The sequence below is a fragment of the Quercus lobata genome, chromosome 6 (assembly GCF_001633185.2).
Source record: "Quercus lobata isolate SW786 chromosome 6, ValleyOak3.0 Primary Assembly, whole genome shotgun sequence".
Classification (NCBI taxonomy): domain Eukaryota; kingdom Viridiplantae; phylum Streptophyta; class Magnoliopsida; order Fagales; family Fagaceae; genus Quercus; species Quercus lobata.
The window spans coordinates 3,611,655-3,672,602 of NC_044909.1; the positions used below are offsets into that span (position 1 = coordinate 3,611,655).

The 60,948-nt window shown below is 33.2% G+C and overlaps 6 protein-coding genes and 1 pseudogene across 9 annotated transcripts; 3 read left to right on the forward strand and 4 right to left on the reverse strand.

Annotated features, from left to right (window-relative positions):
* Positions 1 to 72: 72 nt before the first annotated feature.
* Positions 73 to 1,615, forward strand: LOC115995377 (protein FANTASTIC FOUR 3). The gene has a single exon (XM_031119928.1). It carries the CDS (start codon positions 427 to 429, stop codon positions 1,546 to 1,548), a length of 1,122 nt encoding a protein of 373 aa, XP_030975788.1. The 5' UTR covers positions 73 to 426; the 3' UTR covers positions 1,549 to 1,615.
* A 16,629-nt stretch (positions 1,616 to 18,244) lies between these two features.
* LOC115994711 lies at positions 18,245 to 22,778 on the forward strand (annotated as a pseudogene).
* Positions 22,779 to 25,387: 2,609 nt separating this feature from the next.
* Positions 25,388 to 31,423, reverse strand: LOC115950578 (mitogen-activated protein kinase kinase kinase NPK1). Of its 2 annotated transcripts, XM_031067777.1 has the most exons (17): positions 30,932 to 31,423; positions 30,789 to 30,830; positions 30,564 to 30,629; positions 30,343 to 30,453; positions 30,181 to 30,261; positions 30,011 to 30,088; positions 29,834 to 29,916; positions 29,069 to 29,150; positions 28,850 to 28,950; positions 28,609 to 28,648; positions 28,344 to 28,400; positions 28,211 to 28,257; positions 27,883 to 28,114; positions 27,557 to 27,793; positions 27,094 to 27,425; positions 26,939 to 27,006; positions 25,388 to 25,869 (listed from the first exon to the last, which is right to left on the reverse strand). In XM_031067777.1, exons 1-17 carry the CDS (start codon positions 31,235 to 31,237, stop codon positions 25,766 to 25,768), a joined length of 2,067 nt encoding a protein of 688 aa, XP_030923637.1. In that variant the 5' UTR covers positions 31,238 to 31,423; the 3' UTR covers positions 25,388 to 25,765. The 2 variants fall into 2 exon arrangements, with proteins under 2 accessions (XP_030923637.1, XP_030923638.1); XM_031067778.1 differs by lacking the exons at positions 28,850 to 28,950; positions 29,069 to 29,150.
* Positions 31,424 to 33,216: 1,793 nt separating this feature from the next.
* Positions 33,217 to 38,071, forward strand: LOC115950801 (peroxisomal adenine nucleotide carrier 1-like). The gene is made up of 5 exons (XM_031068046.1): positions 33,217 to 33,632; positions 35,125 to 35,356; positions 36,626 to 36,772; positions 37,194 to 37,354; positions 37,527 to 38,071. The coding sequence occupies exons 1-5, from the start codon at positions 33,490 to 33,492 to the stop codon at positions 37,804 to 37,806; spliced, it is 963 nt and encodes a 320-aa protein (XP_030923906.1). The 5' UTR covers positions 33,217 to 33,489; the 3' UTR covers positions 37,807 to 38,071.
* A 1,146-nt stretch (positions 38,072 to 39,217) lies between these two features.
* Positions 39,218 to 45,344, reverse strand: LOC115993643 (serine--tRNA ligase-like). Its single transcript, XM_031117590.1, has 10 exons — positions 45,275 to 45,344; positions 43,590 to 43,745; positions 43,379 to 43,449; positions 42,576 to 42,737; positions 42,388 to 42,493; positions 41,740 to 41,933; positions 40,404 to 40,507; positions 40,110 to 40,293; positions 39,614 to 39,793; positions 39,218 to 39,457 (listed from the first exon to the last, which is right to left on the reverse strand). Exons 2-10 carry the CDS (start codon positions 43,726 to 43,728, stop codon positions 39,293 to 39,295), a joined length of 1,305 nt encoding a protein of 434 aa, XP_030973450.1. The 5' UTR covers positions 43,729 to 43,745; positions 45,275 to 45,344; the 3' UTR covers positions 39,218 to 39,292.
* A 6,695-nt stretch (positions 45,345 to 52,039) lies between these two features.
* Positions 52,040 to 55,570, reverse strand: LOC115994675 (bifunctional protein FolD 1, mitochondrial-like). Of its 3 annotated transcripts, none has more exons than XM_031118896.1 (5): positions 55,358 to 55,570; positions 54,906 to 55,222; positions 54,025 to 54,261; positions 53,792 to 53,959; positions 52,040 to 52,310 (listed from the first exon to the last, which is right to left on the reverse strand). In XM_031118896.1, exons 1-5 carry the CDS (start codon positions 55,536 to 55,538, stop codon positions 52,140 to 52,142), a joined length of 1,074 nt encoding a protein of 357 aa, XP_030974756.1. In that variant the 5' UTR covers positions 55,539 to 55,570; the 3' UTR covers positions 52,040 to 52,139. The 3 variants fall into 3 exon arrangements, with proteins under 3 accessions (XP_030974756.1, XP_030974759.1, XP_030974758.1); XM_031118898.1 differs by having other exon boundaries at positions 52,227 to 52,310; positions 53,713 to 53,959; XM_031118899.1 differs by lacking the exon at positions 53,792 to 53,959.
* A 1,241-nt stretch (positions 55,571 to 56,811) lies between these two features.
* Positions 56,812 to 60,721, reverse strand: LOC115994676 (uncharacterized GPI-anchored protein At5g19250-like). Its single transcript, XM_031118900.1, has 2 exons — positions 60,557 to 60,721; positions 56,812 to 57,836 (listed from the first exon to the last, which is right to left on the reverse strand). The coding sequence occupies exons 1-2, from the start codon at positions 60,636 to 60,638 to the stop codon at positions 57,328 to 57,330; spliced, it is 591 nt and encodes a 196-aa protein (XP_030974760.1). The 5' UTR covers positions 60,639 to 60,721; the 3' UTR covers positions 56,812 to 57,327.
* Positions 60,722 to 60,948: the final 227 nt, after the last annotated feature.

A 60,948-nucleotide genomic window follows, 5' to 3' on the forward strand; every position in this document is an offset into this window, starting at 1 on the left:
ATCATCTTTTGCTCCCACTTTTTTTTTTCTTCTTCTTTTTTATATCCTCTTTTGTAGTGTGAGGTAGTATATAGAATTGTATAATTCAAGTGATGTAAAGAGGCCCCTACCCACCTCTCTCTCTACAATACACCTCAAGCACTTTTTTTTTTTGGACATAATACCTCAAACACTTTTTGGGACTACAAATTCACACCCCACCCCTCACTTATGCCTCATGTTCAACTTCACTCTTTTCTTTCTCTATCTCTCCCTGTCCCTTGCAATACAAAGTGCCTTTCATTGTAATCCAAAAACCCAACTCCTCTGTTCTTCCTCTGCCTCTCCCTTTCAAAACAGCAGCCTTTTCCTCTGTTCTTCCTCTGCCTCCATTTTTATAACCCTTCTTGCCTTTCATTTCAAAGATTCAAAGCATAAGCTATTGTCATGGCAACAATTGTGTGCCAAGGCTTGCAGTCATGCCTAGACTCCCATCTTGTTGAGCCAATTAGGACAGTGAGGCTCAAAATGTCTTCAGCAAAACCACACTTCTCTCAACCCCTTGAACTTGACTTAAAATCTTGTTTTTTGGATTCCAACACCAAAGAACTTGGAGACAACAAGCGCCATAATAGTAACATTGAAGAAATCAGCTCCAACAAGCCCTATACTCCCATAGACAACAAAACCTCCTCAAATCCTGACTTGGGTGGTTGGAGTTTCCTCCAATCTCTCGGTACTACCTCATTACAAGGTCCCAAAGTGGAAAAAGAAAACACCACCTATGTCCATCCTCTAGCGAAAAGGTCTTGGTCCACGCTTAGTGAAAAGAGCTTGGAATTATGCACCGAGAATTTAGGCAACGAGACAGGCACAGACATCAATGAAAGCAGCATTTTCTCATTGCCGTCATGGGATTCATCAAACTCAAAGAGCGGGAATTCGCAACAAAAATCACGTCAACTTTTTGGAGCAAAGTCTAGGAAAGCGAATCCTCTTAATTTTCCACCTCCTTTGACAACGATAAGCGGCAAGGAATCTCTGCGATTTAGGCCCCACCGTGAAGATGGGCGGCTGATAATCAAAGCTGTCAAGGCGCCAGCTAAACACACATGTTTTCAAGCCGAACGAAGCCATGGCCGCCTTCGATTATGCTTGTTGAAAACTTGTCCCACTCCAAGTACTACTAATGTTGACGTGTTAGAAAAAATAGCCAATGATTTAGCTAGTGAAGAGGAATATGGAAAAGATGGACTTGAAAATGACGTGACCAATGAAGAAAATACACAACATGTGGAAGAAGAAGAAGAAGAAGAAGAAGACGAAGAAGAAGAAGAAAAAGAAGCAGTAGTAGTTGAAGAAAATGAAGCAAATGATGTTGAAGAAATTAAGGATGTGTACTCGGGTGGTGAAGAGAAAGATGATAATAATGTGAATGATGGTTATTGTGAGGCTGATATGGGAATAGAAAAGTATGAGAGGCAAAGAATGTGCAAAGTAGGTGAGCATCATCAGCATGATAAGAAAAGATTGTTAACTTGGAAGCCATTGTTGGTGGCTACATCCTAAACTTAAAGCTTTATTTTGGACCTCTCTTTATCTACCTAGCTATTAGCAATATTACTATATTCCACAATTTTGTGTTTTGTCCCATTGCCTTTTTTGTCTCTCTTTTGTTTCATGAATTCACATATTTCCTTAATGTATGGTTGTGTTAGGTAGTTATTATCGTTACTCTCTCTCTCTCTCTCAAACACACATACTGAGGGAGACTCAAATTATCTTATTGATATACCATCTGAGAGCAATGACAAGCAAGAATTAACCATCTGACCTTTTAGGTAATTTTCTTTCTATATGTGCAAAACGGTCACAAATAATCCTATTCTTTTTTGACACCACAAATAATCCTATTCCATTGAATATTTGATTTAATAGATTAATAAGGAATATTTAACATATAATTGATTATACGATTAAGATCCCTCAAATATGAATACGATAATCCAAAAATAACAAAGGGAAATGTTAACCGATACCCTAAGGGCGTTTATTTATATCAAAACTTTTCTTAAATTGTTTGTTAATAATTGATTTAAATTAAATGTACCCTTTAACTAGATCCTACAAATATTGATCAAGATAAAAGCACTATGTGATTCATCTAATAGGTGGTGACTTGATAATAGAAAGTTGTCATTACGAAGCTGAGATCATAGATTTTAAACCCTATCATTTTTTTTTTTTTTTTTTTGAGGAAGAAAAAAGCCTATGCTTTGAGCTACTGCCACATGCCTTATGTGGATTTAAAAAAAAAAAAAATTAATCACAAAATTTCTCTACTACCTCAAGATGTCTGCAACTAAAATGGTCGTTCAATTAACCGTTTCAATCTTTTGGATACCAACTTTGTGTTGGTTATTAAATTCAACTCTTTTATTGAATATCATCTCTACATATGATTACCCCTCAAAATTAGAAATTTTGTTTTTCTCTCGCTTGAAGACGAGAGATTATGTGTATTACCGTTTTAACACAAATAACCATTTCATGCATACAATGGCAGTTTAATCACATCCTTCCAAATGGCTTTACAAGTGTATAGGAATGTAAATGAGCTGAGTTGAGCCTAGCATTAAAAGTTCAGATTTTTTCATTTAGTTTTATTTCAAATGCAAGCTAAGCTCAATTTTATTACTAAACAATATTACATGTTTAAACTTGATTCATTTTTTTTGTGAACCAGTTTGACATTATTCATGAACTATTTAATTAACTTATTATTTTCCATTATGTAGTAAAATCATGACTAAATTATTTTACCCATTTACAAATCTATAAATTTTTATTACGAATGAATTATTTATATTATCAATAAACTACAAAAATAATAATTTGATATCGTTTGGACCTATCTACAAACTTACACAATCCATTTTCAAGTGTATAGAAGTATATTTTTAGACAAATGTAATATTATGTATAGTTAAATCGAGTTTTATTTTCATGACATTGCTGACAAACGCATTATTATGTTTAAACTTAATTGGCTTAATAATTATAGATAAACTTAGGCTTGAGCCTGACTTGTTTGCTAAACAAACAAATATAAACAACCTTTTTCTCGAGCTAAACTCATGTAGTTCATAAGCAAGTTGATTCATTTACACCCTTGATTAGTGTGAGCGAAATTTTTTTTTTCTTTCATTTTCTTCTTCTTCTTCTTATTTTTTTTGGTCCAAAGCAAAGAAATTCAAAGTAAGAAAGGTTCACCTTGAACTTTTTATGTGGTCCATCAATAAACATATTGTTGTATTTGAGTTTGGTTGATTTAATATTTGTTGTAATTTTGTAGTTGAATGATTAAATTATCATTTCTTAACTGTTTAAACTTTTAGCACACTGGATAATTTAAAATGATATATTAAAGCAAAAATTCATGAATTGGATCATTATCTCCTCATTCTACCTCTCATTTAACAACAATGAAACATAAATCTAAGTTTGAGCTAGATTTATTTGCCGCATAAATTAAGATTGAGTGAAAAGCGAGATGAAAACTAATTCAGCTTGGCTCATTTACAAAAGCTATTGGACATAGTTTCCATAGGTATCTTGTTTCGTACAAAGATTGGGGACCAACAGATCCAATCACTTTAAAAAGCAAATCAGCAACAATGATTCATGGTAGCCAGAGAGCATCAATCCTCTTATTATGTATGTACTGGAGTGTGCATAGTAGAAAAGATAAACTGATAAAAAGGTACTAGTGCAAGTTGGTGTGTACGAAAAAATACCAAACCACATGTGGGAATATGGGAATAGGGGCGTGGGTCGCACATTAACCCCCATCATTCACAGACTATTTTGCAGTGCAGGCGGATCATCCGTACTTCTCTTTCCTTTCATTTACGTGCTAGTTTTACGACCACTCTTATATTGTTCAACTTTTCCAACAGTCAATCAACAAATTCCAAAAATACAAAATATCAATGAAAACCGTTCTTTTCTCTTCGTTCATTATGAATCATTCTACTGTTCATGAAAACAACCCTTCAGTTGTGTTGGTACCTTTTATAACAATTGCTTGGCCAACATGTGAGGTTTACATGTGGGTCGCATTCATCTCCAATAACCGTCAATTGACGACTGATGTATAAGGATTTCTCGTATCGTTTCACGTGATGGCAAGAGTTGAGTAGGGAAACGGCACTTTAAGCCTTTCACAGATATACTATGCTCACGATGATAGTCTTATCAAAACTTAAATAGTACACATATTCTTTTGATATAAATTCACGAACTGAGCAGAGCAACGGCACTTTAAGCCTTTCACAGATGTACTGTGCCCACGATGATAGTCTTATCAAAGCTTAAATAGTACACATACTCTTTTGATATAAATTCACGAGCTGAGCAAAGCAACAACACTTTAAGCCTTTAACAGAAGTACTGTGCCCACAATGATAGTCTCATCAAAGTTCAAATAGTACACATACTCTTTTGATATACATTCACAAGCTGAGCTGAGCAACGACACTTTAAGCCTTTAACAGAAGTACTGTGCCCACGATAATGGTCTCATCAAAGTTCAAATAGTACACATACTCTTTTGATATACATTCACTAAGTAATTACATAGAGGAGTTCTCTTTGGGGTGGCTTCCAATATGCAATATGCTAGTTAAGAGTTTTGAACTCAAAAATCTTATAAATTTTATTAGTTTTTAAAAATCACTAGACCAACTCTTTGGAGTTTTTATTTTTATTTTTTTTTATTTATTTTTTTTTTTTTTATGATCGACAATATAATCCCACCCCAAGACCGCTCAAACTTGGGTCCATGGATCCCTCAAACCTTTAAAACTTGGAGAAGTACCAACTCGCCTAACGTGGACGGTAACTCCTTAGAGTTAACTAAGACAAATCAACTTTGTTGTCTAACCTTCTCCCAATTATGAAATCTAGATAGGAATGTGTTTGTAATTTTTTTTTTTTTTTAAACTATTTATGAAATGAAAGCATTATATATTTATATTACGTTACAATATTTCTTGAAGCATGACTGATAATTAGTTAACATGCTGCACGAAAGAAAAGGGTATTTCAATCATTCTTTTTAAATAATTCAGCAAAAAAAAAAAAAAAAATCATTCTTTTTAATTAAATAAAAGTACAATATCTCCATTGTACCATTTTTTTAATTACACTTTAATCCATGTTAGATAACCCATTTCAATAGAAAAACGTTGTATATATGTTTTTTTTAATGGAAGTTGTAGATATACTACCTTAAGTGTTGAATAGGGGTGTCAATTCGGGTTAGCGTGTTGGGTTCATTTCGTGTCAAGGTAGAAGTATTCTACTAAATGGCTCAACCCTAACTCGACCTATTTAATAATCGTGTCATGATCCTTTAACCCTAACCCGACTTGTTAATAAGGCGGGTTGACCTGACCCAACTTATTAGACATGCTTAATAAACAAGTCGTGTTGGATTGACATGAATGTAACACAATCCATTTCAACCTGCATAATATTTAATATAACATCCATCTAGAAATAATTTTTTTTACATCCCAAAAGCAGTTCATACACTTCAAGTCTTCAACCTACATTCAAAATAATATAGTTTTAATAAAAATATAACATTCATCTAGAAATAAGTTCTTTACACTTCAAAATAAGTGCATACACTTCAACCCAAATTCAAAATAACATAGTTTAACAAAAATAATATAGTTCAACAAAAATATAATATCCTAGGAACTTGTCAAATACTAAGTATCAATATTGAATTGAAAGAATTGCAGCAAACAGTAGACTAATCTTGACTATGACTATGATTATCATCCACACACAGAGAGAGAGAGAGAGAGAGAGAGCAATAACCAGTTTAAGACTTTGAGTTTGAGAATTGGGCATGAGACTATAAGATAGTAGAGTGAGTAGTACGACTGAAATAAAAAAATAAAATTAGATATTTATAAGAAGGTTTAGAGATTTAGGGTTTGTAAGGTTTAGAGATCTAGGGTTTGTAAAGTTTAAATTTCCAATTATATCATTTGTAAATTTTTGTAATTACTCACTTTTCTTTTTACATTTAAAATATATGTTGGATATAAAAGGTATTTGACAAATATAAAATAAAATTTATATTTATTTGTTATACGAGTTAAATAGGTTGTGTTAAGTGGGTTATTTCGGATTGACACAAATAAATTGGCGTGTCAAATGTGTCTATTGCGGGTTACGCGAGTTGACCTGCTTATGACACGTTTCTTATCATGTCACTTTCGGGTCAACTCGTTTATGACCCAAACCCATTAAGGCACAACCCGAACCTGCAAAAACCCATGTCGAGTTCGTATCGTATTCACGAGTTGGGTCAAACATTGACACCCCTAGTGTTGAACATTAAGTTTCATAATAAAATTCAAATACCTAGTTTCATTGATTAATAAAATACAAACAATGTTATTTTTTTGAATAACATTTAAATTCAATGAAAGTATGTGTTTACATTTAATTAGAGATTTTAATATACTACCCTTAAGATAAATTTCATACTTTTAAAGCCACCTCAAAATATAGAGGAATTATGTAATTTACCCAAATCTTTAATTTGTGATAATTGCTTTGTACAATCAACTAGAGTATAACTAGTTGGTGCGATAGTCATTTCACAAATATAAGTACTTGTGAGGTGTGTGGGGCAAGGGCTGAGATTCAAGTCTCCAGGATAGAGTTTCACACACATATGCAGTTAGATTAGGCTAAAGTAGAAATTCTATCTTGTATAAAAAAAATAAAAAAATAAAAAAATAGTCACTTGACTTTAGGATCCAAAATTTATTATATAGTAAATGATATAATAAAATTTTATATGTTAGATAATCAAATAATTAAAAACCAAAAGCCTTACTCAATCGATACCCCTTTGTATTTTTTATAGTGTTATAAATTAATTGAATCTAAACTTTCGAATTTACATCACCTCTCAAGCCAAAGAGCTCATCACCTGAATAGTGGTTTGTTAAAGCTAATTGATTCCTTAAAAATCACAAAGCAAGTAACACAGGTTTTTATTTCATTTTTATTTTTATTTTTTTATTTATTTATTTTTTTGTAAAAGATAAATTTACTAAATAGATTAGAAACTTTGTTTCACAAACACAGGTACATTGATGCCAATATGAATCTATGGCCTTGATTTGAAAGTCCAGCGATGTCAATGTGAGTCCGTCTCCCCAAACCTTTACTCTATTCCAAACGAGAAGCACGTGTTGACAACAGAAATGCACAACTTTTTTTTGGGGTAATATTAAATGCACCCAACTTTTCTATCCAATAAACTCAGTGAAGTGAAACCAAAAAACAAAAAAAAACCACAAGTTGCAAAAGCATGCTCGTAACTTAATCAGATTTTTTTAAAATAATTTTTTTATCCCGATATAAATCAAAAGCTGCTGATGCAATTCATAAAAAGTGATGCATATGGTTACAGATTATACATTAAGAAAAAGAAAATCATTCTGTAGGCCACATTTTTTCTTTTCTATATGATATGCTTACCTAATCTTAATCATTCATATATAAACATATATATATATATATATATTAAAATTAAGTATACATATGGACAAAAAAGGGTGTAAACCAGAATTCTTCTATAAAAAAAAATTGTATATAAACAAAGATTCTTAAAAAAGAAAAGAAAAAAAGAATTATGCCAAATTAAGCTAGGAGACATAGAATCCCCTATTCAGTGGAAGATAGTGGATTCTTTGTTTATATGTTTTTATATATATGTATGAATCTAATTAATGGATATTTTTAAGGTATTTGTTAATTAATAATTTTAAGAAATATTTTATAATATTTTTACATAAAATATAAAAAATTGTAAAAAAATTTATATAAAATTTTATTTTTTCATAAAAAATATTTTAAAAAATATTTCTTAAATCAATTCACTTGAGTGCTTCTGTTAATTTTTCCACATGTATATTCAATCTTCAAAAGAATCAAAACCATTCAATAAATTAGGTCAGGTCCATAATGCATAGAAAACCAATCATGTTGGCCCATGCGTAAAAATTAGGTAAAGTTTGTAAATGGTGAGACAATGGTGAAAGAGCGGTGCATTCTTATTGGGTTTTGTGGAGTCTTCCAATAAAGGAGATGATCTATTAGAAGGTTTTTTGTCATTACTTCTTGTTGGTTTTTCGTCTGTGGATTTCTTGGTGATTAAGGGACTTGAACAAAAGCTTCGACTCTCATTTGTTCATCCCACTTAATTGACTTCCCACTATCTTCTTTGTACACCAAAAGCTTTGGAAACCCAATTATACTTTGACACATGCTAAGACAACTGCTTATAACTTTTTGTAGATCAATTTTTAGGGTGGGTTGGGATGGTTTTTTTTCCATTACTTAGCTGGTTTCATTATCGGTTTTTCACAATTTAACAATTCAGTCATATCATGGTGCAGCTTTTATGTGAGGAAGATATGCCAATACATAATCAAAATTGAAAATGAAACTTTTTTTAAAAAATAATCCAATAGTTAGAAACAATAGAATTTTAACTTTTGTTGTATTTCTTGAAAATATTAAATAGTGTAAATTGAATTATAACATTCTTAACATTCGTCCCTGCGTTTTATCTAGTTTCGTGTATTAATTGAGAACTTATTTAACAAAAATTAACTAAAGTATAGTTGTCTGTAATTTATAATCAATATATTCTCAAAAAATTATAACCAATACATGTACGTAGGGGGATCCTTGAAATTTTTAAAAGATTTGGATTTAGACTTAATTTAAGGGATTTTTCTTCTTAATAAAATAATAATTTAAGGGATTTTTTTTCTAAACATTTTTGGCGGCCGTGGAGGTGTAATGGGAAAAAAATATCTTTTTCTTGGTGGGTCTAACAAAGCAATTGCGTCACCAACAAAAGAAAACGCCTTTGGCAATTGGCACAGAAAGCTACCCATCATACCAGTCCTTTATAACCCACCACAACATCCCCTGATCAACCTCCACCCAACATTGGATATATATCAATAGAAATAAAACCAGCTCAGAAGGACAATACGGAAAATTTGACTAATCTTCAAGCTCTTCTATAATGGATAATGCAGTCATCAGTGAGTGAGTCTAATTATAGGTTCACCATAATTTATTAAAATCGTATTAAATGGTGTATTTTATTTATTTATTAGAAAAGTCAGTACATCCTTTTTGAATGTTTTAAAGGGAAAAAAAAAAAGAAAAAAAAAAGAAAGAGAGAGAGAGAGAAAGAAGAATATGTCACATATATTGATTGAACTAACAATTATAAAGCCAAAAGTTGCATGGTTCTTTGAGAAAAATTTGAATAATAGAAATTATTGATACATAAAATGTGGATTATCACGAAATTTGTGAATTGTGGCCTCCTTTCTCTTCCTACACATCTGTTCCACGCGTATGGATAAGTATGTTTTTCAAAGGTGACAAATCCTATCTAGCTGGACTTAGCCGACTTCAACTCAATTGACAATTTGAACCTTTTAATCATGATCAAACATTTGAGAATGAAACAAGAAAAAGCTCTTAAATTTCACTCCTTTGATCACAATCAAATTGCCCCAATTGACCTGTTGGCTTGAGGACAGTAATAATGGCCATTAGGATAATACTTTCCAAAAATTCCATGAAAGAAACTTATAATATGTTACACATAAAGACACACTCTTTCACACACATACACACACACATTGCCTACAAAAGTCTACATTCGTTTTCGGCCTCATTGTTCAAATTCTCACAATTCTTGTGGTTGCAAACTCACACTATTAAATCTCATATATGTGTGGTGAGGGAGGGTATTACAGTTGCACTCCACATAAAACACCACTGAATGAATGCCTTTCCTTAACATTAATTCAAGGTTCATAAATTGAATGTGTGTGTGTGTGTGTTACACAATTAATTTGAGTAGTTTTAGTTTAGAAGTCAGTTGTCCATTTAGGGTTTCAAAGGACAAAATGTATGATTGAGTAGAAAATTACCAAAAGAAGTAAAGAACAAAAAAAATTGGCTTTCATTGACAACCACTAGAGTTCCATGTGATTGTCATTTTATAAAAGAAAAATATTCTTTGTGGCTCAATTGCAAGACGTGGCGGTGGTTCACATAAAAGTAGAAATTATCCACTCTGTATATAAGATATGCATGGAGAAACTTTAATTTTATGTTTTCCTTTTTTGAGTTTTCTTCTCTCTTTTAAAAAAAAGTTATATTCAGATTTGATCCCTTGTACAGTGAAAGATCTTAAAAGAGTCCTCACGTATCCAACAACAAATCTCTAAAGATGCACGAATTCACAGAGTGAAACATTTAAAATGGAGAAAAAAAAAGCCTGGTTCGAAGGGATTCGATAGAATATTTATCATGAACCTACTCGGTAGGCACACACTAAAATCACTAAATTTCTTCCTCATTAAGGGGACACGGTTCTTCCTTGTAATTTGATTTACTTACGACCATAGATTTGCTTTCAATATTTTTCGGAATTGATTTTATATTTCCAAATGTACTCTCTTTTCATTTATTTTTTGATTCATTTTTCATTTATTTTAGGTGAACTACAATTTGGTAAAACCGTAAAAGGGATAATTCTTTAGTACATCTGAGAGTAATACTCTCTCCTCTCATGTGTCTTACTAATTGAATACATAATAGAGTTCAACATTCACATGAAATGAAGGAGCATTACTCTCATAGTGATAAGGATAAGAATTAGCATACCAACTTTCTTCATTCAGACTTCAAGTTCCTAAGAATTATCAAACTTTGCAAGTTCCTAATTAATACTAGACCATGGCATGGGGTGGAGACACCGATGATTTAGGTCAAATAAAAGCTAAAATGAACTTAGGCAATTAAATTGATATCTAGATTAATCTTCTTTTTCATTTGGGCAAGTTGTCTAATCACAAGTGTGTCTAAATTGAGATTGCATGATTGTCTAACGGTAATAATATCTTTTATGATGCCTCTTGTCTGTGGTTCAAACTACACATCCCTCCCACACTATCTCGAAAGAAAGTAGGTCTAGATTTTTTTGCCACTCCAATCATTAATATTGTTAATCATAGAAGCAAAAAAATACACACAAAAAAAAAAAAGCAAAAATATATGTATAATATGTAAAGGTAAAGAATTTAATGGAACTACATTTGACTTTTTCCCCCCTAATCATTAAATAGGAGTGGCAATTTGTATTAGCACGTAGTGTTTATATCACATCGAGGAAAGGATATTCAGCTTCATGGCTCAACCTTTACCCAACTCATTTAATAATATGTAAAGGTAAAGAATTTAATGGAACTACATTTGATTTTTTCCCCCCTAATCATTAAATAGGAGTGGCAATTTGTATTAGCATGTAGTGTCTATATCACATCGAGGAAAGCATATTCAGTTTCATGGCTCAACATTTACCCAACTCATTTAATAATATGTAAAAGTAAAGAATTTAATGGAACTACATTTGACTTTTTCCCCCCTAATCATTAAATAGGAGTGGCAATTTGTATTAGCACATAGTGTTTATATCACATCGAGGAAAGGATATTCAGCTTCATGGCTCAACCTTTACCCAACTCATTTAATAATCATGTCAAAACTCCTCAATTCAAACACGACACATTTATTAAGTGGGTGGACACAACATGACCCATGTAACACACAAGTTGTGTTACATTGACACAAGCATGATCCATTTGAACTCATTGAAAAAAAAAAAAAAAACCCAAAATGATTAATATTTTTTCATATTTTGTAAGAACATAAATTATTATCATTATAAAAAATAATCTATACCAATTCTATTTCCTAGAAACATCAATTAAAAAATAACAATATATAGTTTAAAAGCTGTAATTTCAACCCAATGAGGTTACACCGAAATTTAGAATACACAATCTAAAAATAATAATAAAACAAAAAGAGTTAAGAGCCTTTGAACTTCCAATGAAGAATTTATGAATATAACTATTAAAATTATTTTAATTTCTCAAATTTATATTTAAAATTCAAAATCATATAATATAAGATAAAAATGTCATTGATTTATTTATATGAATTGGGTCATTTTGAGTTGATTATAGATAAAGCAAGTTCACATGAACTTGACCCAATTATTTAATTGTGTCAAAATGAGTTGACCTGTTTTCACACAAACTCATTTATATTGCATTTGGAATGAGGGAAAGTGGAAGGAAGAGAAAGGTATAGGTAGAAAAAGATATAAGTTTCCATTGTGTGGTTAGCGTGCATTTGCCTAAGGATTATTAGGCGTTTTGCGTTTTTTGGTTAGGTCTCACGACACTGTTCACGATCCAACCAAACTTCAAAAAATGTGCATAAGCAGATCAGCTGTGGGTCTCACGGCACTATTTATAATTTAAAAATTATTTTGCTACAGTGTTTTTAGTAATAAATTTTCAGTTTTCAGCAAAATAAGTAATATCCAAACAAACCCTTAGTGTGACAAAAATGAAAACAGTGTTTTTAGTAATAAATTTTCAGTTTTCAGCAAAATAAGTAATATCCAAACAAACCCTTAGTGTGACAAAAATGAAAATGTGTAAAGGTGAAGGAAATATTTTCACCTGGCCCACTATTTGCAATCCACCTATCTTGATTTCAACTAGAAAAATAAAATAAAATAAAATAAAATATTCCCCTTTTTACCAACTAAACAAATAAAAATTTACTTATTTCTTTTCTCTTTCCCCCATTTCTATTTCTAAACACATATGAGAAAAACATTTTCTTTTACCTTTTTTTTTTTTTTTTTTTATCCTTTCCTTTTTCTTTTTTTTCTTTTTTCTTTTCCTTTCTCCCCATATCCTGCCTTCGCCCTCGCCCTCGCCACTGCTCCTGCCTCGTGGCCAGTTGCAAGCAAATAACATGTAACGCTAAACACTAACTCACAAAAAATCATATCATGTTCGTATCAAATTTGGTTACCCTTATGTTTAGACATGTTAAAGCACAATAAGTATGCATTTGAAGTTTAGTACTGGCCAAAATAAAAAAAAGTTTAGTAGTGGCCCTACAGTAAAGTGCTCGAACCCAAATGATGATATTTTCTTTTCATGTCTCTCTTTCTCTCATTACGGGTTATGATATTGGTATTCATCTTTTTCATCATGTTGATCTCCCAGAATCCATGTCTTTCACGTCAAGAGGTTCTCCTTTTACTACAAAAGTGAAAAAGACATGCACACACAGCGACATCTTTTCCATACACACTTTATATAGTCTCTTCTTATATCATTCAAAATTCAGCCCATCAATATATATATATATATATGCTTTTTCCATCATTGCTCTTTCTGTTTCCTAAAAAAACCTTTCTTCCATGCAATATTCAAAAAAAAAAGGTGAGAAAGAAAAAAAAAAAAAGATTTATCTAGCTAGCTTTTGCCATTCTTTGACCATACTGACCAACTAGCTAGCTCAAAATGCTGCCACTTGATTGCATGAATTCTGTCTGGGGGAACAAGAAGAATTTTTTGGAGATTTTTTATAATCTATCTTTATAGGAAACCCATGCCAAGGCAGGGGTCCAATTGTCCATTCTGTAAGTTGAGTAGGAGACATGTGCAAATACAAAGGAGGCCCATCAGCAACATTTGGGTGACTTAAATTGCTCCATGTCCCTGGGCTGCCCACATTAATCATTCATTTCACAAATTTAGCCCTGTTTTGACTTTTAATAATGCCCAATTTTAAACATGTTCACTGTTATTAAAAGCTACAAAAAAAAGAGATCCATACAAAACCACAACCACCGAAGAAAAAAAAAAAAAAAAAAAAAAGCACATAATTAAGGCACATGCGACATTTTAATGTTAAAATAAAGGTCCTAAAACGAAAAGAATAGATGCTCTAATAGTTGCACTATTATCAATAGTCATTTTTTTTTTTTAGAAATGAAGATATTTAGATCTTTTAAAATATCTGACTGTTTCTTGTAGGTATGGTCTCATATATTTTACACACATCAAATTATTACTTTTTATAACTGACCTTAAGATGCTAGTTCAAAGTTTTGAATCTAATCTTATGAATATCATCACATTTTAAGAATCACTAACCCTGCCATTTTGGATTATCATATGTTTTTTGCTTGATCTATTGAGTATTGGGCCTATTGGCAAACTTATTAGAGTATTTTTTTTGGGTTATAATTGAACCCTTTTATTATTATTATTATTATTATTATTATTATTATATATTTTTTGATAATTATAATTCAAGCTTTTACTACAAGACAAGAAATGTAAAAGGAAATATCTAAGCCGAATGGGCCCTAAATATCCGAATGTCCCAAATCAGATTCTGCCTAACAAAATAAATTGACATTAACGGTCACAGATTCATAGTACGAGAACAGGATTTATCAACTATGATTTTTTTTTTTTTTTTTTGGGCACTGGGAGGGTGTCCTCATTTCATTTATGAACTATAATTGGACTGTCTGATTTTAATATGGATGATAAACTGATATTCTTTGTTAGTACAATTTTCAAACTTTGTACGATGATGTGAAGCAATTATGTAGGCTAAAAAAAAAAGTCAACAATGGTAGGCTAAAGCTAAACATTCATCTTCTAGTTTGCTCCCTATTCGTTCTTTTATAACCCAATATCTTTTCCACTTTTTCCTGTAAAAATCCTACTTGATACCTTAAAATATGGCTACGAAAGCTTGAGGTAACACTCATTTACAATACTTTAAATGCAGTATATTAAATTTTCTTGTTAAAATTAAATACATGAATGGTTTAATTTAATTGTTATTAAAAAAGACAACATTAATTATGTTTTATTAGTGTGTTATCTCGTGCATATGCGTGAGTACAATTACAAACAATTATAATTATATGATTCAAATTGTACATTTTTTTAGAAGATGTTCGAATTATAAATGGTATTAGTTTACACTTTTTTTAAATTATAGATTTCTAAAATATGTAATGATTATGTGTGTGTGTGTGAGAGAGAGAGAGAGAGTTAGAACTTAATTGGTTTTAGACTTTTCAGTTTTTGCACTCAATAATTCATTTGCCACAAAAATGAAAATTAAAAATTTAGATGGACACTTGGTGTAAAATTAGATTATAATTGAAAACCAATTTTGAATCTAATTGGATTTGGACTCTTCGATTTTTACACTCTATAATTCATTTGGCACAAAATTAAAAATTAAATGGGACACATGGCACAAAATTGATAATCCAATTAAAATCTAATTGAATTTTCTTTGAGTTTTGGCTATATATATAGATTGGTCAATTTAACCAGGTATTTGAATTTAATTAGAGAACTTAATGCACTACACCTAAGGTAAGTTTTACCCAAAAGTGAGTGATACACACAAGTATCATATTTACATTTTTGAGCTAGTTGTTGTAGGCTTGTAGCTACATTTATTATATTATATATCATATAGTCATATACTATATAATAAAAGTAGAGTCTAATAAACCATGATTATGCCAAATGATTATCTTCTCCATACAACAAGTGGCTACACTTTCATTAATTATTAAATTAACTTACCTTTTTAATTGTTAGTATAATTATTTTTATCTAAAACTCCACCAACTAAATTTCAAGAAATTATTGGGTTTCAGTTAGCTCGATTGGTAAAGTTTCTTATGGTCGAATAAAAGATATGAAGTTCAAAGTCTGTCAACACCAAAAATCAATTGATATATATCTTAGTCTGATGATAAGAACAATCATCATAAAGTGGACACTAGAAGTATAAATTCTACTGTATCTATTGAACAAAAAAAAAAAAAAAATCAAGAAATTAAATATTCTACTCTAAATAAAATTCTATTTATCTTGTCAATTGTCAGGATATGTTAATTTAGGTTAAACTCTTTTATCTAATTTGTAAGAAATTTAAAATTCTACTCCAACTAATATTCTGTTACAAAACAATTCATGAATTCTCAAATACATTTAATTTTTTTTTTATCAACAATCATAATTTTGTATATTAATGTTGGGGAAAAAAAATATTTTTCTCCCTCTATATTTGAGGCAGTTCACAATTCCACTATTTATCTTTAAAACTAATGATTTCCCCCCTCTATGTTTGAAAATTGAGCAAATATCTCTACTAGTGAGCAAATACCACCCTCACTAACGTCCCCGGTCTCTAGTAGCCAACCATCACCGCCAATTGCCGCCATTGTTGATCCTTGATCATTATTTTTTTTAATCTGACAATTTCCTTTTTTTATTATATATGCTGTTTGGAGATGAGAAAACGTGTGAAAGTAATAGAAATTATGTTTTTCATAGTATTTTCAAGAACACAAGCAAACACTTGAAAATAATTTATTTTTCAAAAAAAATTACACTAGAAAAATGTTTTACGATTGAAAATATTTCTATCAAACCAAATACACCCTTAAATAACATGCAATCAAAAATATTAAAAAAAATATATGTGCTGAAATTAGTGAAATAAATATTTTACAGCATATTCAAAAAAAGGTTTATATTCTCTTTCTAATTATGTGTGTGGGGCCCAATAGTTTGTGGCCCTGGCCCATTTATTCATTGGGGCCTAAGGCCCGAGCCGAAAAGGGTTATAGCTCAGGATCGATAATACAAGTACAAAATAGCCTAGGGACACAGCCGATGACGATTCAGTCCTCGGCATGTCCGAGATCTCACAGGAATGAAGGGCAAAAATGGTATAGAAACAGTTTGGAAAAAAAATCTAAAATATCTGTGTCAATAGAAAAGGGTACGTTGGAAAGTGTAACGACCAGGGAAAGCTGCCCTTACTGCCATTCAATACTCTGCACCTGACAGAGCCATACTTTCCAACTTTTACAACCACCCCCAACCACTCTAGGTATGGGCTGATGGGACAAGTATCAGTCTTGGAATGTCGATCCTACACGTAGACGAAGGATAAGGAACACAGGCTAGTATAAAAGGAAAAGTAAGCAAACTAGAGGAGAGGCTGGGAAAAATGGCCAAAAACCAGAGCATCCCAGCCCACCTCCAGGAGAAAGACTCCTGGGGCGAACACCATGTAACTATGTACGGACACCACGAAAAACCACTGTCTTGTGACCAAGGCCTAACCTTTTAAATCCACGCTCTATAAGTGATATTGTTTGGACCTTTTTACGTGCGAACCCAACACTGTTATGGGTCGTTACAAATCACATCCTTACAATGTGTAATATAATTTTATTGGTGCAAATATAATAACAAATAATAATACAATAGAAATATAATAAAAATTACAATACATTTTCTTGGAGTTACATATGTTACGTGGATTTTTTTTTTTTCTTGGATGAGCTTAAATAAGTGAAAAATAATGAAATATTTGACAATATATCCAAGCAAAAGGTTTATATTGTTAATTATAATAATGCAACCATTTTCATTTCCTTTCTTTAAAATTTATGTGTAATAGAATTTTTTTGGTGCAAATATAATAAAAAATAATAATACAAGAGAAACATAATAAAAATTTCAATATTTTTTCTTGGAGTTAAATGTGTTCTAAGGATTTTTTCCCCCTTAATGGGCTATGTGTCAAGTAGTAGGATCCAAGAGGGCACGAGCCAAACTTCTTCCTTTCACCTTCCCCTTTGCACTTAACCCAATTCCTCGTACATTACAAATAAATTATTAGGTCCACTCCCAAACAATAAAATAATGTTACTTATGCAAATGCGTGGATCAAATTCCTAATCAATAGATTCTCAAAAAAAAAAAAAAAAAATCCTAATCAATACAAAAATTAAAAATAAAAAACTACTAGGTGACGTCACATTTGCATATAAATAATAATTTCTCCTACATTACACTTAAATTTCCACATTTATAAATTAATAAGGACTCTCTCTCCTTATTAATATGAGATTCCAAATTTAATACCATACTAACTCCTGATTTACTCCATTAAAAACTTTAAATCCCATATCTTTTTCAGTAAACTTGCCAATTTATTATTCATTAAAATATTAAAATATCATTTAATATTAAAATGCTCCAACAGAAGTTGATTCCCCAAATTTTATAACTCATAATTTCAAACTAATCCCTATAATTTTAAACCTAACAAATTAAACCCTATAATTTATAATCCTATTTTATATTATATGAAATGTGGTAGAGTCTTACGATTAAATTTGCAATGCATCCATAGTTAAATGCTTATGAACAATTGTGGGACTGGCTATTCTTCCGTATCAATTACATGTTTGGCTTGTCCAAATGATGGATTATATTGGGTCATTTTTCAAACCTTAGGGTTCTTTAATTTCAAATTCGAATATGGGTCACTGTAATTTTGGTACAAAGTTCAAGTGGTCATATTGCATTTTTCCCAAAATTGGAATTGAATTGTGCCTTGGGCCTAGGCCCGATATCCACTGTATATAAATCAAATCACCCTGGGCTGGGTTCCATTTTCCTGAAAAAACAGTAAAATCAAAATCAATAAAGAAAGAGGCAAATAAATTGAAAAATAGGTTATTTTTATAAGAAATACGCGAATTTTATTAATTCGAAGAAAACAATATAGCATCTTGAATCACAAACAATTCAATGAATGGTGGACAGTCCTCCATCCATGTTACAAAAGAAACAATATCTTTAGCATAGATTGCCAAAATATGTACTGGTTTATTGAACTGTCTCCTCATATGTGAGGTTTCAAAAGCACGAAACTCCTGTAATCTAAAACAAGTTCCTGAGACTATATTATTAGAAATAGAAATCGAGGTAGCAGTGGGGTCTTCAAGAGCATGACAAACAATGCTTGAGTCCGTTTCAAAAATTACATCCCTGACCCCGACATCCCATGCAAATTAAGAGAGTTGCTTCATCCATTGCCTTTGCTTTAGTTTCCAAAGGGCCCAATGGGAGAGAAAGGTGTTTACTCATGACAGCAATCACCGATCCTTGATGATCACGTATGACAACACTAGATTACATTTTAGTGCAAAACAATTAAGTTCAAAATACATTATTGGTCCTAAATTAGAGCTCATGAACAATTTTAACTTTGAAATTTAAAACAATCACTCACTTTTAGCCCTTATAGAGTAATGATGTGTCAATTTTTAATTTGGCCATATCATCTAAAAAACCAAAAACAATAAATCTTTTTGTGTTATTAACAGGGTGGCAATGATTCGGAGGAGGATGATTATGGTGAAGAGATTGTGAATGGGGGGCCTGTTGAGGCTAGCATTGAACCTGATGGACGTGATTACAGAATAGATCCCAATGCGAATGATAGTGATGACTCTGATGGCAAAAAGCGGGTTGTCAGGTCTGCAAGAGATAAGCGCTTGGAGGAAATGTCAACCACGGTTGACCAGATGAAGAATGCAACGAAAATAAACGACTGTGTAAGCTTACAGGAAAGCTTTGACAAGATAAATAAGCAGCTGGAAAAAGTCATGCGCGTCACAGGGTCTGAAAAGGCCCCCAACCTTTACATAAAAGCACTTGTGCTGATGGAGGATTTCCTGAGTGAGGCTTTGGCCAACAAGGATGCGAAGAAGAAGATGAGCAGCAGTAATGCCAAGGCCTTGAACTCAATGAAACAGAAACTGAAGAAAAACAACAAACTGTATGAGGATATGATTAGTAAGTATAGAGAAAATCCTGAGATCGAGGAGGAAAGGGATGAGGGTGACGAGGAGGATGAGGATGAAGAAATTGATTTAGAGATTGAAGAGGATCTGACAAAGATTGAATTCAAAGATTCTGAGGATGATGATAATGACAAGGTTGGGAATAGCGAAGATGATGATGATGATGGTGGAGAGTGGGAGAAGAAGAGGAGCAAGAAAGATAAGCTCATGGATAAGCAATTTAAGAATCCTAGTGAGATCACATGGGATACAGTTAACAAGAAATTCGAGGAGGTTGTGGCTGCTCGGGGTAGGAAAGGAACTGGAAGATTTGAGCAGGTTGAGCAGCTTACCTTTTTGACCAAGGTTGCTAAGACCCCTACCCAAAAACTGGAAATTCTATTCAGTGTTGTCTTGGCACAATTTGATGTCAATCAAGAGCTTGCAATGCTTTGATCCCCACACTCATGAGTATGTTGAGAGACTCAGGGATGAGCCTACGTTCTCAGTTCTTGCTCAAAATGTGCAGGATCATTTAGAACGGGTAGGGGACCTCAAAGCTGCTGCAAAGGTTGCATTAAAGCGAGTTGAACTCATATATTATAAGCCACAAGAGGTTTATGATGCCATGAGAAAACTGGCTGAGCAGACTGGAGATGGAGATAATGGAGAAGCAGGTGAGGAGCCTAAAGTGGTTGAGGAAAGTAGGGGGCCAACTGCATTTGTTGTTACTCCACGGCTTGTGTCGCGGAAACCCATCTTTTTAGAGAATAGCAGGACAATGATGGATTGTTTGGTGTCACTCATCTACAAGTTTGGGGATGAACGGACAAAAGCAAGAAGTATGCTATGTGACATTTACCACCATGCTCTCCTAGATGAGTTTTCAACTTCACGTGACTTGCTGCTAATGAGTCATTTACAGGACAACATTCAGAATATGGACATATCAACACAGATCCTTTTCAATAGAGCTATGGCACAACTTGGTTTATGTGTGTTCCGGGTTGGATTAATTACTGAGGGCCACAGCTGCCTTTCTGAACTATATTCTGGTGGAAGGGTAAGGGAGTTGCTTGCACAAGGTGTTTTGCAAAGCCGATATCACGAGAAGACTCCTGAACAGGTACTGATGTTTGCCTTTTGTTTCATATGTAGATTAATTCTTATTTGGTACGTTTTCTTCTATAAAAACAGAAATGTTAGAAGCTTGTAAGCTACTTGGATTTTGATTTGAGGTTGAGAAAAAATTGAATATAAATATGATGTGAGGTTAGCTGCAATTCTTTTGGTTAGGTTCCAGTCATTGTGTATGCATATGAAAGCCTGTAGGTTGTGTAGAATGTGTTGTATGAGACTTATTTGGTTGGTTGTTATTCCATCCAGAATTAGAAAGTGTGCATCTTTTCTTGTAAATATTGTTGTTGGATAAATAGTTATGAAAACGGAATAGAGCATTGAATCCGTTAATGGAGTGGTATGATGGTTCACCAATTCAATTGTTGGAACATTGCTTCAATCATGTGATTAATAAATATGTTTTAATTCTATGTAAATAAGTTAAAGAATACATCAAAAACAAAAACAAAATATAAAAAATGAGATGTTATTTAATTTAATATAAATATGCAAGTATACCAAATATTAAAATTGATAGAATATCATTGTCTAAAAAAATTCTTCAAATATAAAATTTAAGGTTTTTTTTATATATAAAAAAATTAAAAATATGATACTTGAATTGATCTTTTGAGTACTTCAAGTTTAAAAACAAAAGACTTAGAAAAAAGCCCATAAATAGAAGTGTAAAATTGAAGGAAAATATGGTTATTTTATTAAAATAACTTAACATTTAAAATAAGACAGTTTGAATAAAACCATATGGTTTGGTTTTTTACTAAAAAACTGTTTGATGTGATCGATCTCCTTTCAAATCCGGTATTCTCTTTATTCTGACTTGGATTTTTTTACAATTCACCAGTTTAACAATTCAACTGCCTGTTTGGTACGGATTTGATAACAATATTTGGATTTCTGTACATCTTCTAGGTTATGTAAGTGTGCACATGTATACATGTTATGTCCAAGGACTCACTGTTGTAATTTTCCCCCTAAAAAACAGGAAAGAATTGAAAGGAGACGTCAAATGCCATACCACATGCACATAAATCTTGAGCTCCTGGAGGTTGTCCATCTGATATGTGCTATGATCCTGGAAGTGCCCAACATGCTAGCTAACATACATGATGCAAAACGCAAGGTCATAAGTAAGACTTTCCGGCGGTTGCTTGAGGTGAGTGAGAGGCAAACATTTACAGGTCTCCCAAAAACTGTTAAGAGACCACATAATGGCTGCCACCAAGGCCCTTAGCAAGGGAGATTTTGAGAAGGCATATGATGTTATTAGGTCCCTTGATGCTTGGAATCTCCTCAGGAATCGAGAGAATGTCCTTGAGATGCTCAAGGCTAAGATCAAGGAAGAGGCTTTGAGGACCTACCTTTTTACTTACTCGTCCTACAATTCCCTGAGCTTGGACCAGCTCACCAAACTGTTGGACCTCTCAGATGCCCAGACTCGCAGTATTGTCAGCAAGATGATGATCAATGAGGAGCTCCATGCAGTTTGGGACCAGCCAACTCAGTGCATCGTTTTCTATGATGTTGAGCACAGTAGGTTGCAGGCTCTGGCATTCCAGCCAATAGAGAAACTCTCAGTCCTTGCAAAAAGTAATGAGAGAGCAATAGAAGCAAAGCTAGGTGGTGTTAGTTTGGATTATGCTGCTGGAACAGCTTCTGCTGGAAGTAGCTGGCAAGACAACTTGTCTTTCACTCTGGGAAGGCAAGGTGGTGGCACTGGGCATACAAGATATGGTGGTGGAGGGAGACCTCTGCCACTAAGCCAAGCTGCTGGAGGCAGGTATTCAAGGGACTGGACCGGTCAGTCACGAGGCACCAGGGGTGGCTATCAGGGTACACGGTATCAAGGCTTTGCATGTGGAGGGTCAGGGAGGGCTGCTTATCAGAGTGGTTCAGCTGTGAGGGGCTCCCAATAAATACTTCAACTCACTTGGTCAGTCTCAACAGAGAAGTTCGTGCTTAGAGTAGTAAGACCAGTGGAAGAGAAGGCAATACTGATTAAAAGTTGTTGCATTTTAGATAAAAACTTTATTTTGTTGGTTCTGAAATTTGTCCGAAAGTTGCTTCATTTTCTTGCAGTATTTGAATTTAACCTTCAGAGGTCCATCTTCTGAAGTTACAAACTTTGAAAGGTGGATATTGTATGCTGTGCTTGTCGCTATGAGAGCATTAATCCAACACATTTTGTTTAATAAGTTGCTCTTAATATTAGTTTACTTTTATGAGATGGCGAACTGGTTTTGTTTGGTAGATTTCAAATCTTTTGATTTTACCCAATTAGTTTTCCAGATTAGTTAGAAAGAGCACTCATGCCATGTGCTGACCTGAATCATTTGGGGTAAGTTGTTTGAACTCTTCTGGCTATTATTACTACTAACTATTATAATTGAAAAAAAAATTTACTTTTGAATTGATCAAAGTTTGGAGAATTCCTTCAAACTCCTCAAATATCTTTGTATAAAATGTGAATTTTGAAAATCTAATTGTGGGAACTAGAGGTGAGACTGTTGGGCTTGAACTCATTTGGACTCACAATTTATTTGTAGAGTGGGTTTCAAGATTTCCTACTCTGGATCGTTCTCAGCAGAGAGACTCAAAGCAATATTCATTCTCTCTTTCTCCTTGACTGTTTTCTCTTTTTTTTTTTTTTTTTTTTTTCTGAACCCCCTCCTCTTCCCAAACTTCTGCTATTTATAGCTAAAGTTAGTGGGGAGATTATGATTACAGCCACCGCTAGTGCTATTGAAGGTCCAATATTATCTGCTTTAAGTGGGTGTTTAGGTGAGAGTGGGATGCAACATTTATGGTCTTGGAACTTGGTTCCAGCTTAGTCGATTGTGCTCGGTAATGCAGTTCCCCAAGCATTTCATGATTTTCCCGAACATGGTTCATATGCTTGTTCGGGAAAGCTTATGCCGAGCACTTCTCAGGATTCGAGACCCAAAACTTGTTTTTACATGAAGGCAGTTTCAAGAAGGGCTTAGGGCAATGGGCCCGTTCCATTGGGCCTGGGCCTAGGGCCCATATGGGTCTTGAGATCTCGGTACTGTACACTAATAATTGACTTGCATGTTTTTATTATATCTTTTATGCTTGTAAAATTGTAAAAAGATTAAAGATCAATTATTGTGTCATTAGAGAAATATTAAAATTTCAAGTTTTTGTAATATAAAATTATGTATAAAAAAATAAGTTTATTAATTGAATAATAAATAACATCTATTTGTACAAAATTTAATATGCATTTTATATATAAACATAAAGAACATGAAATTCAATGATAAGACTTTCAAAATTCACATTTAAAAAAAAAAAAAAAAAGGATATCTGAAAAGTTTGAAGTTTCCAACTTTGAGGTGCTCATTTGGTGAAAGACATGGAAGCAATTAATTTGCCTAGAATTTGTGTTTTTTCATAATAGACTATAAAAATAAAAATGAGTTGAGAAGTGTTCCTTTTGATATGGGACATGGTTTTTCTCAAATCAATTTGGAGAAATTTCCTCTAACTCACTATGTAGCGATTATAAGACTATTCACATGTATTATTTAAATTTTAAACAAATTACATAATTCATTAAAAATGTCATATAACTAAGTAGACGTGGATGGTCTTTTTAACCACTACATAGTGGGTTGGAGGAAGTTCAAACCAATTATAGAGATAAAATTTATCATTTTAGATGTGAGAGGGAGAGAGGTACCTTCTAAAAGTTGGATTTTGATGTGAAGCAGGCAAGTATGAGTAAAATAAGGACCTTTGATCTGGGGGGAATGGTAGCTGAAAATGGCCAAGGTAGTTCGTTGAGATTGCATAAATGTTCTTTCACTGAAATTTTATAGATCTAGCAAGTTTCACTTTGCATCATAACTTACCGAAGGAAGCTCTGGAAAATTATATATATATGAAAGGTTCTACAAATTTTAGTATAAAAATGTTTACAAACTAAAATGATAACCTTTTTTTTTTTTTGGCTGAAGACTAAAATGTTAACTTATATGTTTGATACCAAATCAATAACATTATAAATAAATCTCTTAGTTTCTTTTCTGGTTTTGTATTTAAAAATTAAAAGATGACATAATAATCGCTAAGATTCATGTAATAAAATTAATACCCTAGCATCACTCTTACATAAAATTCACTAGACAAGGTTGTTGGCTCTGCAACAAAAAACAGTTCTTGACTCCATCTGACTAAATTGAATTGTATCTTAAAAAGAATGAAATAATAAAAATACAAATACCCCTGCTTTTTAACTTTGTATATGATTGTTGAGATGCTCAGGAAGTTCAATTAATAAAAGCATTCGCATCATTGATTTGCATAGGATGTGCAGAACCAGCCTACTTATTGGAAGCAGCTTTCCTGCTCTGAACCCTTAACCCCATCACAAACACACAAAATCTTAAGATTAAACAAGTAAAACAAAATAAAATTATTGAAAAAAAGAGAGAGATAACATCATTTAGGAGGAATTTTATGTCATTGTCATCACAAACTACGTTGCGTTGCAAGCATGACAATTACAGGAGAGTGATAAACATGATCATTTTCCTAAAACGTAATGTAGAAACTGCAATATTGCCTCTGTTTCCTCATAATAGTAGTAAAAAATACATATTATGAATATAAAGTAAAAACTCAAATTTACTGTGTTTCATATCCCGCAACAACATGCATGAACTTAAAGAAAAGAAGGGTAAAATTAAAAATTAAAAAGAAAAAAGGGGTATAAATATCCTGTCTATTTGACATTTTCTGCTGAATGATAGATACAGCACTGGAAGCTTGCAGCGCCGGCTATTCTTGCAGATTTGGCAATGTTGACCACTATGCATTATTAGACACCATTGCACCAATATTCATATTACATACATGACCACTCCCAATGGAAATCCATAAATTTTTCCATTGAACACTGGCATAAATACAGGTGAGATATATGTATCATTTGCCTGAGAATGCAAAACGTAGCCGTTCTCTTTGGCGAGTAAGAATGCAATTGTTTGGAGATGATGTCTTCCCTCCTGCACCTGCCTGGCGCATCATCTCTGCAATATGCACGTTCCATATTGTCATGGTTCAAGAAAACACAATGCTCAAAATCTTGCAGTTTTATCGAAGTTTAATCAAGATAAAATCATGCCCCTAATGAAAACCACAAGCATCAGGGCTTTTATTTGGTGTAAGAAACCTCTACATAGAATTTCAGTCTCTTTTGCTTACAAGTTATTATTCCCAAACTATATTCAAGATACCTTTAATTCATGTTTATAATTTTGTCTTTCTAATGGAGTACCTTCTATCTTGAATGTCCTATTGATTGTATCATGTGTCAGACAAAAGCGGACCGGCCCAATTTATGAACCAAAACCCCTAACTTTTATATGGCTTTCATGGTAGAAACCATCAGTTCTAAAAGCTTGAGCTGCAATGCACATTAAGCTCACAAACACATTAACACTAACTTTCCACATGAAGGTCTCACCTGAGCCAAGTGTCAACAGACTTTTAGTGTTTCATACCCCATTGCCTAGTCTAGAAGAACAGAATGATATTGGTTTGAACCACATGGAGAGAAATAGGAATAGGAAATCAGATCTATGAAGATGAGTTTGCTCAATGCAACACCCTCCCCTTTCCACTCACAAGAATCCCAAATTTTCTGGAGGGTGGCCCTAAATCCTGAGGAGTGAGGACCATCAATTGGAAAAAAAAGCCTAAGTGCACTTTTGAAACATCAATACAAGGACAACAGTTTCAATTCAAATTGTCCAAATCACATAGGACAACAAATCTCAAAACCATTTAAGCTCAAAAGTATCATTGGGTAAACGGAGTTTTCTTTATTATAATTAAGCTTTCAGTGACCCATAAGAGGGGCTCTCTCATAATTTAAACAGGGCCTGACCAAGGATCAAAGAAAGGGCTAACGCATCTCTTAGTCACTATCTCCATAGACATAAACTTAATGAAATTTGTACACATCAGTACCTAGAATCCAGTGTGGTTAATTTGAAAGTTGACCACAAGAGTGATCCTCAAGATCAGTGGGTCCAACAGAAACATAAAATAGACTACAGTTCAGATTCAAATCATATGCAGAAAAAGTAAACTTGCCTCGGTTCCTCTTAAGCTCTTCATCAAGCTCTTCTTTCCATTTCCTTTGTCTCTCAGAGAAGCTATCACTGCAAGTAAAAAATTTCCAATCCCTGGTCACAAGATGGGATAACCCAATTCTGTAAGGAAGCATAAGGTAAAAGAAGATACAGAACCTTGGATTGAATGACTCCTGCTGAGAATCAAGAAGAAGCCCTTTCCATTCACTCTGCTGAGGTGGCTGAATTTCCTGTAGAGCTCGGTCGTGTAAACCACTAGCATTTGATTCATTTTTGGCATGATTCCCAGGTCTTGCATTATTGGTAGAATGAACTACTGAGAGTCTTCTGGTAGGTGTCCGATTGGGGGACCTGCTTTTAGGAGGTAAATTCAAGATATTCAAAGCATTCTCACTTTGTGCCATTTGAACTGCACCAGGAGGACCAGCTGCATTCATTGTGCTGTAGAACTCATACAGAGGTGTCTGCAGCTTCTTCAAATCTAAAGCCTAATGTAGTTTTATAAAAACAAGTTTGTGTCATATTTCTATAATAAAAATTTCACACTCATGAAATATAAGAGAATAAAACAATGATGTCTCAGTCATTCACAAAAGAAAGAGCTCTGAAAACAAGGTACCTTTTCATCCAGGAAGGCTCTGATTTTTGATTCTGTAACTTCATCATCATCCTCAGCTCCTGTTGGCCCACACGGAAATGTGAAGTCATTCTCCCCCTTACCTGGTACTCCAGGGCTGCCAGCAGCATTCTGGATTGTTTGACAGGGAGACAAGTCTATTCCACTTCTCTCTGACTCTAGACTTCCATCAAACTTGCAGGGCCAGTCATCAGTAGGCTCACACATAGGATTAAAACTCTAGTTCAAACGAAAGAGGTCTGCCCATTGTTATTGAAGTTAATTATAACCATCTAAACTACACAAAGGACATGATAACACTTCTTTACCTTATTTAAATCATCAGACACTATGATGGATTTGAGCTTTACTGATGCACCAACCATCAGGTCATCTTTATCATCTATCTGACACATGTCATCGTCAGGATTGCTCAATCCCCAAGATCTCACATTTAAGTTTAAGGAATTTTGGGGATATACAGTTGAGATCCTCAGGCTATCCATTTCACAGACATCCTTTAAGCCTGTGCAGGTTGACATTCTGATCACATGGTTCAAGCTAAAGCCAGAAGTAAAGTTTCCATAGTCAACATTTGTAACAACCAATAATTGAAATTCATCCAATGTTCCACAACCATCAAATTAACACACTTACGAGTTCTTAAGATTCATCTCAGGTGTTACAATATTGCTTACAGATTCCTGAAGTAAAAAGAATTGAAGTATGGGATAAGTTAATTAAAAGAATACAAATTCTAATAAATATATCTTACTGCAATTTTACTGACCATAACTGAAGTGCTAATTGGATGAGATTCCCAATAATCTCCAGTGACAAATGGATGCTGCAGATGAGCAAAAATGGTTTTATAAGTAAATGCTTGTTTGTCTGTGTTCATGTAAATATATTAACAACAATAATAATCAAACACAAAGGCAAAACCCGCAATAGTTCACACATGCACACTTATTTATTTAGGCATGTATTTATCCATGATGCTTGAGTGAATTCTAATATATTAACTATTCATATGGACATCTCTATAGAATTACCTGAAGCAAGTCTGAGGCAACATGCCTTAAGTCAGGTTCCCTGCCACCAGAATTTGATGTGTAAGAGTTACAAACAAGAAAAGTTACCATAACTCGTAAAGAACCTATAAATCAAAACTACATTCATATTATGTTGCCTTTTTCAATAAGAGAAAAAGAAAAGAGTTTTTTTTTTTTTTGGGGGGGGGTGTGTGGGGCTGGAAACATAATGGTGCTAGAAAAGCAGAAACAATGAATGTACTTCTGTAAACATTTTAAAAGAAAATCCTTCGCCTCAGCAGAGAGATGCTCAGGGATGGGTGGATGAGATTTAGTTGTTCCAATATGGAAGAGAGCAGCAACCTGAGAGAAACATTGATTCTTAGTTTCAAAATTCTTGGAAAACAAATGACTTCAGAATATTACAGTCAAATACACACATGACTGAAGTATTAAGTTTAGTAAGTAGTGTCAAGTGTACCTCCTGATATTGTTGGCTCCATGGAGGCTTTCCTGTAGCCATCTCAATTACAGTACACCCGACACTCCATATATCAGCAGAGCTAAAAAAACGCATTTCGTAAGTAGTGAAGTCCACATATCAGAATTAAGAAGTACAGCCATAAAAGGCCATACTCGTACCCATTGTTTAAGGCTCCCACTTGTACATGGTAAAAGCTCATACGCAGTGCAAAAGACTTCCCCCTCTTCTACAGAGTTTGGGTGGGGATGGGGTCTAAGAGAGTTGATTAGTAGGCAGCCATATAATATCTTTTTTCCACATTTTACAAAAGAATGGCAATACACTGCATTAGAACACTGATACTTTGTCCAAAATAAAGTTTAGACTTCAAAACAAGGTCGTCAGAATATTTTATCATACTTCTTAGATCCTAGCATTCACATTTAATACTACATAAACTTTAAATCTCAAAACACTTCTAAAAAATGAGAATGAAAAAAATAAATAAAAAAAAACAAGGCAGTTTCAAAAATCTCCTAAACTTTCAATGCCACTTAAAAATTAAACATATCATCATGAATGAAATGTGCATGCTTTGTTACAGCTATCAGGTATCCCAATAGAAAAACCTTATTTTTCTATTTCCAGCGGTCAAAAAGTTTTCTCATTTTTCCTTTAAAGTAAGTGCATTGGTTGTAAGAAAAAACATTTTCAATCTATATGTTGTATGACAAAATACAGATAAATGCTTTCTTATTTGAGTAGTTGTATATTTGATCTTACAAGCTATGCCCAGTTTGAAGAATAACTTCGGGAGCCATCCAATATGGAGTACCCTTCATCGACTTGGCACCATTTATAGTAGCCTGTATAGTAATACAACATCTTCAGTAATATTCATAGAAGTAATCAGTCCAAAAAGTCAATGATTAATTTGGGAGGGTGGATACAATGGCATACCAACTCAACAACTTGCTTGGACGCACCAAAGTCCGCAAGTTTAATGCATCCCTTATTATCAACAAGAATGTTTGCACCCTATAAATGGCCATTATGAAAATATCATGTCACAGAGAGAGAGAGAGAGGCTGCAAATCAGTATAAATATTTCAAAGCAAAGAGGGAGATACCTTGATGTCCCTATGCATAATTCCATTCTTGTGAAGGTATTCAAGACCCAGTAACAGTTGTTTTGTATACATTCTTATAACCTGTGTAGCAAACGATTTCCTAACAACATAAGCAAAATAAACACGAGAATCCTCGAATATTACAAGGTAAGAATCACTTACAGACTCGGGGAAGGATCCAAATTTCCCTAAGAGTGATGATATAGATCCACCCGGAACAAATTCCAACAGAATATTCAATGAGTCATGCTCTCTAGCAGTTCCCAAATATCTCTAATAAGGAACAACAAAATAAAACCCAAAAACAATAAGAAAACAAACAAAAGAAACCCATCATCACTTCCATCAAAAAATTAAAAAAAAAATCACAACACCATACTCACAACAATATTTGGATGCGAAAGATTCTTCAGCAACTTTACTTCCTCCTCCAATTCCCTAATGTGAGCCTATTTTTTATATAAGATTTTTACAAATCAGTGAATTGCAAAGCACAAATAAGTATTACTTTTATAACCAAGTTTGCAACTTTATTCACAAAGCTACAATTTTGTAACATAAAACCAGCTTAGCAATTAAATCTATGGATACAACTAAGAGATCCTTACTTGTGTTTTCTCCTTTGAAGCACTATTCGTCGTAATCGAAACCTGTAATTACAGTTTAGAAACTCAAAATTCCAACTTCAATTCCATAAACCTCTCAATTCAATAACAAACACTGAAACACACTCACACACTAGTATATATACCTGTTTGACGGCGAGTAGCTCGCCGGAGTCGAGGTTCATCCCCATATAAACGCGACCGAAAGCGCCGCAACCAATCAACTCGCCTCTGCGCCACCGGATCGGCGGAGCGTCATCGGATTTTGGAACCGGAGGGAGTGCGCGAACCGGCGATTTGGAGAACAGTCCGATTCGAGATTTGCGAATGCTGGAGCCGATCTTCTCTACGAAACCGCCGAAGCTTCCTCCTACTCCTCCGTCGTCACCGCCGCCGCCGCCCGTGGTTCGGAACACCAAGGACTGGCGAACCGATCCCAAAATGCCCTGCATCTGTGGCAAACCGTTTCGGTTCGTCGAGGATCACTGAGACTACGCGAAGTTCTCGCTGTTGTTGCTCGAAGAGAGAGAGATAGAGGAAGAGAGAGAAAGCTAGGGTTCAGTGAAGTTCATTTGGTTCTCTCTGTGTCACTGTGAGAGATTTAGAGAGAGAGAGAGAGAGAGTTTGAAGGAGGGAAAGAGAGAGAGAGGGATGTGATTTCAAAAAATAAATAAATAGAGAAAAATGATGGGTGTGCTTGTTCTGGGATGGAAACGACACCGTTTTCAATGAATTTTTAAATTAAAATAACGCCGTTTTTTGTTCTGTCAATGGTTTTAGGGACCGTTGCTGAAGGGTTGAATTGAAATCGTTTTGAAAAGTATGAGGTTAATTTGGAAACATTCACTTGTTATGGGGTTAAAATGTAATTTAGCTAATTATTAAATAAATAAATGATGATGATGATGATGATGATGTTTGTGTTTCTTTCCTATAGACTATTAGTTTTTGTTTCTTTTATATTTTTCAAATGACGATGATGCTGTGTTTTTAGAATCACTACAATAATGAAGTGTTTTTGTTTGTTTGTTTTTGTTATACATGACTTCATTTTTTTTTCTTGAAATATGAAGATTCAGCAAACCATTAGCTAGAATGGATTTTTGTTGTAGTGTTTATCCAAATATGCATCACACTATAACTTGGGCAACATGTTCTTTTCTTTTTCCTAGGCCCGTTCGGGACGTATGTTTAAACAATAATTTTTAGTTTTTTTGAAAATATGTGTGGGTGAAAAAATGTGTAGAAATATGTGTAATGTTATTTAAAAGTTTTATTCCCATCAAGGAGGTAGCCAAGAAATTTTGCCCGAAAGGGGCTAAGTTATTATATAAAAACAACAGTCAAGGCCTATATGTACTGCATGAGTGCACGCACACACATGTATATATAAATATTTGCTTAATATTTAGAATTGATTTAAAAAAATTAATGAATATACAAAAATTGCATACCATACATTTATTATATATATATATATATATATATAATAAAATAAAATAAAACTTCTTATCCATCAAAAAAAAAAAAAGCTTCTTATCTTTTATCAAAGTTATTATAATATTAAAGTACAATATATAATTCTTTATACAAATACAATCATAACAAATGTATAATGTTTGAATATATAGTTTCACATACAAACACAATTATAATAAATATTTATTAATAATAATCATAATTATTAAATTTTATATTAAAAAATAATATAAAAAATTGATATTGTAATAGAATGAAAAAAAATGGTAATTACAGTCTCTTCTCTTAAGATTAAGCAAATGACATTCCACCCCAAACTTGGGGGAACACTTTCTCCTATTAACAACCAAACTTTGTTAAATTGATAATAAAAATATTGTGCTTTTTGCTTAACAAGTCTTCAAAGTTATTCTCCATTTCATAATTAAAATTCATTGTTTTGAATTTTCAATTAAAGTGTCTTTTTAAAACATTCAAAATGATTTTCATTTTTCATTTTTCATTTTTCATTTTCTTTTTTCAACCGGGTGAGGAAAGATTTATCATAAACTTTGCATTTTAATTATAAATTTATGAGTTATGTTTTTATTGATCAAGATTAAACTTTGTTAAATAAAATATTATAAAAATTTATAATATTCTATTATTAATATAAGCACAAGGGAGAAGCATTTTTTTTTTCAAAACTCAAAAAAAAATATATATATAATTTTTATTTTTTATTTAAATTTGAAGTGAAGGGCCGAGATTCAAGTTTGTAAGAAGGAAGAATGAGTTTCACATCTATACACTTAGATTAAATTAGAATAAAAATTTTATCTTATATAAAAAAAAATAATAATAAAAAAAGGTTTTTTAAAATGGTTTCGGCACATTAGTAAAACTTTTAAAAGTAGTACTACAGACAATGTCAGTAAGTCAAGTGAGGTGAGGGAGCCACCGAGAGGAGGCCCATACGTTAAAGTTTCCGAATCCCAATAACACACCCAACTGTATGAAAGTGAAACAAACCTGTTCCGTATGCCACCGTATCACTTTGTTCACTACCTTCTCTCTCTAGACCATAATTACTGTTCTTCTTCTCAAGTCTTAACAACCATACCGAATTAAGCAATACCCATTTCCAAAATCCATGGATGCTTCAGCAGCATCCTCAATCTCCTAGCCTTTCCTTTTCATCTGTCTGACACCCAATTCGTTTTTCTTTGAAATAAAGCCTTTAAAAATGGGCATTGACCTCGAATCTTTGTCAGAGGCCACTTCAGGAGCCATTGGAGCTCTTGTTAGCACCACCATCTTGTACCCTCTTGATACCTGTAAGACCAAATATCAAGCTGAAGTTCGAACTCAACATCAGCAAAAGTACAGGTTAAACTTTTTTCCCTTCTTGTTAACCTCTGGGCCCCACATATCTATCTTTGTCAAAGTTTAGATTTTTTTACTTAATGAGTTGGATTTGAAACTGGGTTTTCGGATGAAACATCAGGAGGGGTGTTGAGTTTCAAATTCTTATTAGCTGTCAAAGTTTAGAACTTTGTTCATTAATATCTGTTTATATTCATAAGATGGGATATTGCAAGCACGGTTTGATTGCTAATTTCTGAAGAGGGGTTTAAAAGTTAAAACTTTGTATTCATAAGATATGATGTTGTAAGACTATGGTTAAAACATTTATAGGACATGGTGATTATGTTGACTAAATCTAGATAAGATTCGAATTGGGAGAGCACAGATGTTATTGCACTGCAGTGATCACCGATTCACCATGAGTTATTGTTGAGAAATCGAAGAGTAATAATCTAATTTGGATTGATGATGCTTTGAAAAGTAATGATTTTTTTTTTTTTTTTTTATATAAATTTATCAAAAAAAATTTAGTGTTACCCTGATCAATATGCTTCCTACTATCAATATTGTTGTAGTTTTTGGAGTGGGATTATCTTGGGTTTAGAGAATAGTATGTTGTAACTTCAGGGCTATCGATACATTTTAATGAGAAGGACAGAGGATTTCGTTTATTTCTTATCATCAGAACTGTAATTATAATCTCTCTTTAATTAATTAAGTACATATTTATGGGAGGGTTAAGGAGAGAGGGTGGGAGGGGTTTGGTGGGTTGAAGAAGTCCATGGCATTGCATACTTCTGTATTAAGTTGCAGTAGATAGGAGAAAATTAAATTTGGAATCTTTAATCAATTTCAAATTAGATTGATTTATTGGAAGATTTCCGTAATCCACTAATTTCCTCTCTTAACAATCTAATAGAACCTTATTGTATCCAGTAAACGAAAGGGTTGTTATTGTATGAAATGATAAGTAGTGAGTAGGGTGTTTGCTTATTAGTCCCTAAGCTAGGTTAAAGTACTCCTTTTGTGGAGGGTTGGGACTAAAAACTATAATCCCTATCCATTCATCTCCTTCCTTGCTTAGCAAAAGCTAATCTAAGTATATTTAGAATGAAATATATGACGCTTTGAGTTCTTTTACATGATTATTCGGCAATATTTGATGTTTTCCTTTTCAGTCCTTTTTTTAGTGCTGATTATCTCCCACAATTTTATATTGGGATAAACATATTCGATATCAATCATGGACAATTGCATTAATATAATCGATTGCACTCATCATCTAAAGTAGTTTCAGTTTTTAATCAATAGAAAAGAAGGATAGCCGACTCTGCGTAGTTGTTTTTACAGTGAATTCTTCATGCAATGCTTCATATATGAATTACCGCCTTCTCAATTTGATTTTTTCAACAGTGTAATCAGTGACCCTTGTTCTATGGCTAATCGGTTATGACTGAAAAATAAAAAACACTGCCTTATGTGATGCAGATTATAATTGCTCTGGCTTGTGCAGGAATATTTCTGATGTTTTATGGGAAGCAATTTCTACCCGTCAGGTGCTCTCATTGTACCAGGGCCTTGGGACAAAGAACCTTCAGTCCTTTATTTCACAGTTTGTCTACTTCTATGGATACAGCTTCTTCAAGAGGCTGTACTTGGAGAAAAGTGGAAACAAAACCATAGGAACAAGAGCAAACTTGATTGTTGCCGCTGCCGCCGGGGCTTGTACAGTCATAGTCACACAGGTGAGTTATACATTGACAAGTTTTTCTTGTTAAGGGAACATTTTTTTGTTCTGTTTTCTTGATGTTGTCTGTCTTGGGTTCTTACAAATTACATGGTGCTTGAGCTGTCAAAAGGGGTTAGATTAATGCCCTTGTAGATAAATGATGATGTGCATGTTGGGGCTCTATTCTATTGCATGACATATATGCCACGGAGATTAATTGTGGGGAGGTGGATCAAATGGAATGGATCCCTTTGACATCCCGGCACTTTCAAGTGAAGAGCTATTATTACATGGTGTTGAGAAGAGGGAATTCTTTCCCGTGGTAGAGTTGGAAAGTTTGCGTACTGCTTAGTGTGGCAGTTTTCTTGTGGTGTGTGATGTTGGATAAGATATTGCTAAGGAAGCGAATTGTGATTATTATGGATTGATATTTTATGTGTAAGAGCCATAGCTAGAGTGTGGCTCACCTTTTCCTACATTGTTGTGTTATAGGCATTGGTTTTCTGTCTATTTGGTGTTTATTTGGTAATGCTTATTCTATGTTGGATTTGTTGTATTGTTGGAAAGGTCGCTTTGGCAAGAGAGACAATAGCTAGATTTTGAAACCTGTTCTTTTGTGCTTAATGTGTTGCTTGTGAAGACAAAGAAATGTCTGTTGCTTTGAGGGGAAAGAGTTACACATGCTAAAGTTGAAGTTTTTATTTTGGAGGACTCTATACATCTGGACTTCTACTTCTCACACTTTCTCTACCATGGATTTCCTAGAGTTTGTGGATTCTTTGAGCTTCTGTTAATATTTGTTTAGTTCTTGTTTTGGGCTTCTCCTTTTGTATGCATCCTATGTTCTAGGGTTACGCACCTTTGTGCTTTTCTTCTAAATGAATGTTTTTTAGTTATTAAAAAAAATTGTTGGTGCTCTATTCATGTGGTGCCATTTAACACTATTAAAATATATATTTTTTATTTTCTTTAATATTCAGTGGTTGAATGTACTGTCTAGGGGAGTATCAAGAAAAGGACTTGCAGAAAAAGTCACTATAAGAAAGAGACATGACAATATTGATAGTAAGAATTTGAAAGTATGCCATACCCTGAAACCCTAAAGGTGATTTTACATATTCAATTACAATGACCACTCTGATATGCTGTTAATAAGAAAATAGTCCAATTTGTGATCACTTAACCAAATTTAAGAAAAAGAAAATGCTGTTAATGACAAAATAGACCACTTTGTAGTTTCAATCCTCAATGTTTAGATGTTCTAATCTCTGATTTCACCTTACAGCCCTTGGATACAGCATCCTCAAGGATGCAGACAAGTGAGTTTGGGAAATCAAAAGGACTTTGGAAGAGCCTCTCAGAAGGTACTTGGAATGAGGCATTTGATGGTCTAGGCATATCTCTTCTTTTGACAGCAAACCCATCTATCCAGGTACACGAGTTTGCAGTTCAGTACACAGGTTGTATGTATGTCTCACATATTGAGTAGGTTTGATTCCCTTTTTTTCTTTTTTTTTGGGGTAGAAAGTAGGTTTGATTTCACTAGTTCCATTTCAGCTTCTTGAGGTTATGTTTAGACAAATATGAATTTTATTATTATTATTTTTTTTTTCTGAAAATTTGGAGTGGACAATGACACCTCATTGTAGACATAGCCATATGTTCAATTGAAGATGGTGACTCCTATTTATGATCTTTTTACAACATGGAATTTTCACTTTCCCTTTCTGTGTGATTGCTTAAAATAGTAGATTCAAGCTGCAAGAAAAGACAAATTCAGCTACTTTTTAGAATTGAAAAAAAAAAAATTTGTGAAGACAAATAAAGCTAAAACTAGAACATGTTTTGTACAGTATACTGTTTTTGATCAGCTAAAAGAGAGGCTATTGAAGGGGAAGCTGAGCAAAAAAGCACCTGCGGAGTTATCCCCGAAAGCTCTTTCTGCTTTTAATGCTTTCGTGTTGGGTGCAGTTTCGAAGTGTGTTGCTACCTGCTTGACTTACCCAGCTATCAGGTGGGTGGTCAATTCAATCATTCCTCCTTGTGCATTACCTGGTTTAATTCACAAACTCATCTTTTCTGCAAGTTTTCCATCAAAACATGCAGATATCTGAAAAAAGTTGCATTGCCCTTATTCATAGGCCTCTTCACAACTTCATTAAAAGATTTTAGTTCATTGTCAACAGGTGTAAAGTCATGATTCAGGCTGCGGAGTCAGATGAAGATGGGAACCAAGAAGCCGGACAAAAAGCCCAGAAGACAGTTTCAGGTGCAGTCTATGCCGTTTGGAAAAGAGAGGGCCTACTGGGTTTCTTCAAAGGATTACAGGCCCAAATACTGAAGACTGTGATAAGCTCAGCATTGCATTTGATGATAAAGGAGAAGATTACAAAGACAACATGGGTCCTAATGCTTGTGCTGAGAAAGTATCTGTTTGTCACCCGCCCCAAACTAAAAGGCACATGAATTAGTGATGAGAGTGAGAGCTATAAGCTTGGAAACCTCATTAATGAAGAGGCTCCATAGGATTTGTCCATCGTGGAGGAGAAATTATGCAGCAGCATCCAATAAACATTTGTGTACGGGAGGGACCAGGTTGTGTATCGCAAAAGGAGAATACAAATTTGCAGAACAAGGGAATCTTCATTTCCTCGTCTAATAATTATTCAATAAATATTATCACGTTTGATGTCTGTCTTAATCGAAATAAAATATTCATACAATTTCCTTAGCTATCACATATGATTATGATTATATGGGGATATTTCTCAACTTGATATAAGGTTTTTTATTCTTTATTCTTGGCATTTTCTTGGGAGTTAAACTGCTTTTGTGAATGTGTGTATATGGTTGGGATGAGAGGAATAGAAATATCAGGATGATTAACTTTTGCATTTTCAATGGATTGTTCAGAAGGAAGCACAGAAATCTCTAAAGCTTGGGGCATTGATGGGAGAATATTAGCAGGGTTTGCATAATGTGGAATCATAGCCAATGCTTACCAATATTCTCACTGTGTTTCAGTTTCTAGTTTAGGGTGGAAAGCTTTTCTTAACAACGCATGTAGGATATTGTTCAGTTTCGATTGCTTAGAAAGAAAAATAAGTTAATGATTCACTTTGAGTACAATTTACAAAATAAAGCATTCACTTTGATTATAATATACTGTTATACAAATGCACAAGTATGATTCAAGTATTTCACGTATTAACCTCACTAAGATAGCTACTCTTGGATACACACTTTCTTTACATACACATTACACAGATACATCTCACAGGGAGGCTGCACACGTACACAGACAACTTAGGCTTGTTTGACTCATTTATATACCCAAACTAACAAATCAAAACAGTTTTAGCTTTTAAGATATTTTTCACAAATATAAATTACTAGGCTAAGATATGATCAATCCTATTCAATCTCAAAAATTTTGGAACTAAAGCTTGATTGTTTGACGTAGAATGGAAGTGCAATAGACTAGATATCAAGATACTGAAAAGCTCTTATATCAATTGAGAGCAAAACAGAAATGTGAGGCTAGATCTCGTTCTAGCTTAACGAAACCCTTAAGTTCGTGAGGGGTTCTTTGAATCCACAAGGAGAACATTGGAATTCACCATAAATAATAAAGCCTCAAATTTATTGAATATAAATTGTTAAATTCGTAATAAATCTTGTAGGAAAACTTATTTTGTAAGTCAAAACTAAACGAATCTTAATTGATGTCCTACTATAATATTAACAGGACTCTAATTTGATTATGAAACCCTTAAAAACACCTAAAATTAAGGAAACAAAACCCTAAAAGTTGAAATAACAAAAATTAATTAAAAATACAAAATTCATAAACAATAAAACTTAAACCCCATAATTTGTCCTACATTGTTATTGTCGTATGCATTACGAGGCTCATAACATCCTCCCTCAAGCTGCAGGGGTAGTGCTGCTCTCAGAAAGGAAGGAAAGTGACACCATCCATATAGGGTAGTAAAGCTTCTGGGATCTCAACACCATCATCCTTCTGGTAATTTTCAAGGATGCAACAAATGGTCCTCTCGGTTGCTACGAGGGTAGAGTTCAACATGTGAACATATTGCTTTGCCTGTTCATCATTCTGTGACCAAAATTCGATTGACACAATAAGCTAAAAAATACTATACAACAGTAGAACATTCATTCAAAGCACAAATTATTAATAAAAACAAGCAGCAAGTTGATCTAAAATTTATATTTAATGAGAATAAAACAGTGTTAAGTAATCAGGACCTACCTTGTTCAACCCGTAACGAATTTCTAGTCTCCTGGACTGGTAGTCAGTGCAGTTCGAACAGGACACAAGTTCTCTATATCTTTTGGAAGCAGGAAACCACCCTTCTAAATCATACTTCTTTGCGGCTGCATTATTTAATGCACCGGAAACCACTGCAACAGTTTGATAGGGGATCTTTAGCTGCAAACAAAGAGTAGGTAAATTATTTTGCTTTCTTCTTTCTGGAAAGGAATGTTGCTTCATTCACTATAAAAATAAATGAACAATAAACAGATTAAGAGAACGCTATTCTTCACAACTGTAATATTCTAGCTGCCTATTGCAACAACTGATGAGGCACAAACACTTTTTGAATTAAAGGCATCATGATGGTGATTATGTTTCCAAAAGAGCATTTCATGTCAGTTACAATGAGGAGTTGAGCTATGTATTGCAGTAACTATAAAAAGCAAGCAAACAAGATAAATGCACTTTTTTTTGCAAGTTTTTGACATACCTCCTGGTAGAAATCCTCAGAATTTGTGATCATTTCCTCATGCATTTCCCAAGACTCATTGCCATTTGGGCTGGTAATGCAAAATTGCTCCACCTTCTCAAATTGATGAACTCGGAAAATACCTAGAGTATCCTTACCATGTGAACCAGCTTCTTTTCGGAAACAAGATGACCATCCTGCATATCTGTGAAACCACATTGTGTATCAAGAAGTAGCAATAACTAAAAATATTGGACGAAACATGACAGCAATGATATATTCTTCTTTAAAAAAAAAAAGATACATTCTTCTTACCTTAAGGGTAATTGCTTGGGATTAATCCATTCACCTTGGTGATAAGAACACAATGGTTGCTCAGATGTTGCAATCAGATACTTTTCATCTCCCTCACCAGTGACCTGTGAAAAATTAATTTGTCCCAAAGGAAACAAAATATTGAGTAGGAAGAATGGTTGAAAACATAGAAATTGATATAATGGGCTTTAACATAGTTAGGGTATGATTTATTTAGACAACAAATGAACCGAGTGCCGGCTCAACAATTTTGGGGGCCTTAGACAAAAATTTTAAGTGAGTGTTTTTTTAAACTTTGAAGTCTAAACTTGCACAAATAAAAATTAATTTATTATATATTTCAATAAATTAGTATCACTATAATACAAATGAGTTGATATAATATACATCAAATTATTAATTGGTGTGATAATTTATAATAATTAATAAAGTAAGAGTTTGCAATTTCTTTTTTTAAATGTGATAACTTATTAATTAGTATGTGGCCTTGTGGGGCCAGCTATGAAGTTAGAAGTGTGAACTATGGACTTAGCTTATGGCCTTGTGATATGCTGTAGCCGGTGGACAAGATTGTGCAGTGCTGTGTATTGTGCAGTCTTATCCTGTTAAGCTATGTGCATTGTCATTGTGCAGTATTCGGCATTTTAGGATACAATGTGACTTTTTTAATGCATTTTATTGACCAATAAAAGTACTTAAATTTTTTTTTGTAATTAAAATATATAGATAAATATTATATATATAATTTTTTTTTTTATAAGTGGGGGTCTTTTTTTATTTGGAGATTTTAGGCGATTACATTAATTGCATCTATGGTTCAGCCATCCCTGAATGAACCAATATGAGTAACAGTTTGTGTCATCCAAGTCAGGTTGGTAGAACCATAGGAGTAATTGAACATTTTATGTTTATATGCCAAAGCACTACCGATCCATGCAGTAGGGCGCTTAGGCAAGTTGCAGTTAATCAAGTAATTTGTTAAACCAATTTTTAAATAATATTTCAACATCCAACATGCCTTGAGCATGAAGTATACTAGGGCCTTTTTTGTTTTTTTTTTTTTCTAAATTAAAAAGGGGTAGGGGCCACCAGTATTTGGAAGACCCTGACTGGGTGTAACCACAGCAGTACCTCCCTGCTGAGGAACCAATGATTGAGAAGCCTAGACGGGGGAGGGTTATCATAGGTTCTCCCTCAGGTGGGTTCAACCATAGCTTAACCTCAGCCCCACCAGGTTCCAGTAGTATTAGGGGCCTTTGTTAACATGAAGCACATGTATTTCTTAATCAAAATAACATTAGCCTCAACAGGATCTACAGAATGTTGCAATTAGTACCTTGTAAAGCTCTTCATCAAATTGAGATAGTTGAGCGCACTTAATCATAACATCTTTTCTCATTAAGGAAGGAGTCTGCATTAAGGTATAACCTCTTCTTCTTAGCAATGACAAACCAAAGTTTATTAAAGCCTGATTTAGAAGTACTCCCATTCCTTTCAAGAAGTAACCTCTGCCTCCAGCTACATTACCACCTACACAAAATGCATGTGAATCAATAGATATTAAATGAAGCATATAATACCCATAAAATGCATCACTGAACTTGATAAAGTATCTATATTGTAGAACCACTTATACAACAGGATATGATGATTACTATGGATGGTGACATGAGACCTAACATTTTGCTAACCGTTGTACTTAGCCAAAAACTTCCAATTCACTAGACAAAAGCTAAAGGTGATAAAAAATGAAAATTAAATGATGTTTAATTTAATTGGATAATGATATGTACTGAAACTGAAAGGAACTTTGTCTTTAAAGATATTTATACTAGTCTCCATCTTTCCCAAGTCTAAAACAGATAAAACTGAAAATGAAGCTATTAGTGAAATGTAGTACTGCATCCTAAATCAAAAAGGCAAAACGAATCTGCGCTAGTAGTATCCAAAAAAGAGTCAGAGACTTCAAGTTCATATCATGTACCTTTTTTAGTATCTGCAATTCCAGTCAACTCCATAAGCTCAACATGGTTCCTTAGATTTGGTTCCATTCGCTTCTCCCCCCAACACCGAATTACAGCATTATTTGCCTGCAACAAGAACAAAATCCTAAGAAAAATAATATATGTATTATTTGTATGGTAAAGAAGCAAACTGTAACTAGTCATATACCTCATCATTGGAGATTGGAACCGAGGCATGGACAAGGTTTCCAACTGTCCCCAATTTTCTGTACAATTCATCTTTAATTTCCTGAAATTGAGCTTCTTTCTTTGCTGTCAATTTCTTGTTCTCTTTCGTATTCTTTATCGTTTCAGTTGCATCTTCTCCTGCCTTTTGAATTAGATAAGATACTCAGTTTCACAACAGAAAACTAGATATAATGGGAATTGGTTATGGACACAATATATGTAGAAACATAACAAACACAAGGCAGGATAAAAAGTACTAACTAGGGTCTTTGAAAGGGCATAAATTTTCAGTTAGCTACAATAACAATCAAGGCTTAGTTCTAAAATTTTGATATCAATTATAGTCTTATAGATTTTCAATAGACTAGTTGGCTGAGATAATATTATTATGGTTATTGTGTATTGGCCCAAGAGGTCTCATTTAGCGTAAAGCCCATCTAGGGCCAACCCTAGGTTTTTACGTCTATATAAACTACATCATATAATAACAATGTAGCCGCTAAGATTTACACCATGGACATAGGCTGAATACATAACTTTCGTGTTCATCTTCTCTCTCATTGCTTCCGCTCTTATCTTTACAATTTACTTTTCACACTTAATTTCAACAAGGCCAATTAGAGTTGGTATAAATTTTCAATCAGCTATATAACAAAAATTCTATTCAATTGAAAAATAACAGTCCTAGACAGCCATTAACAACAAAAGAAAAAGCTTGAAAATCCAAATAGAACTACAAAAAACGAATCCAAAAATAAAACTCAGAAAATAATCTGTGCTTACTATTTTAAGGCGGGCAATTTCCCTGTTAATCTTATTGAACTCTTGGCGCAGATTATCAAGCTCATATTGACCTGATCACAAAAGTACAAAACTCAAAACACTACTCTAGCATGTGCATGCATCAGTTAAAACTCAAAACTATATATTTTTTTGTCCAAAAAATAAATAAAACATGTAGAACAAAAAGTGAGACAAAGAAACATATATATACATTGTCTTCGTTGTTTATCAAGGTGAATGATTTGATCAACGACATCAACATCAGCATATCGAAGGCGCTGAGATTCACGTACAAGATTAGGGTTGTTGATGTCGTCCCTGTCTTCCCTGAAGAGGTTGTGGTCCAACATGTTTACTGTGTTACGTACTGAGACACACAGACAGACAGACAAATTAAGGAACTGCCTAGATGAAAACGAACGATGAAAAGAGATTGATGGTTTGAAAGTAAGGACATGTTTGGTACATGTGTTTATATATATGTTTTTAGTTTTTAAACTACATTGCATGTATTTCCACACACTTTTTCACCCACACGTATTTAAAAAAAACTGAAAACTGTTGTTTAAATACACGTACCAAACGAATCCTAATAATCCAAAAAGAAGAGATTGTTGAGACAGTTCAATATAAGAGTGCGTCTGTATAAGCTACGAGGAGTACCCTATGTTTGCTTGCAATGCAAGACAATATGAGTGGGCCCTTAACAAAATATTTATCACACGTGCATGCACGACAATATTTATCACTCTCCACTCTAATTTTTCTTCAACCTGCCGGCAGCTTTCCTTGTCCTTAGGCTATCTTTCTCTCTATCTATTTCACACACATAGTTCAGCTTTTATAAATAAACTAGTCTCTAATCCGTGCGATGCATTTACATATATGATTAGAAAATGAATAAAGAAAAAACAGAAAAATGCCTAATATATTTAAATTCAATTGCATATTAAAATGATATTATTCTCAATAATACCATGCTTTACAAATATATCAACAAAATTCACAAAATATATTATATACATTTATGCAATTAAATTTATAAAATCAATGAGGCTAAGTTAAAACTTCAAATGGTCAAGATGACTACTATACCAACATATACTATTCTGAAAAGAACTTACTTGTTCCTAATGAAAAGAATGATACAACTATAAATATGAACAAAAAGAGGTGTAGGCCATAAGAATAATAGTAGCATATCAGATTTTCAATTTTCCTTTCTTTCTATATGTCTTTAGTACCAACCTGCATCAGTACGTAGCTTTTCAATTTTCTTTTGTTTCAATATGTCTTTAGTACCAACCTTCATGACTCTTTCACAATTTTTTTTAGATATTGTTTTTTAGTTCCTCTTGATTTTAAAGACACAACTATTGGATCTCAACAACATACCAATGCAAATATTAATTACTTAAAATTCAAAGTAAATTATTTAAACATGACAAGTTACAACTCAAATTGAGTCTCATGAGTTTTTTAAATGTAAAGAGAACACTACAATATTTAGAAATTAGATGTATATAGACAAATAGTTAACGCTATACTAAAAAAAAAAAAAAATCAGAAATTTATTTCAGGGGCAAAAAAAAAAAAAAAATCTAACAAAAAAATTTGCCTAGCAGGAAAAAAATTCTAACCAGAAAAAAAGATTGACAAACCAAATCCAAGAAATTGGAAAATTTTAATTGTAATTTAGCATACCTTTAATTATTTCTTCAAAGGTATTTATAATTTAAAATTGTAAAAGGGTCTAAGAAAAAAAAGGGTCTTTAGCGTCAAAGGTATTTCTTCTTCTAGCATCAAGGTTAAAGGGTCTAAGAAATACCTTATTAATACCTTTGATGCTAATTTACAATTTAAAATTAGAAGAAATAATGATAGAAGAAGAAATACCTTTGCCGTTGAAGAACCTTTTTTTCTTTATCGTCAATAAAACGATAAGAGTACGACCATCAATTCCACTGTGATCAAGTAAACAATATAGCAAAAATAACCAAATCTCACTACGTTGCCAAACCATCTATATATTACTTCAAGATTCATATAACAATATAATAATATTGATCAACGTGAAGATGGGGTTCTCACCTCGATTTTGTGGCAAGCAAAACCTTATGCCCTTAAACAAATTATGTTTTAGGGTTTTAAGAAGACCCGAGTTTTTTGTTTAAAGTAAAACACAAATTTTCTTTCACTTTAGAGAAGCTACTAATAACAAATACTACGTACATTGACAAATAGAAGCGATAAATAAAACCATAAACGATGACAAAAATATTTCCATAATTCGACGTATCAAATAAAACTATCATAAATATTCGTAAAGCATCAAATAAATTAAATGCCTACAATGGAGTCTATAAAAACATCCGGTTGTTGAAAGATTCCAACTTTCTACAAAGTAAGCCTCAGATACAAAACAACTGCACAGGATTCAGGATTCGGGGATTAATTAGCCTAGCCCTACAGACAAGAGGTTTAAGCCTTGATTTATTGTTGTAGAGAAGAGCCGAACGTGTATGAGAGAGTGAGAGAGAGAAGGTAGAAGATAGAAGAGAGATTTTTGTTTGTAGATACCTGGTTTGGTGTGGTGACTTGGGACTCTTGCAAACTTTGCAGCAGCCTTAACCTTAAACCCTAAGAAGAAGAAGAAAGACAAAACAGAAAACACTCTTCAGAAAGCTCCAAACAATGGGCGGGAGCTCCAGAAAACATTCGGTTGTTAAATTATATATATATATATATATATATATATATATATATAAATAAGACTTTGGAATGGGCTTGTAGTGTAGTCTCAATAAAAGAAAAAAAGTGGAATCAAAGCTTTCGGTTATAATAATAATAATAATAATAATAATAATAATAATCTAATACAAGAAGACATGCAATTTGTACGATGAATAAAACAGTTAACGTTGATAAATGATCCAAAGTGAAAAATAAAAAGACACAGAAAAAGTACCCACAAACCAAAATCAACAAAGAGAAACAGAAAAAGTAGTTTGCTGATAAGAAAAAACAGAAAACTTACCAAGAACTTTGTTTGGTGATCTGGAGGCAGAGAGAGAGAGAGAGAGGCGCTTCTATCTTCTGTCTTTGTTAGGAAACACTATTGACTCAGTCTGGACTCTGTCTCTGGATCTCTCAAACAAAAACAGAGTCTATAGCCCACATTATATACTGCCATTATTATATATCGTGTACTGTTCGGAGAAGGATTCCTGTTTGTGTTAGAATTAACTTAAATTTGTTTTTCTATTCTATTATTTATAAGATTCTCCTGTTTGGATTCCTCATTTTTTTAGTTCAAAAATATCCTTATATCCCTTATATTTAAATAGAGACAAAACTAAAAGATAATTCCGTAAAAATGCAATTTTAACTCCCACTAAAATATTACCTAAAAAATAGGAGAGTGGTCTTATTTTTTAGGCAATATTTTAGTGGGAGTTTTTTTTTTAGGAAAATATTTTAGTGAGAGTTAGTGTTGCATTTTTACTAAATTGTTTTAGTCTTTTAGTTTTATAAGATTCTCCTGTTTGGATTCCTCATTTTTTTAGTTCAAAAATATCCTTATATCCCCTATATTTAAATAGAGACAAAACTAAAAGATAATTCCGTAAAAATGCAATTTTAACTCCCACTAAAATATTACCTAAAAAATAGGAGAGTGGTCTTATTTTTTAAGCAATATTTTAGTGGGAGTTTTTTTTTTAGGAAAATATTTTAGTGAGAGTTAGTGTTGCATTTTTACCAAATTGTCTTTTAGTTTTATCTCTACTTAAACATAGGAGTCTAGGGATATTTTTGAACTAAAAAATGAGGAATCCAAATAGGGAACCCTTAAATAATAGTATAGATATCCTAGTGATCCTATTTTGTAAAGTTTTTTTTATTCGATATATATATAATTTTTATTTTGAAAATCTAATTTATAAATAGATAAAACAATTTAAAAATTAACAAGAGAGTAGTCCTATTTTTTAGGTAATGTTTTAGTGGGAGTTAAAGTTACATTTTTACCGGATTGTCCTTTAATTTTGTCTCTATTTAAACATAGGGGTGTAGGGGCATTTTTGAACTAAAAAAATGAGGAATCCAAACAAGGGAAGCCCTTTAAATAATAGTATAGATCTCTATTTAAACATAAGGGTGTAAGGACATTTTTGAACTAAAAAATGAGGAATCCAAACAAGGGAAGCCCTTTAAATAATAGTATAGATCTCTATTTAAACATAAGGGTGTAAGGGCATTTTTGAACTAAAAAATGAGGAATCCAAACAAGGGAAGCCCTTTAAATAATAGTATAGATAAATTTAAAAAAAAAAAAAAAAGCCCTCACAAGTCACAACCCATGCACTGGTTTCTTCTTGGTTTTAGTAAGACTAGTAGCTGACCCGTGACCCGTGCATCGTACGTAGAATAGTTAAATTTAAAATCACATATATATATATATATATATATATATTTTTTTTTTTTTAAAAGAATAGTTACATTTAAAATCATATATATTTTAAAAAATAAATAGAGAGTTCTGTATGAAAAAAACTATTAATTAAAAGTTAATAGAAAAATTAATTTATAATTTAAAATAGTTTCTCATAGGTATTGTATAGGTATCAACCAAGTAGGATGCATATTTTAAATAAATAAAAAAGACAAAACTTTGTCTTCTAACTCTCACACGCACCAATGCTATACCATCACCATATGTATAGAGGTTTTTACACGCCCTTGTTTAGTTTCTTATCAATGTGAATTGTCACTTTTAATATGATTAATATGAATAATGCACCTCCTCGCTTTATATTATCACAACATTAATATAAAATTGATTATTGATGATAGGAAATTTGTGGTTTTGATGGTCAGGAATAAGCTCTTCTTCTTGTTATTGATGACAATTTTTTTTTATGGAGTGGTTTTTCTAGGATCATATGAGGGTTTTATATATAAAATACACTTGACTATGTTGTAAAATAAAAGCTTTATATGCGAAACAGAGTTATAGTTAGTTTTTTTTTTTTTTTTTTTTTTTTTTTTTTTGAGAAGCTAAACAGAGTTATAGTTGAAGATGAAGAACGGAACTGACTTTATATTAATATACATATTCAAATGGGCCAAGCTCAACACTATAAGGCCCACCAGTCTGACTTTTCGCTTTTGCTTAAAAAAAAAGGGAGAACCAACAAAAGAATTTGATGGGATATGAACAAATAAATTGTAGTAGAATTTGGATTGTAATTAAATTAAAAAATTTATCAACTTAGAAATTATAGGAGAAGAAGATAAGTACACTTTGAAGAGAAATAATAAATATATAAGATATAAAACCTAAAATAAAAAGAAAAAGAAAAATAATGATAACATGAAAAATTGTGGAAGTTTTAGAGGTTTTAAGAGAGATGTCACGTCTACAACATTTTTACAACAAATCACAAATGATTAGTTGTTATTGGTTCAAATTTCAAACTAACGCTAAGATTACCTTTTTACCCCAATAATAACAACTAGTAACAACTTGCTACTTAGAATTTGTTGTAAAAACATATAGACATATCATTTCTCTTTGATTTTATATAGATTAAGGTTAACACAAAGTTAATACATATTACCATAACTGTTGCTTTTGACTATTCTAAATTAGCCTACATTAGAAATGTGGCTAACATTTAATATTGGTAACATATTAGTATTAAATATCCTAATTATTACCCATGATTCTTCCTATTATCTATATATATGTATAAAACTAAAGCCTTTGCTGGTACCACAATTTTCCACGTCAGTATAAAAAATATCTATATATATATATATATATATATAAAACCGAAGCCTTTGCTTGCACCACAATTTTCCACGTTAGTATAAAAAATAAAAAATAAATAAAAATTATAACTCCTCAAAACCCTAGCAACCTTACCCCCTCTCTCAAGTTAAGAAATATAAAGTCACGGTTTCTGCAAACTCTCTCTTTTTCCAGACGTAGGAAGCCCTAAAGCATTCAAGATTTACAAAACCCTAGCTACCTTACCCCTCTCTCAAGTTAAAAAATATAAAGTCACGGTTTCTGCAAACTCTCTCTCTCCAAACGTAGGAAGCCCTAAAGCATTCAAGATCTACAATGCACGGTATAGATTTTAGCTTATAAAGTTCAGCTTTTGTAAGGTTAGTTTGTTTATATATTTAGTCCTTATGTTTAGGTTTAGGTTTTAAGAAATTTATATATTACTACTATGTGGCTGAATTTCCCGTGACATCAGTTTTATGTTTTTTTTTTTTCTTTTAATTTGTTTTATGTAAGGTTAGTTTGTTTACATCAGTTCTTTATCTCAAAAATAAGGCTTTTATTTCTACCGCAAGAACTATTTAGGTATGTATCCCTTGCAAGCACACATGAACTTAAATTGTCTTTTAATATATGCATGCTTTATTATTTTCTAATAGTTTTCCCGTGCATTGCACGGGTTAGCGACTAGTTATTATTATTGGCAAAACTACAATGTTGGTTTTTGAAAATTACCTACTAAGCGTTTTTGGTCTCTCAAATTTCAAATGAACTTTATTAGTCCCTAAAGTTTAAAAAATGAGCTCTATTAGTCCATCTATTAACTTCTATTAATTTTATTGTTCATGCGTCTAACGGAACAATGATGTGGCATTTTTTTAATGACATGGCAAATACAATATTAGTTATCAAAAAACAAAATTGCCACATCATATTTATTTATATTAATTCATTTTTGTTTTGAAAACTAAAAATTAAATATAATTAAAAAGAAAAAGATTAAAACCTAAACAGCCAATTCTCAAAAATTCTCATTCTCATCGTCCATTCCAAATTTCTTTCACACCACCAACCATGGATGTTGCCCGAAAATCGATTTTGGTTCTAAGATCATGAATTACTATCGTTTTAGTGACTATTATTCTTGACAATTGGGAAGTAGCTAAAGGAGATAACGATGCCCAATCCCTAATCTGAGTGTACTTCAAGATTGGTGCCGGCGTGCCGCAATGAGGAGGAAATCTAGAAATGAATGATGAGTTTGGGAATTTTTGAAGATAATTATTTTATTTTATTTTATTTTAATTTTTGATCTTTTTCCTGTTTAGTTTTTAAACTAAGATGAATTAATATAAATAAATTTGATTTGGCAATTTAGTGTTTTAAAAACTGATGTGTCATCTCTAGTATTTGCCACCTCATTAATTCGTTAGACACATAAACGATGAAACTAACGAAAGTTAACAGATAGACCAATAGTGCTCATTTTTTAAATTTTAGGGAGCAGTAGAGCTCATTTGAAACCTAAAGGACCAAAAGCACCTGTGGGAACCAAGGATGAGACTGTTGGGCCTTAACTCACTTGGGCTCACAATTTATTTGTAGTGGGCTTAAGCATTTCCTATTTTGGGTCGTTCTCGGCAGAGAGACTCAAAGCAACACTTAGTATCTTTTTCTCCCTTGACTGTTTTCTCTCTATTTTTCTGAACCTCTTCTTCCTCCCAAACTTTTGTTATTTATAGCTAAGGTTAGTGGTGAGATTACGATTTCAGCCTCTGTTAGTGCTATTGAAGGTCCAATATTATCTGATTTAAGTGGGTATTTAGGTGAGAGTGGGGTGCAACAATTATGGCCTTGAAACTTGGTTCCAGCTTAGTCGATAGTGCTCGGTAATGCAGTTTACCGAGCATATCATGATTTTCCCGGACACGGTTAATACGCTTGTTCGAGAAAGCTTATGCCGAGCACTTATCAGAATTCAAGGCCCAAAATTAGTTCTTACGCTAAGGCAGATCTAAGAAGGGCTTAGGGCAATGGGGTTGTTCCCGTTGGGCCTGGGCCCAAGGGCCTATATGGGTCTTGGGATCTCGGTGCCGTACAGCACCTAATAAGTAAACTTAAGTAAACTTCAAGGACTAACAACGTAGTTTTGCCTTTATTATTTTATTATTTTTTTGCACTGTTTCTCTGTCAGTTATTTCAAATACAACTTTGAATTTTTATTTTTGCATTAAAAAAAAAAAAACAAAACTTACAGATTTCCTTCTCAAAAAAGAAAAAAACTTACAGATTTGCCTTTTTTTTTTTGGGAGAAACTTACAGATTAAATACAAATAACAAACACATAGAGACATTAACATAGAGATGGTAGGTTAGGATTTTAGGTACTCACTGAGAGAAAAAAAGAGTGATTTTGGAGCAAAATATGATCTTGTTGATTTTTTAGAAGTTATTTTTTCTAATTTATTTAATAAGCTATAGGTTTCCATAAGTTCAAATATAAGGAATTACCAATTTTTGCTAATACAATTTCAATTTATCTTTTTGACATAATGACTCTATAGAAAATTATGCTCTCTTTCACTAATTTAATAAGCCTTTTTTCTCTGTTGTCAAAAGGACATTTTTGTACAATTAAAAAAAAAAAAAAAAAAAAAAAAACATGAGCTTTATCTGTAATACTTTTAAGAAAAGTCTCAATTTTAAATCTCGATACGAATATCACTAATTTAATGTTGATATCATATACAAATTTATTCTTACAGAAAAGTTAAGTATCTAAGACTAACACACGTATTCTATAAGGGTACTGAACATTCCTCACTTAGAGCTAAGATTCAATCAAATGACACTTTAAGAAAGCAGAATACAAAACTTAGTTTGTGTATTAGATTGTGTATTACTGTGCATTGAGTAAAAGGAGAATACAAAACTTAGTTTAAAAAACAACAGACTTCAGCTTGAGGTTCAAGTGAATCGAAATGCACGTTTAGCAGAATCAAGCGTGTTAGAGAGGAGCATAGAGATTGTAACAGGTCCTACCCCTCCTGGCACAGGGGTAATGGCCGATACCACCTTGATTGCCTCTTCATAACAAACATCTCCTGTGACACGAAATCCATGACGGCTACTTGTGTCCTGAAAATTATTATAACTGCATATGATTAATCAATGTCAAATAAGTAGCAACATGAGAAATGACTTACTGAAGTGGAACTAGTGAAGCAGTGAATGAAACCACAAGTACCAGTCATAAGGCAAGTTATTTCTCTCTCTAAGTCTTATGTCTCTCATTTGTGTTAACTTATAAAAGTACAAGAAGCAAAGAAAAAGTTTGTCTATCCACCTTTCTGGCTATTGCAGAACTGATTCAAGTAAAAATTTAAAGGTCTTTGGACAAGATAAGAAGGATCTTATATAACAAGGTTGAGAATCTAATGCTACAAAATGTCATATCCTAGTAGAATATAGTGGCAACCATTTAAGTGCTCTTAGCGAGTTTCAGCATTGTTTTCAAGTTCAATTCAGTCATCCTCTCTTGGCTATAGTAAGTGACCAATCAATCAATGCATTCGGCCAACCATAAGCCTGAATAAGAGAGCATTAATATGCATTGCTATTCTAATGAGGATTGGGCTGAATGACATCTAAATAAATGATCCAGCATAGTTAATAGGCTCCACTTCATTCATTTTCAGTTAGGTCACATAGACATAATATGGGGTCAGGTAGGTGCCTGAGTTGAGTACACAGCCAGAAAAAGATGCAGTTAAAGATACTTATACAAGAGACTACCAAGCCGTAGTCCCAAAAAAGAGGATCAATATTGATGTAGCTAGAAAATATGTTTATTTGTTTTCTGGCAAGTTTATACTTTAATTGTTATAACTGAAGATATATAGTTCTATCATAGGACAGGTTAAATTCTGGTGTTGAGTATAATGCCATGGCTCCTTTGCAAATCAAAATATGCAGCTAAAGATACTTAGGAAAGAGCTTCATTTTCTAAAAAAGTAAACGAAATCATACTAGTAGTAGTCCTATGTTCCATGAATGGATAAATATACATTGAGATTTGTCAATCATTTGTTACATCTGAATATTTCTGATGGTCCAAGTGCTCCACGCTGTGGATAGACAAGTCCTCTGTGTGTGTGTGTGTGTCTTGGTTGGAGAAAATTGGGGGGGAGTGCAAAATCTCATCTATGCACTCTCAAATAAGTGCAAAAATCTACTATTCAAATTAAACTTTAACGTCTTTTTCCTACTTTCCTCTGTCTCACTTTCTTTTTCTTCCATAGCCTTTAATAACATTAATTAATACCTCATATTAGCAAATGATATAATCAATGTCATTTTTCACTTATCCAAAAGGGGGGAAGGGGGGGTGGGGTTTGGAACCTTGTCAAAGTGAAAATAAGTTTTTCATCTGGCCAAATCAGCATTAGTTCATTCTTCATTTATTGCAAATATTTGACATTGAAACTGATAGATTTTCAAGATTTCAAAACAATGGAAATGTAAGATTTTGACTGCTTACCTTAACTAGATTTGTTCCCATATCAATTACAACTGATCCCGGCTTTAGCCAATGGAAATGTAAGATTTTGACTGCTTACCTTAACTAGATTTGTTCCCATATCAATTACAACTGATCCCGGCTTTAGCCAATTGCCTTGGACTAGGTTTGGGATCCCAACATCTGAGACTACAATGTCAGCCTGAGAAGTTATCTGTTCTGGGTTTTTGGTGAATGAATGGACAGTGCTGACTGTTGCATGGTGCCTCTGTCCATCAACAATACATTACACCAATGACTATCAAACACTACAGTAGAAAAGCATATTTTTACCTGTAAGAGCAAAGCAGTAGGCAACCCAACAATCTTGCTTCTCCCGATTACCACCGACCTTTTTCCAGAAATTTGCACACCAAACCTAAGCAACAACTCAATGCAGCCTTTAGGCGCACAAGGGATGAAAAAGGGCTGCCTTCCTCTTAGGGCAAGATTCCCCATATTCAGGGGATGGAAGCCATCCACATCTTTTTCTGGACTCACAACAGTCATAATTTTTTCCTCATCCAGATGCTGTGTCAGGAATTTCAATTAGGATATGCAACCAATGAGAAAATTCCTTAAGCAAACCAAATTGTGCCAAATACGTGCATATCAGAGAACTTCATAAGGAACCATTGCCCAATAAGTGCTGTTACAATAATGGTTAAGTAATTAAATTCAGCATTTCCTACAAGGTTAAACTTATGGGAAAATTGGTAATTTATCATGGTATTAGATTAGGTGGTCTTGAGTTCAAATCTTATGGAGAGTGTTAGAATAATGATTTAAGTGATTAGATTCGCAATTTCCTAATAGTTTAAGCTTTTTGAGACATTAATACTTTATTAGGTGCAACAAAATGGATCCATGGGAATGAAGAAATATGCAAATATAACTAAACATATGGAATCTAGAAGACATATCCACAGAATTTCTCAACAGTCACCAGCAGAATTGATAGCAAGAACTATAATTTGAAACGTAGATTTGATAAGAAAAAAATTAAAATCCTTAAAATGCAGGTCCTAGGCACCTATTTATCTACCATAGATAAGGTAATGTCATAGATTCTGAAGCCACCCATTGCATTTCACGAAAACCAAAGTTCCAAGAAACAAGCTTTCTTGAAGAAAATCAAAAACTAGTAAAGTCTGAAGGAGTAAAGTAGAAATTACTTGTGGCAAAGGAAGTTGCACAATAATACCATGTACAGATGGTTCCTCATTAAACCTTGAAACAACATCAAGAAGTTCACTTTCTGTACAACTTTCAGGCAGTTCCTCAACCATAGTTGCAATTCCAACTTCATCACAAGCTCTTAACTTGATATTGATGTAAGTCTTTGAGTCCCTCCTTTGACCCACCAAAACCACAGCCAGCCCAGGAGATTTTCCAATGGCAGCCTTCATTCTTTGTATCTCACCAGCTATTCTGAACTTGATGTCTTTTGCAATTGGTTTCCCATCAATAATTCTAGCACTATTCCCATTTGCTGCTTTGCTTGACATTATCAAAACACGTCAGTGTATGGTTACTCAATCATGAATCATGCATGATAACATAGAATATGGTGTGTGAAAAATGATTGAAAGTAATGCAAATCAAAAGGGTCTGTTTTTTACTTAACAGAAAATTGCAGAGGATTGAGGACGGTGGGATTGGTTAGTTGGAGTCCAAACATCAGGGAGGTTGGGGCCGAGGATGTTGGGATACTCGGTAGGGGTTGAAGAAATTGAATGTACTGAAGAATACGAGGTTTTTTTCCTCAATCTGCGACCAACCACACCCACCCAGTTACCACCTCGCATGTTTTTCTTTTTCTGTTTCTTTTTTTTTTTTTTGGGTTGGTTTTTGCTTTTGTTTTTGTTTTTGTTTTTGTCTTACCAGCCAATCAGGGCCTTATATGGCTTTATCAAATTATCAATCTATTTATCTCATAAAATAACTTAAAAGTTAAAAGCATCTCGGTATCTCTATATTTTTATATTGTTTGAACAACGAACAATAACATTTACTTTTTACCTATTTACTTTTTCAAATGCATCTTCCAACAGATTCTCTATCATTTCTCTATCTCATTTAAATATTATTTCTTTATTCATTATTTTTTTTTAACAACTACACATATTCTAACATTTTTTTATTTAATAGCTGATTATTATAATAGCTAAAAACGTTTGAAGTATAAACAGGAAGCGCTATAGTGTTCTATACTTGTAGAGAAGCACTGTAGTAATTCTAAAAAAAAATGAGATAGAAAAGCTGTTGAAGTGGGTTTTTGGAGTATTTTCTCTCTAAAATTGGTTTTAAAGAAGCCATTGGAGATGCTCTAACAACAAAACAATATTACAAAATAGTTCGGTTTCATCAAAAGTCAGCAAGGAAACCACCACAGGCGGTGAGTTGTCAAATATTACAAAATGCAAAGTTAGACGAAATTCAATTTTAAGTTCTTTATCCACCAAAATATAAATGTAATTAAAATGTTGATAATTGATAGACCCATGTAATTTGTGAGCAATGACTTTGAAGGTTTCTTAAGAAAGTGGATAGAATTTTTCAAAGCTATGGAGGTGTCAGCAAGTTGTGCTTTTCTGCATTGAGAAGCACATGTTTGCGACGTGACCAGTGAACCATTGATTTTGATTTTTTGATACTAGCACCGGAGAAGGAAAGAGAGTCAGAAAAAAGGCTGTTGCCTGTTGGTAGAGAACTCATGTAAAAGGGTGCTTTCTGTGTTAAAATCACATGTTTGTCACATGATAGTGTGGCATCAGAGACTAATCTAAAGGTGAGATGAACAAGAAAATAATTCACAATAATAGATTGGTTTGCCATTATCAGTCCCATTAGTCCGCTTCGTTTACACAACTCCATTTAACCCAATCTTCAGTGAAATTAGTGAAGTAGAGATAAGTAATGAACAATTTACAGATTCATCAATCTAGGGAGGGATTAAAAATGAAGTGAGAGAGAACAAAAACTGGAAGTACGATGATCTTAGTCCCACAATGCAGCTAATTTGGAATAAGTGATGTGTAGCCAGGGACAAATTTTTTCACATGGTTTTTCACAACTTGCTAAGGTCACAAAATATGATTGGAGCAATATCAATTTCACATGAACCTGCTACTGATACCACTTTTATTATGCACCTATCACAACAAGCTACGTCACCAGTTGTGAATTTTTTTTCCTAGACTTATTGTACAAGAATAGGAAATACATCTCTTGAACCTAAGCAAAACATGTGATCTGTTGAAAATGCAATGAATAGAACAGTTGCAGATTCTTGTTTATCCAATTCTCATCTCACAAATCTCAGAAGTTAAAATTTCAATGACAATAACAACAATAATGATAACAAGAAATACTTCTACATAATTTGTTGCCCTCACATTGGCCTGTCCAACATTCTACCATCAAGGGCAGATCAAGGCATGCAGGATGGACTCATATTTACTCCTAGAAAGCAGCTGTATTCCGTAAATGTGTTTTTATTTTTTTCTGTTGGAGAAGTGGAAAAACTCCTGTATCCTAACATGGCAATTCGACTAGTAAACCTCCATTACTACAGCACGGTATGACCATCCTCTTTTACAACAGGAAAACATAACCCATCAGCAAAAACATCAAGTGGTAGATAAAACCAATCCTAGAAACCAAACTGGCTGCATTGGAGGAAGAGGGTGCAAAGTTTCCTGTGGATGTGTCTGTGGTCAGAATTACAACAATCCAGTTATTTTTAGAACCAATGCCAGCTCCTGTATACTTGGTGTCATTGAGAGACTCTGAGTACTGAGACTCTGTGTAGTTGGAGAGGACAAGACTAGGATCCAAATTGGGAACACAAGCGGGCATTATGAACCCATCCCTTGTGACGGAGGCATTCAAATGGCATTTGGTTAAAAGGTTTGGGAAGTCGGAAAATTGAGGTTCAGTGCCAGGTACTGTATTGGAGCCTGTGGTGTTTGTACAGGGTTGATCCTTGAATTGGTCGGCTAATTCACCGGCAAGGCACTCTGCATTATCATTCTTTTTTAGAGCTGTCAAGTTCAAGTTTACTCGATATGCGTTGATGCCTTGAAGAAGATTATCATTCTCATCTGCAGGAACATGGCAGAATAGGAAGTTCAGTGCTCACACACACACAGATTCAAGGTCATGATTCTACATGGAATAGATCAGTAACACAAAAGTTCTGTTATATTTTTTCCATCATTATATCTACTCCCAGTATGCCTACATTGCAAGAATACTAAAGTTAACGATTCCATGAATAGCATTAAGGGTACTGAAATTTTTGCTGTTATGTTCTTAACATTAATTCTTCCAGATTTACTTCATTTTGCATAAATGTTTCATTGAGGAATCAATTATAATTGTTATGGCATAAAAACAAAGCAAGTGAAACTTAGAAGCCCCGAATGGATTGGATTGTTTCTGCCAACAAAATGTAATCTCATTTGTTCCTAGAGTACCTCATTTATAATTCATATTAATGATATCAAGAAAGGGTTGAAATGAGTATGTACGACAGTGACAGTATAAGACATGGAAAATATTTCTTAAATTTCTTCCTTCATAAACTAAACTCTCATGTTTGACAGCTTAATATTTTGAAATACGAATGTTAGGGAAAGAAATGCCTTCAAATCCTGTGCTAAGTCATGAATATTTCCCACATTTATCAGTCCATTTGTAATGTATATCTGATAGATAGACATGGAAAAGGGGGGAAAAAATTAAGTTGCATCTTGAGCAAACTAGAGTCATGAATCCTAACATCATGCCACAATGGATGGCTTATATACCTACAGAGAAGCAATACCACAACAATCATCATTGTGTCTTGAGCAAACTAGCAATAATACTAACAAGTTTAAGTAAGCTCAGCTAAAAATCAATCAAACTCAAATCATTTCTTTTCATATAAAGCTATACTTCCAAGGATAGGAATCCTCACTACTCGATCAAGCAACAATTTAACTAAATTAGGTTTGGTTAGTGTTTCAGGTCTCCAACCTGGCCTATTTGCACCTAAACCAATTATATTCGTGAGTCAGGTGAGCCAAGTTCTGCTGATCTGTTTCCATTTTGTCCTTTAAAGTTTTAGATTAAACTAGCCTGCAAACTTGTTTTCAGTGAACAAGGAAGCACCATTATATTAAAACAGAGTATTTAAAATATGAGTTTATATGCCCCACCAACTCAATCTGCAAAGATTAAAAATTGCAACAATTTCAATCTAGGATGCATCTCCCCCTGTAAACTTGACAAGCCAAACTTTTACACAGAACTAGGTACCAAGCATGTTTTACATCTAATACAAACAACAAGCCTTAATCCCAAATTTTTGGGGTCGGCTAAGGATCCTCAACAAATTACTTAGGGTTGGCCACATGTATTCTTTTTCTCCATTTTATTCTCTTTGAAGTCATATTCTCTATTTCCTCCTTAATTGATAAGTCCTTTTCTACTACTTCTAGGTTTTACGTTCTAATAAATTTATTTATTTTGGGGGAAAAAAAGTTTTAATAAATTTAAGATCCTTTTTAGGCAAAAAAGCAATAATAGATTCTAATACAGGATAGATAAACACAGAAATGCTGCCCCATTTCTTCACCTTTTTAAGAGAATATTAATAGAAGGGTGCTAGTAGAAAATCATAGCCATCCCTGGCCTACCCTCCAGCAGCTATACTTTTTCACTAATGGCTTAAGCAAAATTGAATTAATTAACAAGTTACAACCATTATTGTCACATCTGAGAGTAATGTGTTTGATTTCACTTAATGACAAAGAATATTTGTGCTATTACAAGGATAAATTTGATGGTGGGGCCAAATGATTGCCATCACAAGCAATGATTATATCCTGAATAGGAAAATTTTGATCTCAATATCGCACAACAGTTTTTTTTTTTTTAATGAAACAATATCTCACAATACTGAAAAGGGCCATGGTGTAACTAGATCACAGAGAAGATTCATTGGCCTCAAACAGGCCCCATTGTCGCTTATGTTCTCTACTTATACCTTTATTAGAAATTAGACTTGAATTCCAGTTTTAAGATTTTTAGGATCCAATTCCAAGTTTCCATAGTGTGTGTGTCTATATATATATATATATATATATATATATATAAGCACATACACCACTAGCAATATTTTAACTCTGCAAAGTGCAGCCTAAGAGGGAAAAAAAAGGAAATAGGAAAGAAATGTGCAAACAACAAAAAATAATACCAAGTATTTTGTGGATATAATCAAGTAATGGTAACAAAATTATCCTGAGACAACAACAGTGTGCTTTTGCCCTTGATTTTAACTAGAACAAAAATATAAATAAATGCATCTCTAACACAACTGAAACAACATAGAAACCAAATCTCCAAAGATCTTTAAGCTTTAGCACAAGTAAGCATAAATCTATATTAAGCATGTTCAAGTATTGCAAAAATTTTGCACAGATTTGGTCAGGCATGTAAGTCAAAGCCCTCACAAAAACATCAAGCAAAGGCACACACTTTACAAAACACCCATTTGCAAAATACAGAAAAATAATATAAGATCAGAAGCTAAAACCGGATCAAACACTCAAATCAGATCTCTTCTGAACTGGGTTCTCAATATAACATATAAAAAAAACCCATTAAAAGATCCTAGCAGATTTTCAACTTGAGGGGCCCATAGTGTTACACTCAAAAGCATCAAAATGTGATTTTTACATAATAAAATGCATAGTAGAATGAGACCCAGATAAGGAAATTTAATAAAAAACACAAAAAAAAAAAAAAAAAAAAAAAACATGAAAGAAGTGCTTACTAGCACAGCTGACTGGGTGAATCAGCAAGAGAATGGAGCAAAGAAGCAGTGGGAGAAGGAGGCAAAGATGTGAGGATGCCATTGTTGTTGTATCAGAAAAGAGAGAGAGAGAGAGAGAGAGAGAGTGCAAGCAAAATGCAATGAAAGAAGTAGAAGAAAAGTGCATTTTACCACTTATTTTATGTGACATTTTTTTAATTCTGTTTTCTGTTACTTTAAGCAGAAGCCAAACGAGGAAACTCTTTGACGAAGACAAGTTAACTGAAGGAGACGACGACGTCTTACTTAACTGTACTTTTTAAAGGGTGGATTTGTAGACACAAATCAAAAGAAATAACCAAGAATCCCAATGTCCCATCATTGACAGATAGTAATCAACCAACTAATCGGTG

Coding starts and splice junctions, on each gene's coding strand:
- LOC115950801 (XM_031068046.1), top strand. CDS start 33,490: ATGGGCATTGACCTCGAATCTTTGTCAGAGGCCACTTCAGGAGCCATT. Junction 33,633..35,124: donor CAACATCAGCAAAAGTACAG/GTTAAACTTTTT, acceptor TGGCTTGTGCAG/GAATATTTCTGATGTTTTAT. Junction 37,355..37,526: donor TTGACTTACCCAGCTATCAG/GTGGGTGGTCAA, acceptor CATTGTCAACAG/GTGTAAAGTCATGATTCAGG.
- LOC115994676 (XM_031118900.1), bottom strand. CDS start 60,638: ATGGCATCCTCACATCTTTGCCTCCTTCTCCCACTGCTTCTTTGCTCC. Junction 57,837..60,556: donor TCACCCAGTCAGCTGTGCTA/GTAAGCACTTCT, acceptor ATGTTCCTGCAG/ATGAGAATGATAATCTTCTT.
- LOC115993643 (XM_031117590.1), bottom strand. CDS start 43,728: ATGTTGGACCACAACCTCTTCAGGGAAGACAGGGACGACATCAACAAC. Junction 39,794..40,109: donor CTGAGGATTTCTACCAGGAG/GTATGTCAAAAA, acceptor CTTTGTTTGCAG/CTAAAGATCCCCTATCAAAC. Junction 39,458..39,613: donor TTCGTTACGGGTTGAACAAG/GTAGGTCCTGAT, acceptor TTTTGGTCACAG/AATGATGAACAGGCAAAGCA.
- LOC115995377 (XM_031119928.1), top strand. CDS start 427: ATGGCAACAATTGTGTGCCAAGGCTTGCAGTCATGCCTAGACTCCCAT.
- LOC115950578 (XM_031067777.1), bottom strand. CDS start 31,237: ATGCAGGGCATTTTGGGATCGGTTCGCCAGTCCTTGGTGTTCCGAACC. Junction 30,454..30,563: donor TTTCGCATCCAAATATTGTT/GTGAGTATGGTG, acceptor GTTCCTTATTAG/AGATATTTGGGAACTGCTAG. Junction 28,401..28,608: donor TTGCCTCAGACTTGCTTCAG/GTAATTCTATAG, acceptor GCTCATCTGCAG/CATCCATTTGTCACTGGAGA.
- LOC115994675 (XM_031118896.1), bottom strand. CDS start 55,538: ATGCGAGGTGGTAACTGGGTGGGTGTGGTTGGTCGCAGATTGAGGAAA. Junction 55,223..55,357: donor TCAATCCTCTGCAATTTTCT/GTTAAGTAAAAA, acceptor CAAGCAAAGCAG/CAAATGGGAATAGTGCTAGA. Junction 54,262..54,905: donor TGCAACTTCCTTTGCCACAA/GTAATTTCTACT, acceptor TTCCTGACACAG/CATCTGGATGAGGAAAAAAT.